Here is a 72,089-nt window from a genome sequence, read left to right on the forward strand (position 1 = left end):
TTGAAAACATTCATCATCATCATCAATACAGAAAGTCACAACTAGTCTCAAAACTGATACTTTATTGAAGTTCTGGCTAGTACTCCTACTATTCCATGTTACTCTTTCTTCCTATAAATTCTGCATCATGGATTTAGATTTTTGCATCGAAATGGCATGAGATCAACTAGTCCAGAACCACTTGTTTTTTTCATTGAAAAAATTAAGACTTAAAACAGTTTAAAGGACTTGCCTATGTTCACACACCTAATAAATTCTAGAAGAAAGTATAAGACTCATTTCCTTCTTCTAAATCCAATTCTCCAAATACTGTTATGGCTTCTCTATTCAATAAGATCCAGTTAGAAATTTGATTAATTCTGATTTTACCATGCTCTACCAAGTGAGCCTTTTTCCTTATCTCAGTGGGTACCACATTGCCATCCTACCTACTAGCAAACTTTTTAATGTTGTTTTTTCATATTAAAATCTAAATATTTGAGAATAGATATTTCCTTGTTTCCTTTTATATTCTCTTCCAGGGATTAGCACATTGCCAAGCACAAAGCAAGAATATGTTAAATATGTTACAAATGTTCTACCATTTATTTATCCAGGGCACACTAGTTTTCAATTTGTCTCTGGCCAATAAAGATAAGTTGCTCTATGTTAAAAGGAACCTCAGACTCTTGATTCCACTTGCCTCTCCTTATTGAAACTGACGGCAGAGAATACCTATATGACTGGAGGGGAACTAAAAGCAGTCATTTGGGAGGCATAGTAATATGCCCTTTCCTATAATGGTAGTATGGTGGTAGCTGGGTATAACAGTGCATAGAGTATAGGGCCTGGAGTCAGGAATTTGGCCTCAGACATTTTTTAAACTGTGTGACTGGGTAAGTCACTTAACCTTTTATATCTCAGTTTCCTTATCTGTAAAATGAGCTGGAGAAGGATATGGAGACCACTCCAGCATCTTTGCCAAGGAATCTCCAAAAGGTGTCATGAAGAGTCAGACATGACTGAAAACATCTTATCAACAACAATGAAGTGATGGCAGTGGACCTCCTAATCTCTACCATAGTGGATTTTTGGCCAATAATTCTAGAAAGCATATTCAAAAGGGAAAATGAGAGATGAGAAGGATTTAGGAATCATGTTGTATGGACATTGGTGTTAATAGATGATTACTTTTGACCTGGAGAAGAGGAAAAGGGAAAAAAATTAGAATTGCTGGGATAGGTATCTTCAAACAGAACCATCTGATATCATATGAAAATGGAATTAGCTTAATTTTGACTCCAGAGGCCATATCTAAGAGGAAGAGATAGAAGTTACAGAGATAGAGATATTATTAAAGGGGAAAAAAACCCAAATCCAACTATTTTAGTTTTTCCAAAATGGAACAGGCTTCCTTGAAAAGTGATTTGTTCCTCCTCAGCATGATTTTTTTAATGTTTATATTTTTAGGTTTTTGCAAGGCAAATGGGGTTAAGTAGCTTGCCCAAGGCCACACAGCTAGGTAATTATTAAGTGTCTGAGGCTAGATTTGAAATCGGGTACTCCTGACTCCAGGGCCAGTGCTCTATCCACTGAGCCACCTAGCTGCTCCAGCATTTTTTAAACAAAAATAGGATGACAACTTTTAATGATGTCAAGAAATAGCTCATGTTTAGAAACAGGTTTTATTGCACTTCCATTCACTGATTTCTGAGATCTATTGGATTCTACTTCATTCTAATGCTTTCCTTTAAAAAAGAACCTTTCTTGAAGAGTAATAGTTCTAAACTTGGACATTGAATTGAGTGCTTATGCATATTTAAGTTTTTATTTTAGTATACTTATCTTCTGTATCTCTATATATTCTATTTTGTGCATTTGAAGAAGGAATTCATATGCTTCCCCTGACTGCCAAAGGGATCCATGATTTAAAAGAAATTAGAACACTTTTTTCTAGGGTCTTATAATCACTAGTGAGAATAGTGTTGTGATAGCTGGGGAATCCTCAACTACAGGATAAGAAGAAAGTCCACAAGAATCCTTACTATGAATTATTTCACTCTTTATTTCCTTGGCAAAAGACCACAAAAGATAGCACACTGAAAGAAATCCTTCCCCACTGTGGGACACAACCTGCCTATCAACGATATTAACTATTTTCTGCAGTGTGCAAGGAGTCAACATTCACCCAATCAAGCAACAATGGAAGAAAGATTATAGAGCATGTATAACATTGTTAGTATTACCAAAAAAGCAAATGAGAAAAAGAGAGCAAAACAATTCCTGTTCTATCTCATTAAATCCATTATAAATAGTTCTCAGAGCTTAACCTTCTTTCCTTCTCATTCCTTGTCTTATAGTTCAGTGTTCTCATCTGGAACTTACATAAACCTTTCCTAAATGCTATTTTTCCATTCCTAATGGGATTTTTTTTTCAAGCCCAAAACCAACTTTAACTCATAGATCTCTCCATGGCTCCCTCATAAGGAGAGTTCTATTAATATTCATAATAACTATTATTGAAATCAGGATTTCAAAGCACTCCAAAGCTTTTAAAGTCAATACAGAATGTTTTTTTTCGGGGGGGCAATGGGGTTTAGTGACTTGCCCAAGTTCACACAGCCAGGAAATTGTTAAATATTTGAGATTAGGTCCTCCTGACTCCAGGACTGGTGCTCTATCCGTTATGCTAATTAGCTGCCCCATGAAAGTCAATGCAGCGTGTTATCACTTTAATAAGCAAATATCTTTAATAAGCAAAATCTTCCTCTTTTTCTTTGTCTATCTCCTTTTCTCTCTACTCCTAGATTCCTGTACCATCTCATTTCCAATTTTCATTTTCTTCCTCTTCTCCTCCATAATAAAATTTTAAAAAATACAAAATTTGAAATGAAAGGACTTGGACTTGAATTCTAGTTCTGCCACTTTTGATTTATTTGAATTCAGACAAAGCATTTCCGCTTTCTGAATCTCAAAGAAGGTAATGACAGAGATGGACATGGACTGGAAAATCACTAAGACATCCCCTCTCTCTCTCTCTCTAAGACATCAGGGTTTCTCCTCCTATATTTAAATCTGTCAGCACAAATGCATTCCAATGTGGAATTCAGTCATTAAAAACTAACTTTTTTAATGCCCAAATGAAAACAAATGGAGGGTAAACTTTTCAACATAAATTAGAATCACAATTCAAAATTGTAAGAATTTCCTTCAATTCATGTGTGTTCTTTGTCACCTTCATAGGACCATGTGTGGATCTAGAAACATATCTGGGTTCTCAGATAAATAAAACAACCATAATTCATATAATATCTGATTAAAATCTAATGAAAGTGCATTTCAGGCATTATCTCATTTGAGCTCCATATCATTTAAGGCAGGTAGACAGAATTCTGAACCTGGACTCAAGAAAACCAGAGTTCAAAGAGCCTCAAACATTTATTATACACTGTGATTCTGGACAAGTCACTTAACCACCATATGATTCAGTTTTCTTAATAGAGAAATGTGGATCTTGATATCACCTACCTTATAAGGTTGTTGTAAGGATAAAATTAAATCATATATATAAAATGATTCACATAAATTCCTGGAAAATAGTAGGCATAAAAGAAATGCTTGTTTCCTTACTTTTCCTATTCTATAACTCCCATCTTAAGGAAGAAGAAACAAAGAGTCAGAGATATTACCTATGGACAGACCTAGAAGATTTCAGGGGTTGGATTTCATTCTTGTTATTTCTTGACAATAAATATACCACTCCTTTCCCCACATCCCTTCCAGTATGATATGCTGCCTCTCACTAAACATATATTTTCAGTAATTCACATGATCAAGCATAAATGCAGATGTAGTCTAATCATAGGAACACTAGAAGCTGAGGCAGAGGACATGAATCTGATTTCAGGCTTTTCCTATTAATAGTTTTGATTTTGAACGTGATATTCAATTTTCAGATCCTGTTTCCTCATGGCAAAAATGGAGAAGTAAATTTAAGTTGTAATTAGTACACTTTAGTAGCAGTATTATCCCTTGATAATACTTTTTTGATACCTCCCTATAATCTAGTGGACATCAGGTTCTGAAATCTGATGTCTGTGTATCTATATCTTACTACAAGACTCTAGAGTTATAGTTCTAAAACTGAATCTATCATCTCATTATTATTAATACTTTAATAAATATACTGAAATGTAATTGACTTCCTTGATAATCTATATACATATATATTTTAAAAGTTCATACATTTAAAAATATTATTCAGAAAAGGGGGACTACAGGCCTCACCAAACTGCCAAGGTAGCAGAGCTGTGAGGGAGGAGGGGATGAGAAAGAAAGGGAATATAATACAAAAATAATAAGAACTCTTCCCTAAAGGTTTCACTAGTAACACAAAATCACATTTTCAGAGTTTTTAAATATTTCTAGTCTAACATATCTACACAAAAGATGTTCCTCTTTAACATTTTCAAAAATGGTTATCCAGAAATCTCTTTAAAAGTTCCAATTAGTTGGAATCTACTTTTTCCCCCCAAGGAAACTCATTTAATTAGATCTAATTGATGGAAATTATTATACTGCCTTACATTTGCCTCTGCATTACTCCTAGATCAGACCCTATGATGCAATGAATCCCAAATATGCTTCCCTGCCTCAGGTTTCTTCTCTAACTTTAGGGAGTCTCCTCTCTTCCTCTCTCTCTCTCTCTCTCTCTCTCTCTCTCTCTCTCTCTCTCTCTCTCTCTCTCTCTCTCTCTCTCTCTCTCTCTCTCTCCCTCCATCATCTGTATCTTTCTCTGTACCTCACTCACTATTAATTTATATATTCTATAATATTGTTATGTGCATACTTAATTTCCATTTTTCATCTGATTTGAAAAAAAAAGCTCCTTTGCAATTTTTTCTTTGTGTCAGTTGTGGAACTGACATTTCACAGAAAACTTGAGGTCTTCCTTCTACATCAAGGAGTAGTGCTCTTAGGGGTTTAGCTTGAACCTAAAATGTATATTCCCCTAAATTAACAAAATGTAAAGTAGCAGATAGTTATATTTCAAATTTTTCTCATTGAGAAGAGTTGAGAGACCAGAATCTGGTCCAAACCATCTGGCTTTTTTTTCATCTGGGAAGAATACCCAATGTTGAAGAAGGGTTATTCATCCCTTCTGGTGAATCACACCTAGATAGCCAAATCATACACAAATATATCACTTCCCTATTTAATACATTTTAGTGGTTGCCTATTGTCTCTTTTCAAATAATACTACTGGTTGGTATTTAAAACTTTTATAAACTGACCCCAATGTCTCCTGTCCATCTTTATTGTATATTATTACCTTTTACTCAGGCCTAAATTACATATATATGTATATGTATATATATGTATATGTATATATAAATATATATATACATATATATATATATACATACTATGCTTCTGGTTACATATTGTAAAATTTCTACAAAAGTAGAATGTTCATAGGAGAATATGAAGCTAAACTAATATTTAATAACAGAATTAATAGGGAACCACTACAATTTATTAATCAGATTGATGCTTTAGAAAAAATACTTTGACAATTGTGTAGAAGAAAAACTGATGTGGACTTATCATATGACCAATTGGGAGGCTATTTAAGTAGTGCAGGAAAGAGGTTAATGAGATGCTGAACTAGAATGGTAAATAACTGTGTTAAAAAAAAAAGGAGCAAGATACAAGTGATTTTTATAAAAGATGAAATAAGATTTTTGTATCTGATTGGAGACAGTATGTGAGGAAGAGTATGTAGTCAAAAGAGAGACTTTATAAACCTAAGTAACTGGAGCAATATGGAACTCTTAAAAGTAAGTGGGAAATTTAAGGAGTGGATTTAGGGGAAAGATAAGAATAATAAGACTTCCATGATGCAGATTTACAGCTTATCTTGGAAAACAAAGACTGTGTGTTTGTTGTAGCCAGGAGATGAACTGGTGGTCAAGTTATTAGCATCCTGAAGGAAGAGAATTTTCCTAAAGAAACCTTGGTTTTGGGGTGGCTAGGTGGCATCGTGGATTAAAGCACTGGCCCTGGAGTCAGGAGTACCTGGGTTCAAATCCGGTCTCAGAAACTTAATAATTACCTAGCCTGGGCAAGCCACTTAACCCCATTTGCCTTGCAAAAAACCCTAAAAAAAACCCCTTGGTTTTGAATGCTTAGACAGTTCTCAGTTTAAAATAACCCTGTGTTTGCAGATCACCCTAGGCTCAGACAGCAGATATTTGGGGATTTGTATAGCAGTAGGAGGTGAGCAAATGGGGAAAATAAGGAAGAGTAGGATAAAAGCATTGGAGGGTGCCCAATGATTGGCTTTAAATGGTAGACTGGGGTACATTTCTCTCACTGGTTGGGAATAGACCTTATGGTTCATGTCACACATCCCTTAAAATTTATGCCGCTACTTCCATTCTGGAGATAAATAATCATGCCTGTTATTGTCATCTCCTACCTTCTAGCCTTTCTCAACCTTAAGTTATTCTCCACAGAGTTACTGAAATAATTTCCTTAAAGCACAGATATAGCAATTTTACTGCTCTGATCAAGAATGTAGTACTACTCTTTGCCCCTGGGATATAAAATAAAGTAATGAGTTGTACATTTAAATAGCTTCTGATTTCAGAATTCGACTCCAGATTATTAAAAAAAAGTTGCATTTTATATCTTTTCTTCTCATATTTATCACTGACCACCAACCTATCCTCAATCTGAAGCAGAAGTCTTCCTTGAAAATACACAAATGGAGGTAAGGAAAAGAATTAATGATATCTGAATCTTTCTGCACCTCTAGTCCTACTTCTTTACTAAAGGGTAGAAGAAATGGTTAATCATTCATATTTTATATTTATTGTTGTTTTATGCTTTAATCAAAATTATGTGCTTCTTCAGTTGTTTATTCTTATATTAACATTATAACTATCTTTTTTCTTTTAATTATACTCATTTGACTCTTCTTCCATTCATATACTTATTCCTATATTTCTCTGACTCTATTATTTCTTCATTTTAATATTTTATTTTTCTAATTTCATGTAAAATTTTTGAACATTCAATTTAAAAAATGTTGTTTCATATTCTCTCCCTCCCTTTCTGCCTCACTCCTCATTGAGAAGGCAATTTAAGTTATATATGTGTAATGCAAAGTAATGCAAAACATACTTCCATAATAGTCATGCTGTATAAGAAAACCAAGTAAAAAAATCCAAGAAAAATATGTTTTATAAAAGTTAAATTCAATCTGTATCTAGGCTCTATTAATTCTCTCCCCACTAACACACACACACACAGACACAGACACAGACACACACACACACACACACACACACACACACACACACACACACACACACACACACAGACCCCTCTGGAAATGGAAAGGATTTTCCATTGTGAGTCCTTCAAAATTGGTTTAGATCATTATATTGCTTAAAATAGCTAAGTCATTCAGAGTTGATTATCATAACATATTGATATTAATATGCACAATGTTTTCCTGGTCTTGCTCACTTTACAGCAGGTCATGTAAAACTTCAGGTTTTCTTTCTCAAACATCTTGCTCATCATTTGTTATAGCACAAGGGTGTGATGCAACATAAACAGTAGTGGACCTCAAGTTAGAAGACTCATTTTCCTGAGTTCAAATTTGGTTTTAGACACATACTAAGTATGACATTGGAAAGTCATCTTGCCCTAATTATTTCAGTTACCTCATCTGTAAAATGAGCTAGAGAAAGAAATGTAAACCACTCCAATAACTTTGCTATTAAATCCTCAAGTGGAATAAGAAAGAGCTGGATATGATTGAAAATAATTGTACAACATTCTATCACAATCATATACAACTTGTTTAATCATTCCTCAATTGATATACATCCCTTCAAATTTCAATTCTTTGCCTCAAAGAGCTGCTATAAATGGTCTTGAATATATTATGTCCTTCTTTTTTGTCTCTTTGGGACAAATAACTAGTTGTGGTATTGCTGAGTCAAAGATATGACTTATTACTCTTCCTCTTTATATTTTTGCCCAAGTGGATTTTCTTAAATCTTCACGTTAATAATAACATAAGTATTTGGCACTTATCAGGGAATAAACAATGCAAGTGAGAGAGCCTACCCAATGAAAATTAAAACGGATTTGTTTTTATTAGACACTTTATCATAGGGTTGTCCTTAATGGGTACAAAATATTCTAGGATACTGGAAAAAAAAAACAAAACTGACCAATACAATTACTGAACACTATTAGGAATCTGTGAAAGACCAGAGAGAAGGAGAGAAACTTAAAGGATTAGAGAAGAAAGAGAAAATTGTCTCACTTTTTTACAAAGGAGACTGGAAGTCATATTATAATGTGTGACCATCTGGTAAATGCTCAGAACACACATATAGATACATGTGGATAGACCTACATGTGAATATACATGCATATATGTGTTTCTGTGATTTCCTATTAGAGGAAATCTAAGGCACAAGATGTTGTCTTTGTAAGGTAATGTAAGCATTATTTTAAGAAATTGTAGCTATATCAATTGAAAACAGTTTCAATAGAAGGTAGGGGAATGCAATTCTCCAAATATTTCCTAAAGTTATATTTTTAAGCTACAAGTGAAATGAACAGTTTGGGATGAAATGAATTTTCCTTAAAAATTAAAGACCAGATACCAATGGAAGGCATGTGAAAAATGAACTTTTTTAAAAAAGTTTCATTTATAAATTGTACTGGCTGATCACTAAAATATCTTATAATCCTGTGATTTCATCGTAGTCCAGTATAGAGGACATAGTTCTAGATTTTGAGTAAGTGACTTTAAGTTTGAATGCTGTCTTAGTTCTTTACTCTCTATTTGATGTTGGATAAGTACAAACTTTCTGAATCTCAGTTTCCTTACTTGTAAAATAAAGATATTGGATTTGCTGATCTCTAAATATTATTTTAAATCTACAATAGCACTTGCCACAGTGCCAAACACATATCACTATCATGTTATTTTACCTTAAACACATCTTTATCTTTTTATTTTTTGCTTCTTCACCTTAAAAATAAGAAATCTGGGCAATTCTGTGAATTATTCTAGCTCCATAATGTTATTGTGTTCCATCATTTTATATTACAAAGGACCTTACTGCTCTAACATACGATATTCTAAGGCATCTTACTAGTCTAATGTTTTATATTCTATAAAGTTTTATTGCTGTAACATTTTGTGTTCTGAAACACATTACTTCTCTGACTTCCTGTTCTTTATTCTAACAATCTAAGCTCCAAGGTAATTTCCAGTTTGTAAATGCTAAATTTTGCCATTATATGTTCTGAGGTCCCTTCTAGCTTGGACATTCCATAACTTAACAATGCATCAAAAGCATATATAGTCTAAGCTTCCTTCTAGCTTTGACAGACTATACTCAATGTTCAAACATTCTATATTTTAAAGCCATTTATAGTTTTTAGCTAGACAGACTTTATTCATTTTAACTGATTTACTTGAACTAACTTTCAACAACAAACTATATAATCCTTAGTTCTACTTGAAAAGCTCCCACTATTAAAGCAATTCATTTGGCTGAAGACTGAGGAGTCAAACTTCCATTAAGGTCTCTGTTCATTTTTCCAAGTTCCTTTTTTAATGACCTCAGTTCTCTTATCTATCCATTCAGTACAGAAATGTATGACCACTCCAATATTTCCCTTCCACAGAGTGAATTCATGAACAAAGGAGACAAAGGAGATCCCAGGAGAAGCTGTTTGTTCATGCCAACTATATAATAATGAACTTGATAATCAGCTTCTGGTCTTTTGTTATTATCCCTCCAAAGGAATATCATGAGGGATTAATTCATTAAAAATAACAAAAGACCATATCTGTGGTTCTTATCCATAATTAATTATGGGAGAAAGAGAAAAGAATTTCTTGGACAAGAGTGAACAGTTAAAATCTAGGAGGATTGCCTTGCAATTGCTTCTGGGTCCTCAAGACTTTAACACTCCATTGCTCCCCATTGACAACATTTTATTGTCATTTTTTTTTGCCATTTGGGACATCAAGACAAAAAGGGATGTGAATTTATTTTGGCAATAGTGAGGCACTATAAGGAGATCTTATTGTGACCCTCACATCCTTGGATTTTTCAAGAAATATTTTTTCAAGAAGTTTATGTACTTCTGAAAAAATATTTAGGCAGGAAGAGGAAAGAACTCACATCCAAAATAGTTTTGCTTATAAGCTTTTCAGTGATATGAGGTACATTTTTTTGTTGAGAATTTATTCAGAAATTATTGATTCCTTCTGTATCATTTTCCCATCTCTATGAGAGGGGTTATGGAAAGGATACAAAGTCACAAACCCCGCTTTGGATGTGTAGTAGAAAGATCACTTGAAGATGAGAAAAATTACATGAAATCCATCATTTCATCAAAGCCCAGATTTTGTCATGCATTGTCTTAATCTACTTCTTTCAGCAATGATTTATTTTTCTTACTTTTCTTTTCATTATCTATGAAAAGCAAAACCTACTTCACAAGGAAGTTGCACACATCAAAGAAAATGATTTATATAAATCACTTTGAAAACATTAAATAATATAAAATGAGTTATTCCAGAGATAGTAATATTATTCTAGAAAAATGGAGAGACAGGACTAATGTACTCAGAATAAGACTGCTTAATATATAATAACTAAAACCTTAATTTTAGGAATAGTCACTCAACATGTATTTATTAGGCTTGCTCCTTATATTCAGTTTTCTTTGTGGCAAAGACATAAAGATGAAGATATAATGAAGATATAAAGAAATATAGATATAAAGATACAAAGAAATATGAAGATATAAAGAAAAACAAAAAGTACCTTTCCCTGAATGAACTCAGATTTGATGTAAGAAACAACATTTTAATACTTATTCACCTACAAGACAGAACAGGGGAGATAGATGTAATGTCAAAGGGGAAGCCACTAGCACTGGAAGAGGGTTTCCTGAAGGAGGTGGAATTGGAGTTGAGTCTTGAAGAGTGACAAAGGCACTAAAAGAAAGGTATTAGAGAGTGAGTATTCTGGATAGGTAGCACAGCCTATGTGAAAACATGGAGATGAAATGAATGCTGGGATCAAGGAAGACTAGAAAGACCATTGTAGTTGGATTTTAGAGTATAAGAGGAAAATAAAATGTAGACAACTAAAAGAGGAAGGAACCAGATTAAAAATTACCTTCATTGCCCAATAGAAGACTTTGAATTTGACGTTAGTGAGAATGACAGCCTGTAGGAGATTACTGAGTGGGAGTGGGGGGGGTGAGGAGTGACCTAGCAAAATCTTCACCTTAGGAAATTTACTTTGACAGATGAATGAAGGATGAAATGAAGTGAAAAAAGTTGAATCAGGGATGCAAATTTGAATACTATTGCAATAGTGCAGACATGAGCTGACAATTGCCTCTATTTGAAGGAGGAACAGATTGTTAGATTGTGATCATCAGAATCTTTATGAAAGTAGTAGGCTTCAAATGATAGGTTTTTTCCCCATATGTTTCTTAGCAACCTAGGGGCAGCTGGATGATGCGTTGGACAGAGCACTGGCACTGGAGTAAGGAGGATCTGAGTTCAAATGCACCATAGACACTTAATAATTACCTAGCTGTGTGAACTTGGGCCAAGCACTTAACCCCATTGCCTTGCTAAACACTCCCCAAAATTAAATGTAAAATAAGGCAATTAGAGAGGATTTACTTTAAAAAAAACTCCATATGAAAAGGATTGTCGAGCAGTAGGCCCTGTGTATTAATCCATTCCAAAGTCCTCTTTTATAGATATAGAATCTAAGGTCTAGAGTTGGGGAATAACTTGCCTAATGTCAAAGTACTACTACTACAAACAAAATTCATACAAAACAAATTTTTCTACCTCCAAATCCACTGTTCTTCTTACAAAATGATAACTGCTCCAACACAGCATTAACTCATGCCATGTATAGTACCTTTTAAGTACTGTACCTTTAATGTCCATTTGAACTCTGCTACATCCTGCAATATGAACAAGAAATCTCATGAAGTTGTCAAATATAATTAAATTAGTACTATTTGAAGTTATATGAATGTAAAATGATAACTGGTTGCAGTGCAAGAGAAATAAAAAGTGTGAATTCAAATATTCTGATCACTTCATGGAATAATTTTTGTTCTAATTGTGACCCAGAAAATACAATCTGATGATCCCAAAATTATTGTTTTCTGTGACAAAAAAATCTAGATCATTTTATATTAATTATTACAATGAATATCACATAAGTAAAAAATTAATAAAATATAATATTTAAATTTTTTGCATATAATTGTAATATAAAAATCTGACAAATATTAGAAATATAGATAAATATATATGATTCTGAATACAGACACAGATATACATATACATAGAATATTTTTTGGCAGAAGGAATTCTCTGAATTTTCCTATGCTGTATATAACACAGATGGAAGCACTACATTATCCACTGGTAGCATTGACAATGGTTAATATGAATCACTAGCTCACTAGGCAGCTTCTGAAGTCACATGAAATATTAAGAAATAGATGCTTTTCATCCACTTTGTTTATTCAATACTGAAAATGCATATGGATTTTCAATGATAATGAAGATGAGAATGTTGATTAAGCCATGTTAATTATTCAATGCATTATATATTTTAAGAAATTGTTTGAGTAGATCATGATTATATATTAATTACTTATATGTCAAAGCTTTAGATATTAATTGCTCATTTTTAAATAATGACATTAATTAGTGCATAAATGTATTTTTAGATAATGTCAAGTGACTCATGAATGATTTCTTTTCTAAATGCGTTGATTTTTATTTTTCCTAATTAAAAGGACAAAATAAAGAAAAATAAACAATGCACTTATGAATAATTATTTTTAAGGAAAAAAAGTGATAATTACTACTAATATATGTATATATATATGTATATCTAATTCCAATACACATACATTTGTTTATCACACATGCATACACTTATATGTGTGTGTTTTTTCCTTATTCTTCTCCCTCTAGATATCTGAAGGAAAGTCCTTGCTACCTCATGTATAAAACAAACCTCTAAATTAAAATTTCTCTGAAAGACAAAAAAAAGTATACACACTGTAAAGTATAAACTATATAAACCCATAATCCATTATGTATACAATTATAGATGTATGTGTGTGTGTGTGTGTGTGTGTGTGTGTACCATACAGTCATCAAGAACTTCCAAAATAAGTTAGTCTATGTAACTTAGCATTCAAAGACAAAAGTAAGAGTGACCTAATTATGAAAAATCTTACATTCTTTCATGAGAAACAAGTACATATTCAGGTGTATACAAAAAAGGAAACAAAGTGATTTATATCAAGCAAAAGCACTGGTATCTGAGGTAGAGCCAGCAAAGGTCTAAGCTAAAAGGTGCTGCCTGAGATAGATTCTAAAAGGAAAATTGGGAATTCAGAGATGCACAGATGAAGAAAGTAGTGAAGTCTAAGCACAGGGAATATTTATTGCTAAGGAATAGTGATAGAAAATAGATTATAATGTAAGAAATAGTAAGAAAATCTGTTTGAGTGATTCAAGGAATAGATGAAGGGACAGTTTGTATTAAACCTAAAGAGATAGTCTATAATTGGTGAACTAAAGATTTTTTTTTTTGACATAGAGGCAATAAGGAATCACTTTCATTTATTGAATGCAGTATTAATGATTTATTAAATTTATTTTGGCATATGTATAAATGATATATTGGAGGGGGTTTGGTGCAGGGAATCTAAACAAAATATTAATGTAGAAGAAAAAGCATATACTATTCAAAAGAGAGTATTAAGAAAAAAGAAGGAATCCAATAGTGTCAAATGCTTCAGAAAGATGGAAAAGAATGAAGATAATTCTATTATATTTATCAATTAATGGATTATTGGAATCTTTGGGAAAAGCATTGTAAGTTGACAAATGAGACAGGAAGCCCAAGGGTAATTCTTAAAGGGGTAGGATGGAAGCAGATGGGATAAAGGTGAAGGTGTTGTTCTTCCCAAGGAAAATGACAGTTTTATCATCAGAAACTGGAACAAAATAGAATAAAATGGAGAGTGATTGGAAAGTGTTATGGAATTAAGAAATTTGAAAAAAAATAAAATCTTGACAAATATCCCTTACTTTCTCAATAAAAGCATGAAGTTAGATCCCCAATCAGAATGTCATGGTGAATGAGTAATATGTGAGGATGAATGAGATTATGTTTATAATAGTTGCTATGTTATAAATAATCACTTAGGGAGGAGCAAAAGAATTATATTACATTAGTAGGAACCTCTATGAAATAATATACTTATAATAGGTAGCGGACCCATTATTATGGTAGCATGAGCTCCATTTAGAATTACACATGTTGGAACACAGGAAGCAAAAAAAGTGGTATTCTGTGCATGTGTGTGTGTGTGTGTGTGTGTGTGTGTGTTTAAATGTAGTAAAACTTGGATTGTTGAGGATAGAGTCTCCTACACTAATGGCATGCAGATTCACAACAGGGCCTCTGAAACCATCAAGGCAGTTGCCATGGCAAGTAGGTAGTACTGGCAATTGCTGTTGAAAGGAATAATACACACACACACACACACGCGTGCGCGTGCATGCACGCACGCTAACATAAACAAAACAGAGGGGGAATACATCAAATAACATATTTGAGCCCTCCTCTTCATTCAGCTGGGTATGGTAGAAATGGTGTGGACAAGAGTTTAAAACTCTATAAAAATAAAATTAAGGTTTGGCTCCCAATTTACATGAGTAGAAAAAAGAAAATATAGTTCATCATTATAGAACCTTAAAATATCAGGGGTGGACTTAGAAGTTATCCACTCTGACAAGGATTTGAATTGTACTCTTTATAACAAGTGACATCTAGACTTTTTAAAAGTATGTACTATTATGAAACCTATTAGCAACTGAAATAACACAATCAACTTAAAAAAATACTTTGTTGTTTTTGAAAGGCAATGGGGTTAAGTGACTTGCCCAAGGTCATACAAACAAGTAATTATTAAGTGTAAGAAGTAAGATTTCAACTCAGGTCCTCCTGACACCAAGGCCTGTGCTCTATCCACTGTGCCATCTAGCCACCCGTCAATCACCTTTTAAAAAACTTTATATTTTAGGAAATTTTTGCTTGTAGTGAGTGGAAATTGCTTACTTCTTTGATCTTCTTTTCTAGAGTGAAGTGAAACAATTCTATATATAGCTTTTCTGATATTTCTTATAACCTCACCATGACTTCTGCACTAAATATTATAAATTTGTTTAAATGAGCAACATAAAGCAAGACATAGTCTTAAATATCAAGTCTGTCTGTATCTTTGCATTCAAACTTATTCTATTATCTACAATATAGGTCTCTAATCTTTTGTCTATAGTTTTATCACTGGTCCAGAGTTTCATACAAATGTTTCCCATAGTCAAAGAGTATAGTACCAGCCCAGTGCAGCCCAGCCCAGCCCAGTGCAGCCTAGAGATCAGCTGCAACAGCTTGAAGGGATGGGGAGAGAATTCTGTTGCCCCTAGGTGAGTGTGGAGTGAGAAGCACGGCCACAGAATCTGCAGCTAGAATCTGGAGAAAGCAGCCTTCACCTCAAGAGATGGTAAGGGAAGTCTGCAGAGATTTCTCTGCTCTCCCTGGGGTAGGACTCACTATTTTCCTACACTCAGTTCCAGGTTACAGTTTGGGATTCCATGCTAAATAACCAAGCTGGAGCTCTCCTTATAGCCCCAGGGCAGAGGGCAGTGCTGTGGTCATCCACATATCAAAGCACAGGCTAGAGAGCATAAGACCTTGGAGGAATAAAGGTTACAGTGGGGTGCCCCCCCCAAAAAAAATCCCCAAAGCCTTGGAAGTGCTGTAAATTAGTCTTGGGCTGAGGAAATGAGTAAACAACAGAAAAAGAATAATCTGACCATAGAGAATTACTTTAGACTATGGATGAGCTCAAAAAAGAATTCAAAGAGCAATTAAGGGAGGTGGAGGAAAAGTTGGGAGGAGAACTGAAAGGGATGCAGAAAAATCATGAAAACCAAATCAAAAGCTTGGTGAAAGATATACAAAAAATACTGAAGAAAATAATATGTTAAAAACCAGTTTAGGTCTAATGGAAAAAGCAAAACAAAAGGCAAATGAGGAGAAGAGTTCCTTGAAATGAAGAATTGGCCAGCTGGAAAAGGAGATAAAAAAAGCTCTCTGAAGAAAAATAACCCCTTTAAATGCAAAATGGAACTTAAGGAAGCTGATGACTTTGCAAGAAATCAGGAAGAAATAAATCTCTTCCAAAAAAACTAGAAGAAAATGTGAAATATCTCATTGGAAAAACAACCGACCTTGAAAACAGATCCAGAAGAAATAATTTAAAAATTATGGGGCTATCTGAAAGCCATGACCAGGAGAAGAGCATAGACTTAATTTTTTAAGAAATAATACAGCAAAATTTCCCCGAGATCCCAGAAGATGAGTGGAAAATAGGAATTGAGAGAATTCACCAGTCACGCCCTACAAAGGATCCCAAAAGACAAACTTCCATGAATATTATAGCCAAATTCTAAAAGCTGTCAGAAACAAACAATTCAAAGAGTATAGTAAAAGCAATTTAATACTGAGTATACATTTTGCTGCTCTTTGTCCCTTGAATCTAACTGAATATCTAGAACATGGCAACTGGGTCATTCTCTTGTGAACAAGAGTAAGAGACATTTATTCATAGTTTATTGAATGGTCGACTAACTTCTTAGTTTAGGCTAATAATAGAGATGATGATGATATGTCATGATCCCATAACAACTTAAAATTTACCTTGTTTCATTTTAGTCACCTGAGAGGCCTAGCAGTTAAAGGAAGACCTGAATTTGAATTCTGCCTCATATACTTATTGTGTGGACCTAGGTAAGACATATTACCTCCCTCTGGTTCAATTTTCATGTATGCAAAATGAGAATGACAATTTGTTGTGAGGGTTAATTAAGATAATATATTTAAATTTTTATATAAATATTGATCATAAGAGTAAGTCAACAGTATGATATAATGAAAAAACTGAATATGGAAATAGAAGAACTATAGTTTCATATCCTGATTCTGTAGCTTATTAGTTATGGATTTTTATAAAAAAAATCTCTTTGGGTCTCAACTTTCTCCACTGTAAATAATATGGGGTTCAAAATGATGCCTTCTAGGATTCCTTCCACCTCTAAATCCATAATCATATGATAATGACCCATTTATAAATATATCCCTTTCCTGATACCTGAGCTGCTTTGAGAGTTCAAAACCTTGTCAACCTCCAGCCAGCCCTATTGATACAAGTTTTGCCCCAAGCACCAACATCAAAGGTCCCAGGTGCTGCCTTCCTTGGATGCTGTCAGACTGATATTTCCTGAATGAATAAAATTATAACATGTGCAGTCACACATAATAATATTACGTGGAAGAAGAGCCAAAATTGCAGAGAGAAACCAGAATTTTCTTAAGCTCTCCTGTTTCTCCTAAGAAACAGCATTTTGGAGTGACAGAATCCAAAAAAGAACACAGTAGAGCATCCTCCTTCAAGGTCTATCTCAGGTGGAGTATGATTGTACCCAGGTCAGGGAACAGAAACTCAGCATTTGGACAAGGAGAGAAGAGAGAGTCCAAAGGAGGTTGTAAGTTATAGGAAAGATCTCCATCAGAGGCCTAGAGGCCAGATTCAACAGGTCAATGGCACATCAGGCCAAATGGGAGAACTCCCACACAGATACACCAAACTCCCATTCAGCCTGTGCTACTGGATTGGACAGCCCAACTCAGAAAATAAAAAAAAAAACACTAGTATTCTCCTCCCAAAAAGGTCTAAGCTAGTAAGCAAGCTATCACAATTCTCAATATGAATAGACAAGAGAGCAAATTGCTGGAATTCCCAGTGTGGATGGCCCAGATGACCCAGTGAGCAACTCCCTGTTGTTCCCAAGTCAGACATAGCAGGGCAATGATCAAGCCTCTAGGGTTCTCAACACTGAAGGTCTATTAATGGACTTCTCCCCCAACAAAAGAACCTTAGGATAGTGCCCAAGAACAAAACTCAAAATGAACAAGAAAGATTGGAGAATAATAGGGACTATAGAAATTTAGCTTAACTCTTCAGCATCATCTCAAAGGAGGATGGCAGAAAATTTAGTACATGTGAAACTGTGGAGGAGTATATGAATTGTTTTCCAGTCCCAAAAGATTTCAGAGAAGAGCTGAAAAAAATTAAGATTTTTTTTTAGGTTTTTGCAAGGCAATGGGGTAAGTGGCTTGCCCAAGGCCACATAGCTAAGTAATTATTAAGTATCTGAGGCCGGATTTGAACTCAGGTACTCCTGACTCCAGGGCTGGTGCTCTATCCACTGTGCCACCTAGCCATCCCCCCCAAAATTAAGATTTTTAAAAAAGAGATCATAAGACAAGATGAAGGGGGAAGGCAGAATGAGGTAAATTATATCATTTGTAGAGGTGCAAAGATCTATTACAAAAGGGTGAAAGAAAAAAGGGAGTAAGAATTGCTTGAATCTTACTCTCATCTTATTTGGATGGAAGAAGAAATAGCACTAAGTTGGATTTACAAATTTATCTTGCCCTCAGGCAATTTGCAGTCTGCCAAATTCTGCCAAATTCCTTCTATAACACTAATGGTACTATTACCTAAATCAAGAAGAGCAAAACAGAGAAAGGAAATCATAGACCAATCACCCTAATGAATATGACCACAAAAATTTGTAGGAGAGGAAAGGATGGAAGGGAAGGAGGGATAGATTGGAGGAAAGTCAAGCAGAAAAATAAAAGGAGGAAGGGGAAAGAAAAAGTAGGGGGACTCATATGGGGGCAGACTGAAGGAGGTAGTATGAGGAAGCAAAACACTGTTGAGGAGGGATAGAGCGAAAGGGAAAAAAAGTACTAATAGAGGAGAGACAGGATATAAGATTATAATAATTTAGTAATAATAACTGTAATTGTGAATGGGATGAACTCTATGATAAAACAGTAGTATTAGAGGAAGACAAAGACAGCAAGTTTATATTGATTGGGGATTCCAACCTCTCTCTTTCATAATTAGATAAATTTAACGATAAAATAAACAAGAAAGAATTTAAGGGGTGGCTAGGTGGCATAGTGGATAAAGCACCGGCCTTGGAGTCAGGAGTAACCTGGGTTCAAATCCGGTCTCAGACACTTAATAATTACATAGCTGTGTGGCCTTGGGCAAGCCACTTAACCCCATTTGCCTTGTAAAAACCTAAAAAAAAAAGAATTTAAGGAGGTGAATAGAATGGTGTTGAATGAGAACAGGAGAAAACTGAATGAGGATAGAAGGGAATATACCTTTTTTATTAAGTGGTACATGACACCTATGCAAAAATTGACCAATCAAATGGAGAAAAGGAGAATTACTAAAAATATAATTTTCATGTCATGAAGCAATAAAAATCATGTGTAATAAAAGGCCATGAAGAGATAGACCAAAATTGATTGGAAACTAAACTATGTAATTTTTAAAAATGAGAGGATCACACAAACAATCATAGAAATAATCAACAATTTCATCAGAAGACAATCTTATTGAGCAATACAGTCAAAGCAGTTATTAGGGAAATTTTTATTTCTTTAAAAGATTACATGAATAAAATAGAGAAAGAAGAGGCCAATGAATAGAACAAAGAACTAAAAAGCTAGAGGAAGAAGAAATAAAAATCAATAACTAAAACTTATCAGAAATTCTGAAAATCAAAGGAAAGTAATAAAATCAAAACCAAGAAAATTATTGAATTAATACAGAAAACTAACATTTGACTTTATGAAAAAACATTAAAAGATAAGCCATGATTAAATTGATTAAAAAGAAGAAAAAAATCAAATTACCAGTATCAAAAATGAAAAAGTTGAATTCAACACCAATGAGAAGTACATTATAGTAATAATTTGGAACTTATTTGCTAAACTATATGCCAGTAAATTTGATAATCTATGTGCAATTGTTGAATATTTACAAAAATGTAAACTGCGCAGGTTGAAAATGGAGGAAACTAAATATTTAAATAACCCCATCTCAGAAAAATAAATTGAACAAGTCATCAATAAACTACCTAAAAAAATCTCCATGATCAGATGGATTCACAAGTGAATTTTACCAGATATTCAAGGATCAATTCATTCCAATTCTGTATTAACTATTTGAAAAATAGTTGCCAAAATTCATGCCAAATTCCTTCTATAACACTAATGGTACTATTACCTAAATCAAGAAGAGCAAAACAGAGAAAGAAAGGAAATTATAGACCAATCTCCCTACTGGATATGACTGCAAAAATTCATATATATATTATATATATATATATATATATATATATATATATGTGTGTGTGTGTGTATATGTATATGTATATGTATATGTATGTGTATGTGTATGTGTATATGTATATGTATATGTATATGTATAAATATATTTATATCCATAAAGCAATTATAGCAAGTTATCCCATGATGATAATGTACTTTGATCAAGTAGGAGTTATCCTGGTATTCTGAATTGGTTCAATTTACGGAACTATCAACATAATTTATCATATCTTTAAAAAATTTATAAGAAATCATATGATTATTTCAAAAGCTGCTAAAAAAAGCAATGGAGAGAAAAGGAAAAAATGAAATATTCCTTAAAATGATAAGTATCATCTCTCTAAAACAGTCAATAAACATTATATATAATGAGAATAAGCTAGAAGCAATCCCATAAGATCAGGGGTGCAGCAAGGATGCCTATTATCACCACTATTATTCAAATTTGTATTAGAAATATTAGCTATATAAATAAAAGAAGAAATAGAAATTGAAGGTACTAGAACAGGTAATGAAGAAAGAAAACTCATTCTTTTCAGATAATATGATGTATACTTAGAGAAAATTAAAAATCTTCTCAAAAAGTATTTGAAACATTACCAACTTTAGCAAAGTTTTAGGATATAAAATAAATCCACACAAATCATCAACATTCCTATATATTCTTAACAAGACACAGCAGCAAGAAATAGAAAGAGAATTTCCATTTAAGTAACTGTAGACAGCATAAAATACTTAGGAGTCTACCTGCTAAGGCACACTCAGAAACTAAATGAAAATAGTTATAAAACACTTTTCATACAAATAAAATTAGATCTAAATAACTGAGCAAATGTCAATTGTTCATGGATAGACTGAGCTGATGTAATAAAAATGACAAATCTACCTAAATAAAATTACTTATTCAGTGGCAGACGAATCCAACTTCCAAAAATTTACTTTAGTGAGCTAGAGAAAATAGTAACTAAATTCATGTGGAGGAACAAAAGGTAAAGAGTATCAAGGGAACTGACAAAAAAAAAACATGCAGAGGAAAAATAGCCCAGCCATATCAGATCTAAGTGGCTAAAAATAGAATGGTGGATAGTTGGAATAGATTAGGTGCAAAAGAAAGCAGTAAATGATGTTTTAAATCTACTGTTTGATTAAATGCAAGGATTCTAGCTTCTGGAATAAAAATTCACTCTTTGATAAAAAAAAAACTGCTGGAAAAACTGGAAGATAATTTGGCAGAAACTAGGCATAGATCAATATCACATACTTTATATATCAAAATAAGGTCAAAATGCATATAAGAATTCAGGCCATAAAAGTAATATTATATTGGGAGAACAAGGAATTTTAATCTGTCATATTTCTGGAAAAGGAAGCAGTTTATGACCAAAGAAGAGGTAGAAAACATTATAAAAGACAAATCAAATAATTTTGATAAGATTAAATTTAAAAGTTTTTACATAAGCAAAACTAATGCAACCAAGATGAAAAGAAATGGAATAACAGAAAACAATATTTCCAATCATTGTTTCTGACAAAGGACTCATTTCTATAATGTATAGATAACTGAGTCAAATTTATGAGAAAACAAGTCATTCTCCAATTGATAAATATTCAAAGAATATGAAAAGGCAATTCTCAGAAGAAGAAATAAAAGCTACTTAAGTCATATGAAAAATTATTCTAAATTATTATTGATTAGAGAAATGCAAATTAAAACAATTTTAGTTTTCCCCTCACTTTCTACAGTTGCTTGGCTATCATATTGGTGAAAATGAATAAAATGGGAAATGATCAGTGTTGGAGGGGATGTTGGAAAAGTAGGACCTTAATGCATTGTTGGTGGAGTTGTGAACTGATACAACCTTTATGGATTGTAATTTGGAATTATGCCCAAATATCATTAAAATTATGCTTTCCCTTTGACCCAGCACTACCACTACTTTATTCTGAAGAGTTCATAAAAAAAAGATAAAATTCCCCTCTGGACAAAAATATTCATAGTAGCTTTTTGTAGTGGCAAAGAATTGGAAATTGAGAGGATGCTCATAAATTGGTGGAATGACAACAAATGTTGGTAAGTGAATGTGATAGAACACTATTTTTCCATAAGAAATTATGAAAGATGGGACTTCAAAAAGAATTGAAAGACTTGCATGAATTGATACTGAGAGAAATGATCAGAACCGGCAGAAAATTATATACAATAACAACAACAGAGGGGGATGATATGCAATGATGGACACATTCATTTCAACAATACAATAATCAAAAGCAATTATAAGAGATTTGAGATGGAAAATGCCCTTCATGTCTAGAGAAGGAACTATGAAGTTTAAATGAATATCCAAACTTACTATCTTCAGTTTCTAAACGTTATCTTTATGTATTGTGTCATTTTTTTCACTCTAATTTTTTTCTTCTCTTTGGATTTGAATCTTCATTCAATGCATGATCAATATAGATCTTTGTTTAGCATGGTTATATATATAGATTCGATTGCTTTCTTTCAGGGGCATGGGAGAGGGAAGGGAAGGAAAGAGAAAAATATTAAACTTTAAACCTTTCCAAAAATGTGTAGTCAAAAACTATCTCTCTGAAGTTAGAAAAACAAATAAAAAATATTTAAATTTTAAAAAGATGCATGTATTGAGCCTGTATTGAGCAGAACTAGATGAAATTGTACACAGTAACAACAACATTGTGTAATTATCAACTATGATGAACTTGCTCATCTCAATACTGTAATGATCAAAGACACAAATCTAAAGGATTTGTGATGGCAAATGCCATTCACTTCCTGAAAAGGATCTGTGGAGTCTAAAAAAGACCAAAGTTGGTTATTTTCAATTTTTAAAAATTTTCTTATGTATTATTTTCTTCCTTTTCAATTTGATTCTTCTTTCACAACATGATTAATGTGGATTTGTGTTTTTGTCAGAAGGCGGGAGTGTGGTTGGGAGGGAGGGAGAAAATGTGAAACTCGAAATCGCAAAAATTGATCATTAATATCACCATTGCATGTGGGAAAATAAGTAAATAAATAAAATAATAATATTACATGAATATTTACAAATATATTTCTTCTTGATTTGACTCCCCAACTATTGCTTACTTCTAGACTAAATCTATCACACTCATGGTATTCAGTATTCCTGCTCATTACATATGAGTATATTTCCAACTTCTCAGTGGGGGCCTCTTCTGATCATTTCGAATCTTCCCTGCCCCAAAGTCCAAAAAGCCCTGGTACTAACATCTTTTAAATTACTCTCTTGAAGTCAAAGCTAGATTTTGAAGTGATACACATGGTAGGAAGAGCCCTAGACCTAGGAGCTAGAATATTTGGAATTGAATTTTGGTTCTACCATCTCCCATCAGTGTGGCCTTAGCAGAAAGATTTTAACTTTCCTATCGTTTATTTCCTCCAAGTATTTTGTAAACTAGTGTGTGACAGAGTAGGAAGATAAGTCATGATATTCATAAGGTTGGATAAGTCTTTTGAATTAGATAATTTCCAAGGTTATTTATAATTCTAAATTCTTTAAGAAAATAAATGCTGGCAATAAGTAGAGATTTACTTCTAATGCGTTAGGTCAATCGTCTTTGGAGGGATGATGATACTTTTCCTTTTTTCCTCAAAGAAGACCATGTCATCAGAGAGGTGATGTCATGCCATGTAAGTGAATTGGATTTGAGTGGGTGGATACTATACAAAGTCACCAGTCTTACTTTCTCCCCTGGAAACATTCTGGGTCCAGTGGCCAGATATGGAGCAGGATGACTGGAGGCAATAGGAGCTAAGTGACATGATCAAGATCACAGAGCTGATAAGTGTCTAATGTCTAAGGCCAGATTTGAACTCAGGTTCTCCTGACTCCAGGCCTGGTGCTCCATCCACAGCACCACCTAACTGCCCTCTTGGGTGTATTTAAATAGTCTCATACAGTAATCATTTAAGCAAAGGTGCACATATAAAAAGAATAATTATATTAATTAAATAATTTATCTGAATCAATTCTGTTAAATACTTTATATATACACATATATTTATAGCTATCTATATCTATATATCTCTATCTATCTATCTATCTATCTATCTATCTATCTATCTATCTCTATACAGTTGTACCTGCTTTAGTACCTTTCATTTTTCAGAAGTGAGTGGGGGCATCCAGGGAAGAAAAGATAAAATGTAATAATACCCTCACATTTATATAGGGATTTAAGGTCTGGAAAATGTTTTATATACTCATTACTTAAATTAATGATTCATAATAATCTTATAAGTGATACAGATGCTAATACCAATTACACGGATGAGGAAGATATGTTCTTCTCCAAGATCAAACAGTTCAGATTCTAGGATTCTTTTAAGTCTGGCCTTCTTCTTTCCACTAAACCATGTTGCTTTTTATGCAAAATGTAAACAATTAAATTAATACAAATTGATTTGAGGAGCATGATATGATTAGCAATTTGGTGAATCAAGAAAGAATTCAAGGAATTCTAAAGCATCTAAATTGTATTTGGAGGGAAGGTAAAGATTCTACTCTAGGAATGAGTAGCAAACCCACTAAATTTGTAAGGAGCATTAGAGAATGACTCTGTTTTCAAAATATCTGTTATATTTTCTATTATTTCTCCATTGCAGGTTAGATGTTTACATGGATAAAATAAAATGGATAATTGATTCTCATTCTCTTTACTTCTGGAAATATTAAACACCAAAATTAATACTACGTATATAAATAAGCTTCAGAACAAGCACAAATATGAACTGGAATCCATTTCCAAGAAATGAGAATTGATAAGAATGGTTAAATTCAGAGTCTGTATTTCAGTCTCTTTTATCTTTCCAACTATACACAGCTATCTTGGAGGAGGTCCATTTTAACACTGGGCAAATGTAACTATTGCTTTGTTTTAATATTGATATTATAGTATCATAGTCATATATACATCCACTTTACCATCTTTATGTCACAGCAGAACAAAATGGGGGAAACAACAGGCAAGCTTTGTCTTTAAAGAATGGCTTCAATTTGTGGTTTTAAGTGTTTTGAGTTCGAAGGAGTTGAAAATATGATTTGTCATGGGCCTTCCTCAGTAAGTATGATATCCATGTACATTTTAAGAAAAATGTCATCTATATTTTCTTTTAGGTACTCTTCCTGGAAAAAAAGTGAACTGCCAAGATATATGTAATCATAGTACAGATCAAATGAGTTAACATGTGCAAAATATTCTACAAAATTTTAATCATTATAGGTATGTTAACTGTCCAACACTGATTGTCAGTTGGATCAAGCAAAAGAATGTTAGGATGCTTTTGTATATTTTATCCCTTTGTTCTTTCCTTCCTTCCATGCTTCCTCATTTTAAAATATTTTAAAAGAAATTTAAAAAATTATCCAGGTAGACATTGATATATTCTTACTAATTCTAAAAATTGGGCAACTCATTGGAATTTGTAGCCTAAGTTCAGAAGTAGACCAGTCATACCAACCTGTGTCTTGTCAAAAATGGCAAGATTCTGGGAGAAATATTAAGATTAATGACTTTGTACAGCTCTGCTTCATTTAAATACAATTCACTTGAAAGTCAATATATCATGTATTTGTTATCATTGACCCTCTGTTAGAACAAAGGATAAATAACAAACATTGCACACAGTTTACATTCCTAATTCAAATTTATTTTTATTTCTGTTCTTTTGAAACCAGATCTCCCATTTTTAACTATTCTAGAAGAACAATGTTCATTGGCATGGGAGTTTTGACTTCCTTTGTGTTTTTCTGAGCTAGGACATTGCCACTCCTTAGACAGTCTTATGAACATCTGCTCCTCGGAGCTAACATGATATAAGACAGTGTAGACAACCAATTAGTCTTAGCTTTACCATAACATAGAACTCATATCTATGAGCTGATGAACAGTATTAGTCTCACCAATAGTAGAGAGTAAAAGCATGTGCCTCCACTCAAGGTCCTAGGTCAATATAAATTGCATGAAACTTAGAGTGAGAAGATCCCATTGTTAGTTCTTAAATTTCTTAAATTTTTTCAGTTTTATTTAGTCATTTGTTTATTACTAATCACTCTTCATTTTCTCTTTTTTATTGATATTTTATTTTTCCAATTACATGTTATGCGAGTTTTTCAACATTCATTCACATGCCAATGCATTTCTCATAGATTCATTGATTTCTATTTGTCCAATTCTAATTTTTAGGGTTAGCTTTTATTTTTCCTTTTTCCAGTTTACATTTTGCTGAGTTGCATTCCCTTTCTAGTTGGTTGATTTGAGTTTTAGATGTATTGTATACCTTTCATGTTGGTTGATTTTATCTTTTGAAGAATTATATATTCTTTTTCCAGTTTGTTATTTTTACTTTTAAAAGAGCTGATTTCTTTGGTCAATTTTTCTTAATTTTCCTGCATGGCTCTCATTTTCTTTTTTTCTTCGTCCTCTCTTCTTTGGTTTCTACATTCTTTTTTAAGCTCTTCTATGAGCTTAAATGGAATTGAGTCCAGTTCATAAACTCTTTTGAGACTTCCCCTTGCAGATTATTTTTCATGACTTTCTACTTCCGAGATGGTATTGCTAACATTGTTATCTGTAGTAGTTTTCTATAGTAAGTGCTTTTTTAGAATTTTTGTTCATTTTGATTGTTTGAGTGCTGCTCCTAGGGTATATAGGGAGTATAGATCCAAGCTTTTTATGCTCGGGCTGGGGTATGATCCCTGCCTATTATTGGCCAAGATGTTGCCTATGAAGCCCAGGGACTGTCTTTCAGAGTTTTGTTTCCTTCTTTATGTCCAGGTTCTGCCTATGCAGTGGTTTCTTCCCAAAACACTCCTGAATTTTGCCCCAGTGTTGCAAAAATTCAAACTTTGGGGTTGGGACCCTCCCTGTTGGCTTGCTACCTAGCTGACAGGACTTTTGCTATTGTCAAGCACTCAAAACCTGGAGTACACTGTGACTAAAAACATCCCACTGGTTTTCCCACTTTCCTGTCTATCTGGCCTTTACTCCCCCCTTCCCCTCAAAGAGACAGAACTTCACTGAAGATCCTTATTGATGTACATAATTAAAAACTTGTTTTGATCTTGTCTTCTTTTGTGGGATTTGTAGCTTTAATGGCTGTGTAGAGGCTTCACTTAGTTTTAGGTAGGTAAAAAGCTCTGGGAGCAGGCAAGTTCCCCTCACCATCTTGGTTCTGCCCTGGAAGTCCCTCTTAATTTTCTTAGATTACAAATAATAGATATTTATTGATGTTTCATGGATATTTCAGAGAAAAAACTATGGGAATTTACTTTAAAATATTGTACTGTGAATAAAATGTTGCCACTTCTAAACCTATGAGTGCACTGTACTATATCTATGAAATTCATGTAGTTTTAGTGCTGCTGCTATTGTTTGACGATTCATTTCATTGTATAATATCATGAAGTAGAGTTAATAGTGTTTGCATCTTTTTCCCTTTCTAGACAGTATATTTCATTAGGACCAGAACTATGTATTTTTTCATTTTTATTTTTTCTTAGTGTATTTAATTTTATTTTACCCCTCCTTCCTGTTTACATGCAGAAACAAATATCTACATTCAATTCCAAAATCTTGAGTTTCCTCCCATCCCACTTCCATTCACCAAAAAAGCAAGTTGATGTTAAAAAATGTGTAGTCATGAAAAACATTGCTAAAATAGACATGTTGTAAAACTAACCCCCCCCCCCGTTAGGGTGGCTAAGTGGCGCAGTGAATAGAGCACTGGCCTTGGAGTCAGGAGTACCTGGGTTCAAATCCGACCTCAGATACTTAATAATTACCTAGCTGTGTGGCCTTGGGCAAGCCCATTGCCTTGAAAAATCTAAAAAAAAAAATAATAACCCCCCCCCCAAAAGAAATCACAAGAAAAGTAAAGTGAAAAAAACATGTTTCAGTCTGTATTTAGACAGCACCAGTTGTCTTTGGATGGATAATATTCTTTATCATAAATTCTTCAGAGGTCTCTTGGGTCATGGCATTGCTTTGACAAGGTAGATAATTCACAGCTTATCATCCTTCAATATTGTTGGTACTTTGTATAAAGTATATTTCCCATTGAATCTGCTCATCGACGTGTTTTGGTTGTTGTTGAGAACATCCTATTCCTCATTTCCCATGACAAAATGACATTTCATCTTAATCACATACTATCCATTACCAAAACACTAGGCATACCCTCAATCTCTAACTTCCTGCCACCAGAAAAGTGCTCTTCTAAATGTCCTTACATAGATTTATTATTTTATTCCCATATTTCATCTCTTCTGGAATATAGACCTAGCAATGGTACTGCTAGGTTAAGGGTTAGGTGTGATTCCATAGCCCTTTGGGTGTTGTTTCAAATTGCTCTACATAATTGTTGAATCATTTTGCAACTCTTCCAACAATGCATTACTGTCTCAAGTTTCCTCTATCCCTTCCAATATTTGCCATTTTTCTCTTTTTTGTACTATTAGTCAATAGATATAATTCTCAGAATTCTTCCAACTATATTTCTTCTATCTGGAGTGAGTTAAAAATGATTTAAATTGATTGCATTGATAATTTCAATCTGAAAATTGTTCAAATAACTCAATAGTTTATCAATTGGGGGAATGACTTATTGTTTTTAAATTTGACTCAGTTCTCTGTTTTTGAGGAATGAGGTATTTATCAAAGAACCTTGCTTCAATATTTTTTCTCACATATGCTTTTGTTCCATTCTATTCCCACCCACCTCCTATTTATTCTATTCTCTCTCCTTTCAATTTGTTCCTTTACAAAAATGTTTTGCATCTGAATATCTATTGCCACAATCTTCTCACCCTTCTATCACCTTCACCCCATTTTCCCTTGCTTCCATATCTTTCTTTTCATACTTTCCTCTAGTGTAAGATATATATCTATATACAAATGAGTGTGTATGTTATTCCCTCTCTGAGCCAATTCTGATGATTGTATGGATCGATTTCTCTCTCTAACCTTCCCCTTCTTCCACTCCATTACCTGTCTTATGCAAAATAACTTACATAATTTTGCTCTTTCTCCCAGTACATTCTTCTCTCATCAATTAAGTCCTTTTCAATTTCAAATCTCACCTTTCCCTTGTCTATATAACCTTTTTTTAGATTTAATTTTTTTAATTTCTGTATTTTTTTCATTTGTATGCACATACATATTTTCAAATTACAAAATTTCCTTCCTCCCTTCCTTTCCACCCCACCCCCCTCCCCTCAGCAATGAACAGTCAGGTTAGCATTGTAAATACATATTTTTGATAAATATGTTTAAAGATTAGTCATTTTTGTTAGGATGAATTAGGATTAAGGGAAAGAGATACATACAAGACAATTTTATAAAGTTTTATCAGATTCTGAATGTCCTGATTTTTTTTGCTGTTTTTGCTGTTTTTGTTTTATTTTTCTTCCTCTACTTAGAGATAACATTTAACATAGCTCATCTAAAACAGTTGTCCTAGCTCTGAACTGCTGAGACTAATTGCTTCCAACAAGATTGATCATCTCACCATGATGTTGTTAATGTGTACATTGTTCTCTTGGTTCTGCTAAAGTTGCTCAGGATAAGATGCTGTAACTCATTCCATGCTTTTCTAGAGCCCAACTATTTTTGATTTCTTATTGAGCAGTCATAGTCCATGGTATTCATGCACCATAACTTGTTTAGCCATTCCCTAATTGATAAGCATCCCCTCAATTTCCATTTCTTTGTCACTACAAAAAGAGCTGCTATGAATATTTTAGAACTTGTGGACCTTTTCCTATTTTATATAATTTCTTCTGGATCAAAGAGAATGAACATTTTTATTGCTCTTTGGGCATAGTTCCATATTGCTTTCCAGAATGGTTGGATCCATTCACAACTCCATCAGCAATGCATTAATGTCCCAGTCCTCCCACAACCTCTCCAACATTGATCATTTCCCCTTTTTCTCATCTTGGCCAATCTGATAAGTGTGAAGTGATACCTCACTGTTGTTTTAATTCCCTATATATTTTAGAAATGAAACCTTTATCAGAACTCCTAGCTGTGAAGATTGTTTCCCAGGTTTCTCCTTTCCTTCTAATTTTGGCAACATTGATTTAATTAGTGCAAACCCTTTTTAATTTAATAGAGTCAAAATTATTCATTTAGCAGTTTATAATGTACTCTAATTCTTGTTTGATCATAGATATGATAGATGGTGTTTCTTATTCTGTTAATTTATCTATGATGTCACCCTTTATGTCTAAATCCTGTACCCATTTTGACCTTTGGTAAAGGGTATGAGATATGGGACTATACCTAGTTTTTGCCATACTATTTTTCAGTTTTCCCAATAAATTTTGTCAAATAGTGAGTTCTTATCACAGAAGCTGATATCTTTGTGTTTGTTAAACAGTAAATTGCTGTAGTCATTTTCTATGGTTTCTTTTGATCCTATACTAATGCACTGATACATTATTCTATTTCTGAACTAGTACCAGGCAGTTTTGATGACTGCTGCTTCATAGTTTTTAGATCTGGTAGAGCTAGACCACCTTCTTTCTATTTTTTTCATCAGTTCCCTTGCTATTTTTGAACTTTTGTTGCTCCACATGAATTTTGTTAGTATTTTTTTCTCATTTGGTAAAAATAATTATTTGGTAGTTTGGTATGGTACTGTATATGCTCCTTCTACCTGCCCTAATAAATCAGAAAGTTCATATGAGTTATCAGTATCATCTTCCCATGCAGAAATATTAGCAGTACAACATGATTAAGTCCCTTATGACCTGTCTTTTCTATTTACTTGTTTTATGCTTCACTTGAGTCTTTTATTTGAAGAACAAATTTCCTCTTCAGGTTTGGTCAATTCATCAGCAAAGTTTGAAAGTCTCCTATTTCATCGAATATCCATATTTCCCCCTGAAAGCATATGTTCAGTTTTTCTATGTAGATGATCCTTGGTTGTAATCTCTTTGGCCTCCCAAAATATCAAATTTCAAAGTCTGTGATCCCTTAATGTAGAATCTGCTAAATCTTGTGTTATCTTAATTATGGCTTTTCAAAAGTATTACTGGCAGTTTTATCTCTGTAATCTCTTTCAGGAAGCAATTGTTTTCCTGGATAATTTCTTGAAAAATGATGTTTAGGATCTTCTTTTTGTCAGCCTTTCAGTTAATTTTTTTTTATTATTTTACTTTGATCTGTTTCCTAGGACAATTGTGTTTACAATGAGGTATTTCATATTTTCATCTAGTTTTTCTATCTTTCAGTTTGGTATTTTTTAATAATTTTTCACATAACATCAGCTAAGGCTTCATTATATTTTAAGGAATTATTTTCTTCAGACAGTTTTTGTATCTCTTTTTCCATTCAATTATTTCCATTTTTAAGTCATTCTTATCCTCATTGGCTTTTTTGACCACTTTTTTCAATTTGACCCAAACTTTTTTAAGATGTTATTTTTTTCAGTATGTTTTTGTATTTCCTTCACCAAATTATTGATTTGAATTCATTATTTTCCTGCATTGCTATAATTTCTCTTTCCAGTTTTTCTGCTACCTCCCTTATTTAATTTTCAATTTTTTTCACTCTTCCATGACCTCAGTCCAATTCATGTTTTTCTTGAAAGTTTCGTATTCACAAATTTTGACTTTGTTATTTTCTTCTGAGTGCATATTTTGATCCTTTGACTAAAGAAATTGTCTATAATTTTTTATCTTCTAGTGTTGGATCATTTCCCTAGTCTGTGACTTGATATTCACTCTTTGTTGAGGTGGGGTTCTGATTTCAGGGTTGAGGATACACTATCTCAAGCTTTTTGATAAACATAGTTCTAGAACAGCCATTTTCAGTATGAGGAATTAGAATTAAGGGAAAGAGATTTATAAGAGATAATTTTTATAAAGTGTTCAACAGATTCTGAAAGCTGTTTTTTCCTTTTTTTGTTTTACTTTTCTTCTTCTAGATGGGGATAATATTGACCATAGTTGGTCTAATTTGATTGTAATTCCAAAGTGCATTTTTTTAATGTGACAAAGTGTTTTTATTAATAGACATTTTGGAAAATAGAAACTTCATGACAAGGCATTTCCCCTACATAGACTTATTTAAATTATTTAATCAAATATTTCACAAGGTTAAGATATTTCTTACAAAAATAAATTTCTAGCATTACTGGTACAAAGCATAAAATCTTACTGAAACTATTTTTCCTTCTAAGAACTAAACTATTGGTTGGGTGAATATAGTCTGTGCTGACACATATCATCTGTTTATTATTAACATATTTGGTCCCTACCATAGATTTATGGGCAGGAACACAATGGCAAATAACAAATTAATGCTTTTGTCTTCTGTTACTAGTTATCACTGTATATGTATTTAGATTATTAAACCAGCTAACAGCAAATTAATGAATTTGCCTCAAGTTTATATATCTCTTCCCCAAGCACACTTATAAGTCTTTCCCCTTGATTAGAGGGCAAACAAAAATATATTGATTTCACACTAAAGAAGGGATCAGGACTTTAATAATCTACCTATTAACATTTGCCAAAAGGCTTTGGGGAAAGTGTAAATTTAAGTACAATTTTTAAAGCTGCTTATTGTTAGCCACCATTCAATTTTTATCAGTTCTCTTCCCACCTTCTACCTCCCCCAGTTCCTTTTCAGAATTATTCAGACTTCTTTACAGCCAATTGGCACTCATAGTTGTGTTCTCGAGCTACTCCAAAGCATCACAAAGTTAATGCAATAGCAGTATTCACTGCTCAGTTTACTTCTTCTGGTGTTTTCCCAAGAGATGGATTGACTTCCATTATGTCTAATCTTGAGAGCAACCCTGTTTTATAGATTTCCTCTGTAATATAGAGACCTTCTGTATAAGTCAGGCCTCCAGGTGTGACAGAAGCTGGTGTGAAAGATAGATCCAACCCATCCACATCATAATTCAGATGAATTGGTCTTTTCCTCCTTCTTATTAGGTAACTCAGTGTTTCTTCCATCATCTTGACAATACCAAGCTTATCTCCTTCAGTCACTGAAAAAAAAGTTATTACCCAGATCTTTAGGGATCTTCCCCTTTAGTTCCTTCAAAAGAAAGGACACAGCTGCCCATGCAAGTTGCCACATATAGTTTTCAGAGGAGTGTTGATATCACTATGAGCATGCACCCAAATTGACACAAAGATCAGGATGAACTTTGGCATGACCAGAGATACTTCCAATCACCAAACTGTGATCCCTGCCAAGTACCAAGCTGGTTCTCCCATTCTTCTTCATTTCTGTCACCACTTCAGCCAGCTGATCTTTAGTTTTACCCACAGTTCTTGGGTTCTTCACAATTTAAAAAGGGGTATCATTGGGCACATCCACAAAGGATAGATTCCCATAATCTTTCACATCACAGTCTTGTTCGTTAAGTTTTTGAGCTAAGCCAGCATTTCTCAGTACTTGAGGGCCTGCTTCCACCCCTCTTCATGGCTGTCCTTTTGAGAATGGTGTTCTGATGATTCCAACTTTCTTTGGTTTGGATCTCATACTGTTCTGAGGCTCCTCTTATCTATATTCCAAAAGGACAGACAGATAGTTCCTTCTCCAGGTGCCAGCTGCAGCTCTGAGTGACAGAGGGCACTCCAGGCTCCATTTATAATAGAAACTCTCCACCTCCTGAATAGAAGGATTTCATGTGTCACTAAAATTCCCCAATATCAACAGATTGTCTTGAGCTCCTAACCATAGCAATTCCAAAGTTCTTAAGAGAGACCTTCAGGGTATTCCAGTATAGCCTCTTCTGATTGCCTTAGGAGTCTTGCCATCTTTGAGTTCTCCATAGAATAATCGTCTTGGCAAGCAAACTTCTGGCATTCTAACAATATGCCCATTGTAGCTGTGATCTCTGTTGGAATACTAGGCAATTCAGCTTGAGAAAGGACCTCAGTGTCTGGTACCTTTTCCTTCCATGTAATCTGTAGAATCTTTCTAAGACAATTTAAATGGAAATGATTCAGTTTCCTTACATAACACTGGCAGTCTGTCCAGATTTCACAAGCATAAAGCAATGAGGTGAGCACAATGGCTCTGTAGACTTTCAATTTGGTAATTAATCTAATACCTCTTTTCTCCCATACTTTCTTTCAGAGTCTCCCAAATCCTGAGCTAGCTCTGGAAATGTGTGTTAACCTCATTTTCAATGTGTACCTCCCTGACTAGGTCACTGACAAGGTAAATGAAATTGTCCACTGTACACAAAACTTCTCCATTTGCTATAATCAATGTTTTCACTTATGGATGGTGTGGTATGGAGAACCTGTGCTTTATTGGTGTTAATTGTTAAACCAAAATGAACACAAGCAGCAGAGAAATGACCCATATTTTGTTTCATCTCCAAACAGAAGATCGCACCAACACTCTCTTCACATTGGTCTTAGCTTGAAGTCTTTTCAAGTTGAAGAATTTACTATTAGTGAAGGCATTTGATAATACGGCTGAAAACATCAAGTAAAAAGCATGGGAGCAAGGATGGTAACCATTGGTAACCAGAAAATGTCAGGAGCATTGTCCACTATCCAGAACCTGGGCAAGCACACCATCATGAGATTGATGTACAATGTAGATGAAATTCTCTGAGCAACCAAATTTTCACATAATTTTCCATAAAACCTCATCACTGATGATATCAAAGGCCTTGTTCAGGTCTACAAATGTTGTTCTGTTCTGTTCTGCTCTGTTCTCTTCTGGGCTGTTCTGTTCCAGGCATTTTTCATGGAGTTGTTGGGCAGTAAATACCATATCAACTATTCCTCAATCCTGTCTTAATCCACACTGGCTTTCAGGGATGTGACAATATTCCAGGTGAAGGACCATCCTATTGAGGACTCTGGCAAGAATCTTACTAGCTATCACTAAAAAAAGTAAATATTTTTGTGATTGTCAAAGGACAATCTATTCCCTTTCCTTTTTATAGAGAAGGATAATGGCAGCATCTTTGAATTCTTGGGGAATAACCACTTCATGCCATATAACCTGGGAAATTTCAGTCAGTTATTGGATAAGCAAAGGACCCCTCACATTATGGATCTCAACTGGAATGGAATCAGTACCAAGGGCTTTGCCATTTGAAGGGAGCTTAATGATATTTAAAACTTCTTCAGTTGTAATTTCATCTAGGGACAGAATGACTTTAATGTGATTGATGATGGCCTGTTAAGAACCATATGGAAGTGCTCATCTCATCTCTCTAGGATCATGTCCTTATTGTTAATCAATGGACTCATGAGAATTTAGTAGTTGAGATACACCATTGACTTTGGCCCAGAAATAGGCTTTAGTGCATCATAAAAGCATTTGGGTTTGTTACTGTCTGCATAAAACTGAATTTCATCTGCCTCCTTACTGAGTCAAGTCCTGCATCTCTTTAAACTTCAATTGTACTTTACTTTTGATGGAATTAAATGCTGCCTTCCTAGAAATGGATGAACTATCCTGCTGGCAAATCCCATGGAGTTCTTGTTTTTCAGTTATCAGCTTCAGTATTTCCCCATCATTTTCAGCAAACCAGCCTTGATATTTGTGAGTATTCTGGTCCAGATGAGCAAATGCAGATCACTAAAAGTTGCCCACCCTTTTTCTGCTCCTCTATTGATTGCCAACTGTGTGTTGGTTTTTCTCCAAATTAGCAACACACTATTCCTGCTGAGAGAGAGAGAGAGAGAGAGAGAGAGAGAGAGAGAGAGAGAGAGAGAGAAACTAATATCTTGACATTAAATATTCTAGGAATAATTTTGCCTTGAACCTGCCACTTTAGTTACATGTGACTATTTAGCTTAGAAAGGATGAGTTGGTGATCAGTCCAGCACTCTGCATTATACATTGCCTTTTTCACTCTCATATCTTGGCTGTTCCTTCTTCTTCTTCTTCTGATCAAATAATGTATTAGATACCAATGTCTGCTATGATGGGGAAGCTCTATTATGTTTAAGTAAATGGAAGACTGTTTTTATGATGATGTCATGAGATAAGCAAGTCTTCAGTAGTAGGTTACCATTGCTATTTGTTATTTCCAACTCCATTTTACCCAAGGATTCCCTTTCAGGTCTGGTAATCTGAATCTACACTGGTATTAAAGTCACCCAGAAATATGAGGTTATACTTTTTTGGTACATCAATGATAAAGGCCTCCAAGGCTTTATAAAATTTTTCTTTAACTACATAAGTGGTTGGAGCATAAACACTGATGATGGTGGCAAGACATTTTATTGGAAGTAAAATTATCATGAGCCTGATGTTCACTTCTTTTGGTAGGCATTTAATAATGTTGAGTAGATCAGTTTAGATTGCAAAACCTACCCTGCCTTCATGGAGTTCCCCTTCACTGTGGCCATCCAGAAACATGTGTATCCAACTCCAACTTCAGTAAGCTGATCCTCATTTGCAGCCTTGTTTCACTTGGGGCTACTATTTAGATATGATATCTGCCAAATCCTCTCTCAACAAGAGTTGCTCATTTTTCAGGTCTATTGGATCTTGGTTGTTTATGAATGTGTGCACTTTAGAGTACCTTTTCTAGTCCCTTCTTCACATCAGGAGGTGAGTAGTGGCATCCTTAGAAGGGTTGCTCACTCACCCAGGGGGCTGCTGAATTTCACTGCAGCTTTTCAGCCCTATGGCCTGGGCTGCCTGTGAGCAAGGTTGGGACTGCAGCTCCCACTATTTCCTCACCTGCTGCTTCATCACTTGCTTGTCACCACAGGACTTTAAAAAATGGTGAAGTATGGGTGATGTCTTATGATGCATGTGTAAATTGGATTTAAGTGAAGTAGAGCTGTATGAAGTTATTTGCTTCACTCTCTCTTCCAAAGTCATCATGATCCAGCAAGGCAAGAAAGAGTAAAAATAATTGGTGATGAGTCTAGATGCAGTGGATGATCTTGGTTTCCTTGATATCTAACCAGGCTCTAAACACTCCACAGCACCTGCTTCATCTGTCCTCATGGTTGTTGGAATGAAGTGTTATCATCTGCCAATTCCACCAATGGAAACCTTCACAAGCTTGGGTAAGTCACCCTCCACAACTTAACAATGAACTGGAGACTCTCGGTTATGCTCAACCTGGTTTAGCCCACCTGTAAAAATAGTTTACCTGGTAACCTATGTGCATGTTACAGTTTCTTGGAGCCACAGGTAAGAGTTAGGTGTTTCAGGTGGATATCAAGGGTAGAAATTAGCACTGAACACATCTCAGCAGCCCTCACATCAAAGGTTCTAGTCTTCCTTGAACACACCCTACACAGATGAAGCAACTGAACCACAAAAAAACGTTTAAGTAATTTTGTCATTGTCACAGATTGAGAGTTCGTTCTTTGTAGCACAGTCATAAATTTGTTAAGTGAAAAAGTTACTATAAAACAGAAATCTATACAACTTAGTAGAGAGAAAATTGAATGAATAGTAGACCTGGCATCAAGGAAATGGTACAGGTTCTAGTTCTGTTCACAACATTCTACATGTGGCCATGGGTAAATCTTCAACCAAATTATTAATTTCCTCATTTAGTAAAAGAGAAAGAAATAATTGAATTACCCATCTCCTATGCTTTAGAGAGGGAAGTGCTCCATGATGCATTAAAATTGTATAATTTTGAATTACTCTCCCTATTATTTTTGAAACACAGAATAGTGATTTGACTTACTCAATTTGAAGCTACTTAATGGAATTATCTGGAACTAGACTAGGCTTTTCTATTAGTTTTTTAGTTTTTCTATTCCAATTTAATATGTGTCTATTGTGCAATCATAAGCTGTTGGGTGATGAAGAAGGGCAGGGACAGTTTCATATTTGTCTTTTTTTCCCAAATGATATTTCATTTTATTTTTCCAATTACATGTTTTGAAAGTTTTTCAATGTCAGACCATGATTCAAGAAAAATTACATGTTATAAAGGGTCATAGAAAGAGAAACCAAGAAGTGGAAAGTAAATAACTTTATCTTAAATAATGGGTGAATCAAGCAACAAATAATAGACATGATCAATAATTATATCCAAGAAAATGATAATAATGAGACATCAAACCAAAATTTATGGGACATAGCCAAGGCAATTTTTAGGGGAAACTTTATATCTCTGAATACCCATAGGAATAAAATAGAAAAAGAGGAGATCAATGAATTGGGTATGCAACTGAAAAACCTAAAAAACAAAATTACATATGCCCAATTAAATACCAAATTAGGAATTCTGAAAATCAAGGGACATATTAATAAAACTGGAAGAAAGAAAAAAAATGGATCTCATAAATAAAATAAAAGATGGTCTTGTAAAAAAAACAATAAAATACATAAACCCTTAGCTTATCTGATTAAAAAAATAGAAAGAAGATAACCAAACAACCTGTATCCAAAATGAAAAGGGTGAACTAACTACCAATGAGGAGGAAACTAAGAGATAATTTGGAGCTATCTTGCCAAACTGTATGCCAACAAATTTGATGATCTGACTGAAATGGATGAACATTTACAAAAATATCAACTCTCCAGATTAACAGGAGAGAAAATAAATTACTTAAATAACTCCATTTCAGAAAAAAAGGACTTTGAAGAAAACATCAATAAACTCCCTAAGAAAAAGTCTCCAGGTCCAGGTGGATTTACAAGTGAATTCTACCAAACATTTAAGGAGCAATTAATTCCTATTCTACATAAATAATTTCAAAAAATAGGAGAGGAAGGAGTTCTGTCAAACTCCTTTTATGAAACCAATATGATGCTGATACCTAAACCAGGAAGAACCAAAACAGAAAAAGAAAATTACAGACCAATCTCCCTAATGAATATTGATATTAAAAAACTTAAATAAAATCTTAGCAATGACTGTAATTACCAGGTTAATACACCAAGATCATGTTGGATTTTTACCAGGAAAGCAGGGATGGTTCAACATTAGGAAAACACATGACATAATTAAACAGATCAATAGCAAAACCAACAGAAATCATATGATTATCTCAACAGATGCTGAAAAAGTCTTTCAGAAAAATGCAGAATCCATTCCTTTTAAAAATACTAGAAATTTTAGGAGTAAATTGAGTTTTTCTTATAATAACAATTAGTATCTATCTAAAACAATCAACAAATATTATATGTAATGGGAATAAACTTGAAGTATTTCCAATAAAATCAGGAATGAAACAAGGATGCCCATTTCCATTCGTTATAGTAGAGAAGTAAAAGAAAGGTCTGATTTCTAAAATATACAGAGAATTGCATCAAATTTATGAGGTCACAAGTCACTCCCCAATTGATACATGCTCAAAGGATATGAGCAGTTTGCAAAAGAAGAAAGTAAAGCTACATAAACATATGAAAAATGTTCCAAATCATTATTTATTAGAGAAATGCAAATCAAAACAACAATGAGGTATCTTTTCACACCTATGAGATTAGCCAAGATGAGAAATAAAACTGTTCATACCCTCTGACACAACAATTCCAATTCTAGGTCTATATACAGAAGAAATTATAAAAAATGGAGAACTCCCACATGTTACAAAACATTCCCAGCAGTTCTTTTTGTAATGACAAAGAATTGGAAATTGAGGGGACGCCATCAATTGGGGAATGACTAAATAAGTTATGGCACAAATGTACTATGGAATACTATTCTTCTATAAGAAACCATAAATGGTCTGATTCTAGAGAAGCATGGTATGACTTAAGGGATCTGATGCTGAGCAAAGGGAGTAGAACAATGTACACAGCAACAGCAACACCTTGAGATGAACAGTCTTGATGTAAGCAACTCCTCTCAGCAATCCAGAGAGCAGGGACAACTGTATTTGACCGGCTATGGACTATATTAAAACCATTCAGAAGAAAAACAAAAGAAAACAACACACACACACACACACACACACACACACACACTCACACACACACACAGACACGCATAAACAACTTTTCTGACTCTGTTGAACACTTAATAAAAATTATCTCTTATGAATCTCTTTCCCTTAAACCCAGTTCCTCATACCAAAAGTTATTAATTTGTAACCATATTTATTAAAATATGTATGTAAAATGCTAATCTGACTGATCTTGGCTTAGGGGAGGCTGGAGGGAAATTTTGTAACTTGGAAATATACATGTTCAAATGGATGAAAATTTAAAAAAAAAGAAATCATACAACAAACCTGCCTATATACATTGAAAAGAAAATAAAAATAACAGATGAAAAAAAAAAGAAATGCTAGCAGTAGAATATAGAGAAGAAAAAATAAATTGAAAGAATCAGAATTTGCAATGAGGAAGCAAAACTTTCACGCTTTGCAGATGATATGATGGAATACTTAGAGAATCTGAGAAAATCATCTTAAAAACTCCTTGAAACAATTAACAAATTCAACTGTGTAGCAGAATATTAAATACACCCTCATAAATCATCAGCATTTCCATATATGAAAAACAAAGTCAAAGAGCAAGAGCCAGAAAGAGAAATTCTTTTTTAAATAACTATAGACAGCATTAAATACTTGGGAATCTACCTCCCCAAAAAAACCACACAAACTATTAACAGAGTTATAAAGCACTTATCACCCAAATAAAGTCATATCTAGTAAATTGTAAAAATGTGAAATGCTCGTGGTTAGGTCTAACTTATATAATAAAAATGACAGTTCTTCCCAAATTAAATTACTTCTTCAGTGCCATTAAAATTCCAACTAACAAACAACTAGAAAAAAATTAGTTACAAAGTTAATCTGGAGGAACAAAATGTCAAGAATAGCAAGGGAACTGATAAAAAAAAATGGAAAGGAAAGTGGCCTAGCTCTGCCAGATCTAAATATATATTATGAAGATGCAATCATCAAAATCACCTGGTGATGGATAAGAAATAGAGTAATGGATCAGTGGATTACGATAGGTTCTAAAGAAGTCATAGTAAATGTCTACAACCCAAAGACAACATGGGATAAGTACTCATTATTTGGCAAAAATTGTTGATAAGACTGGAAAATAGTATGGCAAAAACTAGGCATAGATCCACACCTCACACCCTATAAAAAATAAGGTCAAAATGAGTACAGGATTTAGACATAAAGAGCAATATCACAGATAAATTAATAGACTAAGAAATACTCTTTCTATAAGATCTATGGAAAGGAAATAAATTTATGACCAAGCAAGGATTAGAGCATATTATAAAGTGCAAAATGAATGATTTTGATTATATTAAGTTAAAAAAAAGTTTTTGTTCTAATAAAGTCAATGTTTCCAAAATTAGAAAGCAGAAATTTGGGAAACAATATTCACAACTAGGAAGTCTGATAAAGGTCTCATTTCTAAAACATATAGAGAATTGCATCAAATTTATAAAGTTGCAAGTTATTCCCCAAGGATAAATGTTCAAAGGATATGAAACACTAAAATTATATATAATTATATGAAAAAATGCTCCAAATCATTAATGATTAGAGAAATGCAGATTAAAAACCACTATGAGATATCACTTCACACCTATAAGATTGGCTAAACTGACAAAAAAGGGAAAATGATCAATTCTGGAGAGTTTGTGGGAGAATTGGGACATTGATGCTTTGCTGGTAGAGCTGTAAATGAATCCAACCATTCTGGAGAGCACTATGGAACTATGCCCAAAGAGCAATAAAACTGTTCATACCATTTGACACAACAATTCCAATTCTATGACTATATCAGGAAGAAATTGTAAAAAAATGGGAAAAGTCCTACATGTTCCAAAATGCAACAACTCTTTTTGTAAAGTCAAAGAAATGGAAACTTAGGGGAGGCCAATCAATTGGGAAATGGCTAAACAAGTTACGGTACATGAATACTATGGAACATTATTGTGCTATAAGAACATAAATGGTCAGAGTCTAGAAAAGTATGGAATGAGTTACAAGACCTATTGCTAAGGGAATAGGTAAGAACCAATAGAATAATGTACACATTAACAACAACATTGTGAGATGATGAACCTTGATGGAATAAGCTCCTCTTCGACAACCTTCTTACAATGGCTATGAAAAATATTATCCCCATCCAATGATAGAAAAACAAAACAATAATAAAATCAAAAAAGAAAATACTTCAGAATCTGCTGAACACATTATAAAAATTCTCTCTTACGTATCTTTCCCTTATTCCTAATTCTTCCTACTGAAAATGACTAATCTGTAAACATCTTTATCAAAAATATGTATGCACAATGCTAACCTGACTGCTCCTGAGAGAAGGGTGTTGGGAAGGGAGGGTAGAAGGAAATTTTGTAACATAAAAATATACATGTGCATATGGATGAAAAAATAAAAGCACTGTACACACATAATATTGGTCTACATGTTTATAGATTAATCAGGATTAAGGGCAAGATATACATAAGAGATAATTTTTATAAAGAGTTCATCAAATTCTGAAGGAATTTTTTTTTAATTCATGAACGGGGATAACATTGTCCATAGCAGATTTAATACAGTTGTCCTAGTTCTCTAAACTGCTGAGAAGAGCTGCTTCCATCAAGGTTGATAATTTCCAATATTTTTGTTCATGTGTACATTTTTTCTTGGCTCTGCTCCCTGCACTCAGGATCAGTAATTCATTCCAATGTTCTTTAGAGTCCAATCATTTATGATTTCTTTTTTTAAATTTATTTTATATTATTACAGTTATATTGTTGTGAGAATAATCATAAATCTTCTCCACTCAAAAAAGATGAGAAACCACAAGAACAGTGAGAAAGGGAGAAAAAGTATACTTCTGTCTTGTTCAAATTCCAATGGCTCTGTCTCTGGGATGAGTTGCTTTCCCTATCATTGCCACCAGAGAAGTTGTTTCAATATTTTTCCCTCAGTTGCTACCATTAACTGTATTTACCTCCATTCTATTTCTCCCCACTCTCATCTATTCCATTCTCTCTCTCCTTTCATCCTGTCCCTATTGAGAAGTTTATTTATCTGAGTACCCTTTCCCTCTCTTCCATCACCTACTCCCTCCTTCCCTCTCCCCATTCCCCCTTATCCCATCACTTTCCTTTCATTTTTCTCTAGTAAGATAGATTTCTATACTTTATTAAGTGTGTAGGTTATTTACTCTCAACCATTTCTGATGAGAATCAAGGCTCTCTCATTTCCCCCCACCTTCCCCCCATTCCACTCCAATGAGAAAGCTTTTCCTTGATTCTTATTTTAAATATCATAGCCCCTTCTTCCTCTCTCCTTTCCCTTCCTCCCAGTACTTTCCGTTATCCCCCACTGACACCATCTTTTTACTATATAATATCATTATATTCAGCTATTTCCTGTGACTTGTCTATATATATATATATATATTCCTTCTAACTTCTCTTATAAATGAGAAAATTCATATAAGTTTTCACTATCTTCTTCCCATGCAGGCATACACATAGTTCAACAACATTAAATTCCTCATAATTAGTCTTTCTCATCTACCTCCTCTATGGTTCCTCTGAATCCTGTACTTGGAGATCAAACTTTCTGCTCAGCTCAGGTTGTTTCAATAGGAACATTTGTTTCATTGAAAGTCCATCTTTTCCCCTGAAAGAGTATGTTCAGTTTTGCTTGGTAGTATACTCTTGGCTGTAAACAAAGATCTTTTTCCTTCTGGAATATCATATTCCAAGCCTTAAGAGCCCTAATGTAGATGCTGCCGGACTCTGTGTTATTCTGATTATAGAGCCACAGTAGTTGAATTGCTTGTTTCTGGCAGCTTTTAGTATTTTCTCTTTCATTGGGAGTTTTGGAGTTTGGCTATAATATTCCTGGAAGTTTTTTTTTTGGGGGGGTGGGATCTCTTTCAGAAGGTGATTGGTGAATTCCTTCAATTTGTATTTTATCCTCTGCTTCTAGGATCTCAGGGAAATTTTGCTATATTTTTCTTGAAAAATGATGTCTAGGTTGTTTTCCTACTCATGACTTTCAGGGAGACCAATAATTTTTAAATCATCTCTTTGGATCTGTTTTCAAGGTTGGTTGTTTTTCCAAAGAGATATTTCACATTTTCTTCTAATTTCGGTTTTTTTGGGTCTAGTTTTATTTTTTACCGATTTCTTGCAAAATCATTCGCTTCCTTAAGCTCCATTATGCATTTGAAAGAGTTATTATCTTCAGAGAGCTTTTTTTTTTTAATCTCCATTCCCAGCTGGCCAGTTCTGCTTTTTAAAGCAATCTTCTCCTCAGTTCCCTTTTGTGTTGCTTTTTCCATTTGGCCTAAACTGGTTTTTAATTATGTTATTTTCTTCTGTATTATTTTCTATTTCTTTCACCAAGTGACTGATTTGGTTTTACATGATTTATCGGCATCCCTTTCATTTCTCCCCCCCACACACACACTTTTTCATCTACCTCCCTTAATTACTTTTCAAAGTCTTTTTTGAACTTATCTATAGCCTGAGCCCATTTTTAGTTCTTTTGGAGGGTTTGGATATAGATGCTTTTATTTTGTCATCATCTGAGTATGCATTTTGATCTTCCATGGGACCAAAGTAATTTTCTTTGGTCATATTCTTCTTTGTCTGTTGTTTGCTCATTTCCTCAGAATATGACTGATTTATCACACCTCCAAAGGCTTTGGATGTTTTTGGTAAATCCCACAGGGACCTTAATTCCTCCATGGTCTTTTGTGAGTTCTGACTACTCTCTTGCCTGTGTTTAGTTCCTTCAATTCCCTTAACATCTATCAGCTGAGAGTTCTGGACATGCAGAGCTTCTCTGAGGCAGGACCTCCACTCTGCACCCACTCTGGTGTGTCAGAGTTCTTTCATCACCCCTTCAAGCTGTCCCTGATGATCCTTGGGCTATGAGCTCTGGAAACTCTCCACTCCGCCATGGACCCAGGTAGCTGGTCTGCTGTGCTATGCAGTTCCTGTGGCTGTGCTATGGCTTTTCCCAACCCCCAGTTCTGGTGGAACAGATTTTCCTGTAGAACTTCTAAATTGTCTTTGACTGGGAAACTGTATCACTCAGTCTTTCTGTGGGTTCTGCCCCTCTAAATTTTGGCTAGAGTCAAAATTTGAAGAATTTTGGAGTTTTTTGGGGAACAAGTTTCTGGGAATTCCTGCCTTCACTCTGCCATCTTGGTTCCATCCTTCATTCATGCTTTCTTATGAAACAGTAATATTCCATAGAATTCATGTACCATAACTTTTTTAGCCATTCCTTAATTGATTTGATGGATATCCCCTTAGTTTTCAATTCTTTGCCTCTACAAAAAGAGATGCTATAAATATTTTAGAACTTGTAGGACTTTTCACATTTTTTTTATGAATTCTTCTGGATATAGGTTTAGAATTGGAATTGCTGGCTCAAAGGGAATGAACATTTTTATTCCTCTTTGACCATAGTTCCATATTGCTATCCAAAATGGTTGGATCCATTCACAATTCCACCAGGAATACATCAATATCCTAAACCTCCCACAACCTCTCCAATATTTATCATCTTCCCTTTTGCTCAGATTAGCCATTCTGAGGTGTGAGGTGATACCTCATAGTTGTTTTAATTTGCATTTCTCTAATCAATATGATTTGGAGTATTTTTCATAGGATTATATATAGCTTTAATTTCTTCATTTGGGAACTGTCTATTCATATCCTCTGACCATTTATCAATTTGGCAGTAACTTGTAAATTTATAAATTTGATGCAATTCTCTATATATTTTAGATTTGATACCTTTAACAGTACTACTTGTGAAGATTGTTTCCCAGCTTTCAGTTTTCCTTCCAATTTTGGCAGCAGTGATTTTATTACTGCAAATTTTTTTTAATTTAATATAGTCAAAATCATTAATTTTGTAGTTTATATTGTACTCTAATTCTTATTTGGTCATAAATTTGTCCCATTTACATAAATCTGATAGAATGTTACTTGTTCTATTAATTTATCTATGGTGTTTCCCTTTATGTCTAAATTGTATATCCATTTTGACCTTATTTTGGTATTAAATATGAGTTGTGGGTCTAATGGCTAGTTTTTCCAGAAAATTTTGTCAAATAGTGAGTTCTTATCCAAGAAGCTGATGTCTTTGGGTTCAATTATCATTCCTAATCCTAAACACTTTTTGGTTCCTCCATTGTACCAGCCTGTTTCTCTGCTATTATGGTAATCACAAGAAATTTACTCATTCCACTATTTTACTTCCTTGGATTTCAACCTTTTGCCACATACTGTAGATCTCATGTTCATCGATAATTTATACTTTATTGCTTGTACAAAGCATAATATGTGACACATTTGACTTGTTATCAATATGCTTGGGTTTTAATTCTGACTTTTCTATTTAGTGTTTTTATGATTTTAGGTAACTTGTTCATTCTCTCTGGGTCTTCTTTACTTCTATATAAAAAGGAGATTGGACTAGTTAATTTCCAGTGCTCCCCTTTACCACAAAAATTTTGGATTTTATGAACCTGATAAAATGTTACTACTAGAATTTAAACATAGAGAGAAACCCTGTATGGAAAATGGGCAAGATTTGGCCCAGAATCCCATTAATCAGGAGAGATTTTCTAAGTTTTACCACACCATAAAATTCTTGCAAGGGGACCAGGTTAAAATAAATTATGTCTGTGGGAGAGAATAAAGGAGAGTTAAGATTCATTTAAGTTTTGTTAAAGAAAAGGTAATTAAGATGGGTCATTCTCAGTTCAAATGATTCTGAGTTCTGTTTAGTTGGTCTAGTGTGTAAAAGTTTGATTAAAAAAAATTGTTTCTCCAAAGGGCATTTATGTTTACTTGTTAGAAATATCTATGGAAAAAAGCAAAAGGTTATTGTTTAACACATCTCTTTAAATCTTATAATTGCTATTTACACAGTAAAACAGGATTCAGAGATGTTCTGTCTTTAACAACCTTCTATTTAAATTCAGAACTAGAAACAGCACAAATGCTCATGTACTATATTTTTAAAGTCAGTGACTACCTCAAGATGTTAATGGGATATAATATATTCAAATGCACTTATTCTTGTTTTTATGATAATAACATCTACCATTTCTATATTGTTCCATTGTTTACAAAACAATTACATAGTTTCAAACCTCTATGATATTATCACCAATTTTTATAAAAAAGGAACTTGTTCTCAGAGAGATAAAGTTTCTTGTTAGAGATCACAGAGGTAATATATACAAATGTGAGATGCAAATTTCAAAAACTAAGACTTAAATATTTTAAAATATCTTTAGAGATCGTATAATATTACCTGTGTCTTACTAAATAGTTTTTATAAAAAATTTCTAACAAGAATTCCTTTAGCCTCTCATTGAAACCTTCCATTAATGTTGACCCATTACCACCTTTGGCACATCAATTGGGGAGAAGATTAATGGTTTTATTTCCTAATTAAAAGTTTAGCACTATTTCCATTAAATTGATCAACTTCCTGACATGATGATTATGATGACAATGAAATTTAAAAAAAAAAAACAACTCGTATGGACCATAGCTTAATTAAAAGGATAGGAAACTGGGAACCAAGACATGAGTTTTAGACCCCCTTTTTTCTTCTATACATGGAACACTTTCTTTCCTCATCTTTGCTTGATTAATTGCTTAAAGTCCCAGCTAAAATTCCATTATCTATAGGAAGCCTTCCTTGATCACTCTTAATTCTGATTTTTTTTCTCTGTGATTGCCTCCAATTTATCCTGTAAATAACTTGTTTGCGTATAATTTTCATATGGTTTCCCTCATTAGATAGTGGACTCTTCATGGGCATGAACTGCCTTTTGCCTAGACACATATGTATAGGTATTATGCACACATACATATGTGTATACATGTATACATACATATATATATATATATATATATATATTTAGAGTTTAGTGCCTGTGCACTTAATAAATGTTTAATGACTGATTAAGACAACTCTGCTAATTTAGTTTGGATCTTGATTCTATAACTATAAATGAAAATAAGCCTATAAGGAATCTCCCTATCCTAATATTCCACAGTCTCGTATATGTGTTATAAGTCTTTGCATTTAAGAAAAGTGTTTCAAAATCTATTATCTTTTTGTATCATAGAAGTTAAAAAAGCTAATGGTAGTCTAGACTGAAGAAAACAACCATAATGGTCAGGGTGATAAAAGGAGTAAATCTATGACTTTTTTTTTTGGCCAGGTCACATAAAGACTATAGCATTGATAAGAATTTTGTCTCAGGAAAACAGACAAGTTGGAATGTTTTCATTAAGTAGAGATGATGATGTGGTGGAAAGTAGAGAATGCAACATATAAAGATTGTTTAAAGGAAATGAATATGGCTCATGAACCCTGGTCCTCCTACAAGAAGCCTTTTCTGATCCTCCTTAATCCCATTGCTTTCCATTTGCTTATTATCTTTAATTTTTCCTCCTTCCCCATTATACTATAAGTTCTTAAAAGATAGGAACTTTTTTCTCTTTCTTTGTGTCCCCAATATTTAGTACAGTGTCTGACATACAACACACACTTAAAAATGCTTATTAACTGACTACCTCAACTTTTACCTCTTTAAAATGAGAAGATCGAACTTAATATAAGATTCCTTCCAGTTCTAATGTTCTAGGATAAAATAGGAATCCAATCTTCCGTTTCTACTGGATTTCAATAGAACCACAAGTTAATAATGAATCTTAATTAGTTATAGAACATGCTAAACATTAATAAGAAAAGACTTGTTTGATGTGAGGAAGGAGAAAGGCTATAATATAGTTGAATGGAAAATTCAGTTTTACCAGGTAAAGTGAGAAGTTAAGGGACAGTTTCAGGAAGGTAGATTTCGACTTGATGTCTGACAAGGCTAGTCATTATAGCTGTGCAAAGTACATTGAATTGCCTTGGAGGGAAATAATTTTCCTTTCATTGGAAAATTTCAAGCACAGGCTCAATAAGCACTTGCTTCAGATGGAATGAAGGTGATTTTTATTTAGGTGCAAGGTAGGCATAATGATTGCTGAATTCTCTTCTGTTATCTTTGATTATCATAACAGTTCCTTTAGCAAAGTAGGACAAAGACTATTAACCCTATTTTCCAACTAAAATTGAAGGAAAGTAACTTGGACAAGGGCAATTATTTAATAACATGAAGAGCCAGGTCAAAGAATGCTGATTTCAAATATTATGGTTTTTAAAATGCAAGAAATTATCTCTATTGCATCCCATTGTATCTATTTCCTTCATGTTTAGGTATTTTTCAATTTAGAAATGATTGGTTTGGGTTCCAGTTTCTAATTCTGTTGTTTTATTATTAGTATTATTTTTATTTTGAATTTTATTAAAGTTAGTTTAATTAAATTATTATTTTTATTAATATAACCATAGTCTTTTATAGTTGAAAGAAGAAATTATTTAGAATTTAGATAATCTAGAAAATGAATTCCATTTACTGGCCGTGGAATTTGAGCCAAAACAACTTCATTAAAGCAAAATTCCTGCTATCTGAATTTGCTTCCTTCAAGCATCTGTACTTTTAACTTTCCTTTTTGCCCTTAATCCTGTCCTTTATGAGTAAATAATAAGTTTAATTCATCATTGCTAGCAATAATTATTAAGATTTCTCTAGTATTTTAAGATTTAAAAAGTGCTTCATTCAAAATGATATTTGGAAGTGGGTAAATACTTTATTATCCCATTTTACAACTAAGGAAGCTGAAACTCAAAGATATTAGGTTGTCCCTGATATAGTTATATATTTGTGTATAGCATAAACAGTAAACACAGGATTTTAGACTTGATATTTGATACATAAAAACAAATTTGCTTATTGAAATCAAGCAACTGACTTCTGGGTCAGGATCATTATGGCAACATGAAGTAAGCATGCTCCTGGAGCTATTCTATAAATAATACAAAATGAAGGCTCTGAAAAGACATTCAAGCAACAGGTGGGAGAGTGGGGAAGCCAGCAGATGGCTTTTAGCTACAGTGCAGGTCAGTTCTTGACAGCTTGAACACAGACTAGTCCCAGCAATTAGATAACAAGCCAGCAGGGATGTCCCAATCCCAAGGAAAATTTGAATCCTGGAAAGACTGGGGCAAAAACCAGGACTGAGATGAAATAAAACTTCAACATGGGCAGAACCTGGACATAAAGGAGGAAACAAACCTCTACAAAAGAAATGCCTGGATTGCATAGGCAACATCCTGACCAGCAACAAGCCAGGGATCAGATCCCAGCCCAAGCATTAGCAGCTTGGGTATCTATACATCCTACACCCTGGGAACGGAGCTCAAACAAGGAAGATGAGTAAAATAAACTAAAAGAGCACTCCCTATGGAAAGCTACTATTCAGATAAAGATGACAACAATGCCACCTCAGAAGAAGAAAGAAGTGAAAAACTACTTAAAGCAGAAGTCTGAAAAGAGTCTGTGAATTGGATTCAAATCCAAAAGCTCATTGAAGAGCTTAAAATAGGTTATAAAAACCAAGAAGAGAGGAAGAAGAAAAATGGAAAAAAATGAGGAGAGGTCATGTAGGAAAATTATGAAAATTTGACCAAAGATATCACCTCCTTTAAAAATAAAAATAACCAACTGGAAAAAGAATGTAACTCTTCAAAGAATAAAATCAACCAGTTGGAAAAGAAATGCAACTTATCTAAAACTCAAATCGAATAACTGAAAAAGGAATTCAACTCAGCAAACAGTAAAATTAACCAAATGCAACAAGCAGCACAAAAGCTAACTGAAGAAAATAAAAAACCTAAAAATTAGAACAGGGCAAATAGAAACCAATGAATGTATGAGACTAAAAATTCCATCAAATTTAAAAAGGATGAAAAAAGTTGAAGAAAATATAAAGAATATTTTAGGGCAAACAAAAAAACCTATAAAATAGATACAGGAGAGATAATTTCTGATTTATTGGGTTACCAGAAAGCCTAGATAAAAGAAAGTATCTGGAAAATAACTTTTAGGAAATTAGCAGGGAAAACTGCCGAAATTTCCTAGATCAAGAAAACAAAATAACCAATGAAAAAATACATAGAAATTTTCCAGAAATAGACCCCAAGATAAAAGCTTCAAGGATTATCATATTCAAGTTTCAGAATTCTCAAATAAAGGAGAAAATACTACAAGCAGCAAAAAACATGATGCAATTTAAATACAACGGAAACACAATCGGATTTACATTTATCAATTTCAATATTGTAGGACTAGAGGAACTGAATACCATATTTTGGAAGGCCAAAGACCTTGTATTACAACCAAGAATTTACTACCCTGCAAAATCCAGCATATTTTGTCAGGGGAAAAGGTGGATTTTCAATGAAGTAAAGGACTTCCAAAATTTCTTTGTAAAAAGTCCAGAACCAAACAGAGAATTCAATCTCTAAATACAAGACTCAAGAGTTGCATGAAAACAAATAGATCAAAGGGGGAAAAGAAAAACAAAACAAAATGTTAGTCAAGAACATTAAATTGTATATAATCCCTAAAGGGAGAAAATAACATTTGTTACTCCTGAGAATTGCATTCCTTTTAGGATAGTTAGAGGTTTGAATACAGTTGATGAGGTAGAATTTAGGGGATACAGAAATTATTAGTTCTTATTTTTCTAAAGAAGAGGACCAAGATGGCATCACTATGTTTGAGACAAATAGCCCAGATGAAAAGCTGTAATGTTTATTCTAAACTTATTTGTCTCCCTTTCCTTTGAACTATTTTAATTCTTTCTTCCTCATAGAGCTTATCACCTTCACTCATGAAGTCATCCTGTGCTGGACCATCCTCAGTTAGAGTCTCCCATACCTTACAATCAATTATAAAGTTCACAATAGAGACCTTCAGAGTTTCCCAGTTTTTAGAGTACTTGGAGATACTATAGTAAATTAAATCAGAAGTTTCTTTTGAAGGGTTGGACATAAAGGGATTAGGAAGTGATTTTATCTTAATCCATATTCCAGTTAACACAGGTTTAAGTACCATGGTTGGGGAAATAAAGTGTGTGAGTGTGAGAGAGTATGGAGAGGGGGAAGAAGGGGGACCAATTGGTTCATGAAATGTTTTGGCTTTGCATGATGGTTTGGCTCATGATTATTGTATGACTATAGAGGTATTTGAAAAGGGGGTGAGGTATAAAGAGATTAAAAAATGATGTGATTCATGACTTTTGAGAAGTGTAATGTTAATGAGACAGAAGAGGGGAGGGTTCTTAGTGACTATGAGACAATTCTGCTTATCAATCAATCAAGCAATCAATAAAGCAATCCTTGATTGATGATACTTTACTTGAAAGTACTTTATTGACAGTACTTCCATCCATAAATAACAACAGGTGAAGAGGCAAAAAAATCTATTATTGTAGAGGGAAAGAAGGGAGAGTGTGAATACTGAGTAAATCCTATTTAATAGATTTTACCCAGAAAGGGAATGAGATATATTCTCATTTGGGTTTGAAAATCTATCTTGTTCTACAGGGAAATGGGGTGGGGGGGGAGAAAAGGAAAGATGGGACAGATAAAAGGGAAAATGAAGGTACAAGTGAAAATAAACTGAAAATTAAATGTTAAAAGATAAGTTAAAACGTAAAGGGAGTAAATTTTGGTGAGAAGGTAAAAGAGCAAATGGAAGAAGAAAAATATAAATGTGGAAAGGCAGCATGGAGGGAAATACAGATTTAGGAATGAACTGTAAATATGAATGGGATGAACTCTTCCATAAAAGGGAAGCAGATAGCAGAATGGATTAAAAAACAGAATTCTATAACATGGTGTTTACAAGAAACACTTTTGAAGCACAGGGATATACACAGGAAAAATTAAAAGATTGGAACAAAATATTTTATACTTCAGCTGAAGTAAAAAAAATCAGCGGTAGTGATCTTGATCTCAGATAAAGCCAAAGCAAAAGCAAAAGTCAATCTTATTAAAATTGATAAGGGAGGAAACTACATCTACTTAAAAGACACCAAAGGAAATGTAGCTAATTTGCTTTTTTTTTTTTAGGTTTTTGCAAGGCAAACAGGGTTAAGTGGCTTGCCCAAGGCCACACAGCTAGGTAATTATTAAATGTCTAACACCAGATTCCAGGTACTCCTGACTCCAGGGCCAGTACTTTATCCACTGCACCACCTAGCCGCCCCTTGTAGCTATTATTCTTAAATATGTATACAACTAGTGGCATAGTGTCCAAATTCCTTGAGGAAAAACTGAGTAAATCACAAGGAGACATAGACAGCAAAATTTTAATAGTGGGGGAACTCACTGTCCCAGAATTAGATAAATCTAGCCATAGAATAAAAAAAAAGTTAAGAAAGTGAGAAATTTCATATAACTTAGATGTGATAGATTTCTGGAGAAAACTAAATGGAGATAGAAAAAAACATATCTTTTCTTTGTAGCAATGGCTTCCATACCGAAATTGACCATGTACTAAAAATCAAATGCAGAAAGTCAGAATTAAAGAAATAATGAATGTATACTTTTCAGATCATGAGACAATGAAAATTACATGTAATAAAGAAAGATAAGTCAAAAATTAATTGGAAACTAAATAACAATTTTAAAGAATGAGTGTATCAAACAACAAATCATTGAAATAATAATATCATCCAGGAAAATGATAACAATGAGACATCATGACAAAATTTATGGGATAGAGTCAAGGCAGTTTTAAGGGAAAATTTTGTCTCCAATTTTTATAAGAATAAAATAGAGAAAGAAGAGATTAATAAATTGAGTATACAACTAAAAAAGGAAGATAAAGAACAAATTAAAGATTTCCAATTAAATACCAAATTAGAACTTCTGAAAATCAAGGGGGAATTTAAGAAAATTAAAATCAAGAAAATCATTGATGTAATAAATAAAACTATGCTTTAGTTTTTTGAAAAAACAATAAAACAGATGAATCTTTAGACAATATGATAAAAAATATAGATGATAACAAATTACCAGTATCAAGTATAAAAAGGTTGATCTCACCAACAAAGAGGAGGAAATTAAAGAGATAATACAGGGCTACTTTACCAAACAGCATGCCAATAATTTTGAAATCCTGAGTGAAATGAATTAATATTTGCAAAATTACAAAATGACCAGATTAACTGAAGAGAAAATACAACACCTAAATAACAGCATTTAAAAATAGTAAATTGAAGATACTACCAATAATCTCCCTAAGAAAAGTTTCCAGCTTCAGATGAATTTACACGTGAATTCTACCAAACATTTAAGGAACTATTAATTTCTATTTTACATAAACTATTTTAAAAAATAGGAGAAGAAGTTCTGCCAAATTTCTATTTATGGTATCAATATGGTTCTTATACCTAAACCATGAAGAACCAAAACAGACAAAATAATAGACTAATCTACTTAATGAACATTGCTTCAAAATCTTAAATACAATTTTAGCAAAGAGATTACAACACATTGTTCTTAGGACAATACTTCATAATCAGATAGGATTTATACTAGGTAAGCAGGTTTGGTTCAATATTAGGAAAACACTCAACATAAATGAACATATTAATAATAAAACCATCAGAAATCATATGATGATCTCAATAGATGCTGAAAAAAATCTGTCAAAATATCACATCCATTCCTATTAAAAACACTGGAAAGTTTGGGGATAAATAGATTTCTTTAAAATAATAAGCAATATCTCTATCTAAACTGTCAACAAATATTTTAAGTAAAGGGAATAAACTTAGGAGCATTTCCAATAGGACCAGGGTAAAGGATGCCCATTATCACCACTATTATTCAATATAGTATTAGAAATGTTAGTTTTAGCAATCAGGGCAGAAAAAGAATTTGAAGGAATCAGAATTGGCAATGAGGAAGCAAAGCTTTCGTTCTTTGGAGATGATATGATGGTATACTTAGAAAATCCAAGAAAACCATCTCCAAACTACTTGAAATAATAAACAAATTTACAAAGTATCAGGCTATAAAATAAATCCATATAATTCCCTAACATTAATATATAGATGAACAACAAAGTCCAAGAGCAAAAGATAGAAAGAGAAACTCCATTTAAAGTAATTGCAGACAAGATTAAATATTTGGTAATATACTTCCCAAGAAAAATTCCAAACTGACATGAACACAATTACAAAGCACTTCTCAGACAAAGAAAGTCAGAGCCAAACAACTGGAAAAATGTAAATTACTCATGGTTAGGTTGAACTAACATAATAAAAATGACAATTCTACCAAATTAAATAATTTACTTGGTGCCATATTAATCAAACTCCCAAATAACTATTTTACTATTAGAAAAAAACAGTAAAAATCTTTATCTAGAGCAATAAAAAGTCAAAATATCAAGGTAGGGGTAGCTAGGTGATGCAGTGGATACAACACCAGACATGGAATCAGGAGGACCTGAGTTCAAATCCATCCTCAGAAACTTATTCATTACTTTGTGTGACATTGGAAAAATCACATAACCCCATTCCTTGCAAAGTCAAAAAAATAAAAAAAAACAAGGAAAAGATTATCAGGGAGCTGATGAAATAAATGTAAAGAAAGGCAGCACAATTCTACCAGATCTAAAACTATATATAAAGTGATAGTCATCAAAACCTGCCTGGTACTGGTTAAGAAACAGAGTAATGAATTAGTGGATTACAACAATAGTTTACTATTTGACAAACAAAAACATTACCTTCTGGGATAAGAATTTACTATTGGATAAAAACTGCTGGAAATACTGGAAAATAACATGGCGAAAACTAGGCATAGACCCACATCTCAAACCCTATACCAAATAGGATTCAGACATAAAATGCTACACAATAGACCAATTAAACAGACCAAGAAATGCTCTGTCAGATCTATGGAAAGGAGAGAAATATATGACCAAATAAGACAGAATACATTGTAAATTGCAAAATGGATGATTTTGATTATATTAAACTAAATTTTTTTCCCCACTAATAAAATCAATGCTGTAAAATTAGAAGTAAAACAGCTGGAAGACAATTTTCACAGCTAAGGGTTCTGATAAAGGTTTCACTTTGATAAACATTTAGAGAATTGCATCAAATTTATAAGGTTACAAGTCATTCCCCAATTGATAAACAGACAAAACATATGTACAAACTATTTTCAAATGAAGAAATTACAACTGTATTTATAATCATATGAAAAAATGTTCCAAGTCATTACTGATTAGAAAAATGCAAATTAAAACAAATATGTGGTTTAATTTTACAACTATCAGATTGGCTAAGAAGACAAAAAGGGAAAATGATCAATGTTGGAGAGTTTGGGGGAGGATTGGGATATTAATGCATTGCTGGTGGAATTGTGAACAGATCCAACCTTTCTGGAGAGCAATATGGAACTATGCTCAAATAGCAATAGAACTGATCATAAGTTTTGACCCAGCAACTCCAATTCCAGGTCTATATCCAAAAGAAATTATAAAAAATGAGAAAAGTCCTATATGTTTCAAAATATTCATGACAGATCTTTTTTAAGTGGCAACGATTTGGAAATTGGGGGATACCCATCAACTGGGGAATGACTAAACAAATTATGGAACATAAATACTATGAAATACTATTGTTCCATAAGAAACCATAAATGGTAAGACTCTAGAGAAGCATGGAATGACTAATGGGATCTGATGCTCAGTGAAGGGAATAGAACCAAGAGAACAAAATACATATCAACAACAGTATTATGAGATGGACAGCCTTGATGGAAGCATCTCCTTTCAGCAGTCCAGAAAGCTAGGACAACTGTATTTGACCAGTTATGGACCATATTATCCTCATCCGGAAGAAGAAAAACAAAAACACAACAAATAAACAAAAAACCCCTTCAGAATCTGATGAACACTTTATAAAATTTATCTCTTATATATCTCTTTCCCTTAATCCTAATTCTTTATATTAACTATGACTAATCTGTAAACATATTTAATTAAATTATGTATGTACAATGCTAACCTGACTGTTTACCACTATGGGGAGGGTGATGGGAAAGGAGGGTGGAAGGATAATTTGTAACTTAAAAATATACATGTGCACATGGTTGAAATTAAATATACAAAAGACGAAAAAAGATCTGATATGTATTTCTTCCCCTTCATCCTAATTCCTGATACTGAAAATGAATAATCTGTAAACATATTTAACACAAATATTTATGTCTAATATTAACCTCACTGTTAGAGGGGAGGTGGGTGGGAAAGGAAGGTGGAGAGAAATACTTTTAACTTAAAAAAATATCCATATGCAAATGAATGAATGAATGTCAAAATAATTTTATAGCATGTATTTGGAATAATAATATATCAATAAAAAGGAGGAAAAAAGGACAGGGAGAGGGGAGGAGAAACGTAGATGATAGAAGAGAGGGAAGATAATGGGAGAAGGTAGTGAGATGTGTAGGTGCGCGCTCTTGTGTGAGTGTGTGTGTGTGTGTGTGTGTGTGTGTGTGTGTGTGTATTCCTTTATTTCTTCAAATTTAAAAAATAAACTTGGAGAATAACTTCAGGAAGACCAATGAACAACAAATATGAACCTAAATATCTCTTTTTGACAAATATAAAATAGATTGAGCAAAACAAAGAAGAACTGAGATATTAGAGGCAATAGGGATTCATATAATACAGTAGAAAATATATTGGTCAAAGGTTGAGTGACTTAGGGTCTCATTTTAATTCTTCCAACAACTTGCTACTTAATAAATAAATTCTTACAGTACTTGTATTCAGTTTGGAGAGTATACCATGTAAATAAATTGAGGTAGGTTTAGCAATGTGATCAAAGAAGTTGTTTTTTATCCTTCTTGAAAAAGTCCATGATATCAAGATGATGTTATGATTTGCAAGTGATTGACATTTGTGAAGCATCTCCCTTTAATTTACCATATAGGAAACTCAAGCTGATATAGGTTCAATGAATTGCCAAAATTCTTACATAACGGAAAACATTGAGGTTTTGAGCCCAGAACTTTATGTTATATATTGCTGAGAGATCAAACAACAATATATTACCTGTCTCTTCATTACACCTTGACTAAAGCAGAGAGTTTAACAAAATAACAAAATGACAATTGTAAATTAAATAACATTATATGCAAGTTGGAAACCATTTAGAGGTGTCTAGAACAACTCACTTCAGGAACATGAATAAATTTCTATCCCAAAGGACTTTCTATTCTCTGTATGAAAATTTCCAAAAAATGCAAATTTACTATCACATAAATAAGTACAGTTAATTCTTATATATTAATATTTGCTTATTTTTAAACATTACTGTGTTATTTAAAATTGTGCAAAACAAATACAAATAAAAGGATCAGAATCACAATGTTTCAAAACTTCATCAATCATGTATGAAGCTAGTCACAATGGAAAGATCATTTTATGCATGATAAATGGTTAAGGAAAAACTGGGCAGCTAGATGGTACAGTAGATGGAACGCCTGATCTACAGGTAGGAAGATTACTTTTTCTGAGTTCAGATCTAGCCTCAGACATTTACTTGCTGTATGAACCTAGGCAAGTCATCTCATTTAGTTTGTTTCATCAGTAAAATGAGATGGAGAAGGAAATGGCACACCACTCAAGTATCTTCACCACAAAACAAAACAAAACAAATAAAAACAAACAAAAAATAAATAAAGGAGTGTCTCTGGTCTGAAGAAGTGACTAGTCCAGATCCTAGATTGAGTTTAATTAGGCACACCACAACTCATTACCTTAGGATTAGAGTTTTTAGAACAAGGTGGGTGTAAGGACCAACCCTCTTTGGAGCACAACTTCAAATGCACATAAAGTTATATCATAACCATAGCACAGTAGCATTAAAATGATCTGAAGTTTGCATGTGATGATGGACTGAGTTATGAAATTGTTCAGTTGTCTTCAATCTTAATATTTCTTATGAACAATAAATAAAAATTCATGTGATTTTAGGTTTTTTCCCCTTCTAATATGTTATTTGGGTTAAAACAAATTAAATAATAAAACTGGAAAGGCATATTGAAGACAAGTTGTAAAGGACTTGAAATGCCAGAGAAGGTGATTGTTGATCCTGCATGCAATAGGCAATCTCTAAAATTGTTGTTGAGTACAAGACTGACATTGTTATCTCTGTGCTTTAATTATATCACCTTGGCGGTCATGTGGAGGATGGATTAAAGAAGTGCAATTTCCACACATCATTGTATCTTGCATAGATCTTGAAGTACAGGGAACAGGAAGTGTCCTAAAACCCTCATAAGAAGTTAGGAAGTATGAGTAAATCTTAGCTACTTAATCTCAAAATATTATTAGTTTAAAGATACAGACATCTTTTGAACACTCTTTCCTTTCTCTGCTTCCCCCCACCAAATCTAAGATAAAACAAATCGTTAAATCTCTTCTATTTCGTGGGTATTTCATTATATTTTATATCCAGACTTGTACTTAAGGATTATTATTTTGTATAAAGCTAATTTGGAATAATATGCAGGTTATTATTGAGCTCAATATTACCTTTAAAATTCACATGTTTGCTCATCTTCATTAATACTTTTTTCTCTTTCCTTTCTCATACTAAATTATCTGTATATTAAATGACATCTAAGATCTATGCAACCTCCTGTCTAAATGTCATCCTAGTTCAAGATATAAATGACCTTAATATATTTAGTGGGAAATATTTTATATATTTTAGATCATATTTTAGAGAGATTAATTATGTTTAAATTGTAGAGAGTTCACCATTGGTGATAGTCAATTAACGGATAAATAAACAAAGTAATTTGCAAAGGAAATAGCACTGAATGAATTTATAATCTCTTGTACTTATTATATAGATTCAATTGGGGAAACAATTTTTATTTTTCCATGCTTGAGTTTCCTGATATGCAAAATGACATATTTGGACTTAGACTAGGTGATAGTTAAGCTTCCTACAACTTCACATTCACACTCACATTCTCCCCTGGTGTGTGTCTGTATGTGTGTGCATATATACATATATATATATATATATATATATATATATATATATCCATGAATATACACAAATATCAAATATATAAATTTAAAGATAAAAAAAATGAAGGACAGAGAGCTCCAGGGCTTTATCCAGTATCACACAGCTAAGCAATATGTAAGGAAGACTTGATCTTGGTCTACTGACCAAATTATTCCTTCAGGACACCTCCTTCCTAGCAGGCACTAACCCTTAATGATTATTCATTCACACAATTCTTAATCTATCTAATTGTATTATTTTAAATCAAAAGCTTTCCAGATATTTCACAAAGATGCCCTGAGGTCCAATGACCTGATAAATCCAACCTAATAGCTTCCTCAGACTTACCAATCAAATAACCCTATCAAAATGGATACAAGGTTAGTCTAATGATCTTTTCTCTCTTTATCCCTGCCAGCTCTTTATGGTCCCTACTTACTTTCCTAAAGGAAAGGTCCTCTTTAATAATGTGGTACAGATTCCTTTCCCAAAGAATTTTTGTAAAACTCACTAGCTTATAGTTCGAAGATCTTTTTTTAAATCAGGATGACATTAGCCCTTTTTCAACCCTACATTATAAACCAGTCAGTAAAATCTTTGAAAGGCTGCAGATAATGACTGAGTTATTTTACTTATGAATTCTTTCTGTACCTTAAAAAGTAACGCATTTGGTCCATTAAATTCATTAAATGTAGATAGGCATTGCTCCCAATTTCCTTACATATAGTGAACATAAATTCCCTATCTCTCCACCTTTTTTTAAATTTCCTTTCAGTATAAAGAGAAGATAAAAAAGCATTGAATATTTTTTCTCTATAATCAGTGATATTCATTCCTTCAATAAAGTAAAAAAAATCTTTATTCTCTCCATGAAGCTTGAATCAATCTGACCTTTCATACTTCTGACCACACTCTTTTGTCCTGTTTATCTACCCCAGGTTGCATCTTTTCAATATGTTAAAAAAAAATTTGCACTGTGATCCCCATGCAACAATGCAAAGTTCTTTAGAAAAATTCTCACCATTTCTTGCTATTTAATAACATTTTTGTTGTGTTGTTGAAACTATATTTTTGAGAATTTCTTTACATTTCTGATCTGATTTTCCACATGGATTTTAGACTATAATTTCCTGACTAAACACACACTCAACCCTTTGCTATTTCTTTCACCCCAAACAATTTGTTTCTACTTTTCTCTTAACTATGACATTTCTTATCACCTGATTTTTGTAAACAAAATTTCTTAATATATACTACTAATCATTACTCATCCTTAATTTTATCAATTCTGGCTTTCAGAATATGTCTCCAAAGTCATATTCTTAGTAATAGGTCTCATTGAGACTTCTGAGACAGAGCCAGATTGACAATGTGAAGGTAGCATGCTCTTTGAGCTTTTCCCTAAATATAACTAAATAAAACCTCTGCATTGACATTAAAACCAAAGATCTCACCAAAAGAAAGTTAAGGCCCAAAGAAGTTTTCTAAAGTAGATCACATTTTGGATCTGCAGTAAAGGTCTTTCTCTGTGGGGCGGGGGGGGGGGGGGGGGGGGGGGGGGGGTAGGGGAGGTAGGGGAAGTGAAGTCCATCTAGATAGGAGAATGGGAAAGCCAGTAAGAGGCTTTTAGCCACAGTACAGTCCAGGTCCCAACAGCTTGACAAAAGCATCAGTCCTGGCAGCTAAATAACAGGTCAATAGGTAGCCTCCCAAACCCAAACAAAGACTGAAGGCAACTCTTGGCAAAAGAAATGGGTTGGGAACAAACCATACGTGATAGAACCTGGATATAAAGGAGGAAACAAATCTCTGCAAAGGCAAGGGCTGGACTGCACAGGCAACATCATGGCCAACAAAAAGCCAGGGAGCAGACTTCCATCCTGGCATTAAAAAACAAACAAACAAACAAAAAAAATAACTTAGGTCTATACTACTCCCTATATACCAGAATAAGAGCTCACACATTTCAAGATGAGAAAAGAGTTAAAAAGAATAGTCACTATAGAAAGCTACTGTGCAAATAAAAATGATAACAATGCCATATCGGAAGAAGAAATAAATGAAAAATTATTCATAGGCGAAGTCTCAAAAGATTCTATGAATTGGACTTCAATCCAAAAGATCATAGATGAAGTCAAAAAAGAATTTAAAAACCAAAGAAGAGAGGAAGAAAAAAATAGAAAAAAGAAATGAGAAATGAGGAAAATTATAAAAAAAATTGATCAGAGAAATCAACTCCTTTAAAAGTAAAAATAATTAGCTGGAAAAAAGAAAGTAACTGTTCAAAAACTAAAATCAACCAACTGGAAAAGGAATGCAAATCAGCAAAGAGTAAAATTAACCAACTGGAAAAGAAAACATAAAAGCTAACTGAAGAAAATAAAACCCTAAAAATTAGAATAGGATAAATAGAAACTAATGAATCTATGAGACTACAAAACTTCCATCAAACAAAGTATAAAGGTTATAAAAAATTGAAGAACATGACCGTTCCCTGCTGAGTGGAAGAGAGTGGGAAGGGAGGATGGAGGGAAATTGTGTAACTTGGAAATATACATGTACATATGGATGAAAATAAATAAATTTTTTAAAAAAAAGAAAAAAATTGAAAAAATATTTTAGGAGAAGCAAACATCCTGGAGAATATATCTAGGAAAGATAATTTACAAATTATTGGACTGCTAGTAAGCCTAGGTCAATAAAAAGAGCCTGGAAAATATTTTTCACACAATTATCAGGGAAAACTGTCCAAATCTGCTAGAGCAAGAAGACAAAATTCCCATTGAAAAAATATACAGAACTCTTTCTGAAAGACTCCAGGGGGGAAAAAAATCCAGGGTTATCATAGCCAAATTCCAGAATTCACAAATAAAGGAGAAAATATTCCAGGAAGCATAAAAGAAGCTATTTAAATACGAATAGACTTAAATAGAACTTAGCAGTTGAAAGCCCTGAGAAGCTGGAATACCATATATTGGAGGGAATGCATTACAGCCAAGAATTTACTACTTTTAAAGTTCAGCATAATATGTCAGGGGAAAAGATGGATGTTCATCGAAGTAGAGGATTTCTAAAATTTCCTGATAAAAAGACCATAACTGAAGAGAGAATTCAGTCTTTAAATGCCAGACTCAAGAGATGTATAAAAAGGTAAATGAAAAGGGGAAGGAAATACAAAACAAACAACAAAACAAATGTTAGTCATGACCATCAAATTGTTTACAACCCTACAAGGGAGGATGTAACTCTTGTAACTATCAAGAATTGGATTCCTCTTAGAATAATAAAAGACCTGGATATAATTGAAGAGATTGGATTTAGAGGATATGGAAATGGTTTGTTCTTATCTTTCAGTTGAAGAGGACAGAGATGACATTACTATGTTTGAGACAAAAACCTAGATGAAAAGCAGGGATATTTACTCTACACAGATCTGTCTCAGTTTCCTTTCACCTACTTGAATTCTGTTTTACTCATAAAGTTTAACACTTTCTCTGATGAGGGCATTCTAAACTGGGCTGTCTGGAACTTTACAACAAAGTGTAAAGTTATTAAGAGAGACCTTCAGAGGACACCAGTACTTAGAGGTCTTAGAGATTATCTCATTATTTAAATCAGAAGTGATTTTAGTGGTAGAGGGTGGGAAACTACTTAGAATGGTAGGACTTAAACTCATGCTTCAGTTAACAAGGGTTTAAGTTTTCTGGTTGGGGGGTTAAAAGTGGGGAGGGTGGGAGAGAGTAAGCTTGGGGTGGGGTGGTACAAATAGTTCGTGAATTGAATTGACTTTGATGATACTTAGGGACATTAGGAATATGTGTGCTTGGAGGGTAATTGAAAAGAATGATTATAATTTGATATGATTCATGTCTCTTAAGAAGTGTATTTCTAATGAGACAGAAGAGGGTAGTTTGTTTCAAAAGGATATGAACAGACAGTTTTCAAATTAAGAAATTAAAGCTATATATAATCCTATGAAATAATGTTCCAAATCATTATTAATTAGAGAAATACAAATTAAAGCAACTATGAAGTATCACTGCATATCCATCAGATATGTGCAGATAAGAGAAAGGGAAAATGATCAATGTTGGAGACATTGTGGGAGAATTGGAACACTGATATGTTGCTGATGGAGTTGTGAATAGATCCAATCATTCTGGAGAGTAATATGGAGTTATACCCAAAGAGAGTAATAAAAATGTTCATTCCCTTTGACCCAGCAATTCTAATTCTAAGAAAAAATCATAGAAAAGGGGGAAAATCCCAAGTTCTAAAATATTAATAGAATTTCATTGTGTAGTGGCACGGAATTTGAAGTTGAAGGGAGGACCATCAAATGGGGAATGGCTAAACAAGTTATGTCAAATGATTACCATGGAATATTATTGTTTTATAAGAAACCATAAATGGTCAGACTATATGTAGCACTATTATGAGATGATCAGCCTCGATGGAAGCAGTTCCTCTAAGCAGTTCAGAGAGCTAGGACAACTGTATTAGACCAGCTATGGACATCCAGGAAGAAAAACAAAACAAAACAAAAAAACCCTTCATAATCTGATGAACACTTTCTAAAAATTATCTCTTATGTATTTCTTTCCCTTAAACCTAATTCCTCATACCAAAAATGACTAATATGCAAACATGTTTATCAAAAAATATGTATGTACAATGTTAACCTCACTGATTGCTTTTGAAGGGAAAGGGATGGGGAGGATGGAAGGAAAATTTGTAACATAAGTGTATATATATGTATATGTATATATATATATATGCTTATGGATGAATGTTGAAAAAATTTTCATAATATGTAATTGGAAAAATTAAATATCAATTAAAAAACAGAGGGTACTGAGACACTCTGAGGCAATGTTTCTTATCAAACAATCAATGAATTAATTTGTGATTCTACTTTCATTGAAAGTACTTTGAGTTTATCAAGCAATCAGGAAGTCAATCAAACTTTGGTTGATGGTAATTTGATAGATGGTACTGATTGATAGCATTTGATTGATAGTAATTCTGTTGATTAATAACAACAGGTAAAGAAGCACAAAGATCTATTTTATTGGAGGGGTAAAAAGGAGGGTATGAATATTGAATATATCCTATAAAATAGATTTGGCCGTGAAAGGGAATAAGATCCATTCCCACTTGGATGTAAAAAAAAATCTATCTTACTCTACAAGTGAGGGGGGAGTGGAAGAAAGCAAAAAAGGGAAGATGGGAGCAAAAAAAGGGAAGGTGAAAAATAAATTGAAAGTTAAATTTTAAAAGAAAAGTTAAAGGGGAAAGGGTTTAAAACTTTGGTAAGGAGAAATAAGAGGAAAGAGAAAAATATAAATGGGGAGAGATAGCATAAAGGGAAATGCAGAATGAGTTAACAGGGTTAACTCCCATAAAATGGAAACAGATAGTAGAATTGATTAAAAATCAGAATCCTACATTATTTTTCTTACAAGAAATACATTCAAAACAGATATATTTACAGTGTTAAAGTAAAAGACTGGGTAAAATATATCTCAGATAAAGCAAAAGCAAAAATTGATCTTATTAAAAGGAATAAGGAAGGAAAGAACATCTTCTTAAACGTCACCATAGGTAATGAAGCTATATCATTATTGAATGTTTATGATCTAGTGGTATACCATCCAAAGTCCTAGAATAAAAGCTGAATGAATGGTATGGAGATATGGACAGCAAAACTTTATAATGGGGGACTTCAACTTCTCTCTCTCAGAACTAGAAATCTAACTACAAAATAAACAAGAAGGGAGGCTAAGAAGGTGAATACAATCATATGATGGACTTCTGGAGAAAAGTGTGGGTATAGAAAAGATTATACCTTTTTTTCTTCTGTACATGGCATCCATACCAAAATTGATCATGTACCAGGACATTAAAGAGATAGAAGGAAAAATTCCATTGAAGGTAAATGTAGAAATCATTTAATACTTGGAAATTTACCACACCAGGCAGACCCACACACTGTATGAACACAATTACAAAATACTTCTCACATAAATAAAGTCAGATCTAAATAATTGTAAAACTATAAATTGCTCATATTTAGTGTCGAGGTAACATAATAAAAATGACAATTCTACCCAAATTAAATTACTTATTCAGTAGCATACCAAACAATCAAATTATTTTACTGAGTTAGAAAAAAACAGTAATAAAATGCATCAGAAGTATTAAAATTTCCAGAATATGAAAAGAACTGATGAAGAAAAATGTAAAGTAAGGTGGCCTAGCTCTACCAGATCAAAAACTATACTAAAAAGTGGTAGTCATCAGAACTGCCTAGTATTGGTTATGAAATAAAGTAATGGATCAGTGGATTAGGAGAGGTTCAAAAGAAACAGTAGTTAAATTACATTAATCTACTATTTAACAAACCTAAAGACTTTAGTTTCTGGGAGAAGAACTCACTATTTGTCAAAGATTAATGGGAAAACTAGAAAATATCATGGCAAAAATTAAGCATAGACCCATCCACATCACACATCCTATACTAACATAAGGTCAAAATGGGTACAGAATTTAGACATAAAATGTGAAACCAAAAGGAATATAAATTTCAAAATGGATGATTTTGACTACATTTAACTCAAATTTTTGCACTAATAAAATCAAAGCTGCCAAAATCAGAAGGAAAACAGAGCTAGGAAAGAATTTTTCACCACTAGGGATTCTGAAAAATCATCTCATTTCTAAAATATATAGACAGAATTACATCAAATTTTTAAGGTTACAAGTAATTCCCAATAGATAAGATAAGTGGGAAAAGAATATGAACAGACAGGTTTCAAATGAAGAAATTAAAGTTGTATATATATATATATATGTATATATATATATATATACATATATATACATATACATATATATATGTGTGTATATGTGTATATATATTATATATATTTATATAATCACATGAAAAATGCTCCAAATCATTATGGATTAGAGAAATGCAAATTACAACAATTATGAGGTATCGCCAATCTATGAAATTGGTTAAAATTACAAAAAAAGGAAAGCAATGTTGGAGAGCTTATAGGAGACTTGGCACATTAATGCATTGTTGGTAGAGTTCTGAACTGATCCAAGAATTCTAGAGAGCAATCTGGGAACTATGCCCAAAGAATAATAAAAATGATACTATCCTATGACCCAGCAATTCTTTTACTAGGCCAATATTGAGAACAAGTCATAAAAAAGTTCCAAATGTTTCACTTGTTCCAAAATACTCATAATAGCTCTTTGTAATGTCAAAGAATTGGAAATTGAGGGGAAGCCCATCAATCGGAGAATGGCTGAACAAGCTGGCTGAACTATTGTTCTATTAGAAACCATTTATGTTCTGACTCTAGAGATGCATGGAATGAATTGCAGGAACTGATGTCGAGCAAAGGGAGCAGAACCAAGAGAACATTGTACACAATAACATCAACATTGTGAGATGATTAGCCTTGATGGACGCATCTGGTCTTGGCAGAACTTGGACCTAGGATTACTCTAGAAAAGTGGCTATGGACAATGCTATCCCCATCCAGAGGAAGAACAATAAAGCAAAGTAAAGCAAAACAAAGCAAAAAAACCTTTAGGTATCTGAACAAACACTGTTCATTTTTAAAAAAAATATTTCTCTTACCTATTTCTATCTCACAGTTTTCTTTCTTTTCCCTTAATCCTAATTCTTCATATCAAAAATGATTAATCTGTAAACATGTTAAAACAAATGTGTATGGACAATATTCACTTGAATATTCCTTATTGAGGAGAGGGATTGGAAAGGGAGGATGGAAGGAAATTATGTAACTTAAAATGTGCATATGCAGATGAATGAATGCTGAAAAACTTTCATTATCATGTCATTGGAAAAAGAAAATAAAATATCAATAAAAAAGTAATAGGTCTCATTTAGTGGTGGGTCTCAATCCATCAAATTTTATTGATATATATATGGGTTCAAAGTGTCTTCTTTGTATTAGAATAACTATTTTGAGGCCATAGATTTTAGTATGGACACATTTTAAATTTTTTAATCTCCTTCGGGCCAATATTGTTTATGCTACTATATTTTCTGACATTATATCTACATTCTATATCTAGCTGTAAGATTTACAAGGAAACCTTTCCCTTTCTGTTCCTTCAAACTATTCTATAACCTTCACATCTTCATTGAAAAAGCTTGTGCTTAAACATAACTTAAAGAAAATAAGTCTGACAAATGATGGTGAGGAGAGGCAGACCAATGCAATACCCTGAAATATGATCACTAAATCTCTAGCTTTGAGAGAAATCACCAGAGTTAGACAGACTTTTTTTACAATGCTTATGCTACTGCAGATGACAGAAACATCATGATTATCTGGGTCAAAAGTCTAGTGTAGTTCACGCAAACAATCTCCTTTAATAGTGATGGAGGTTGGTAGAGACATAAGGACTGAAGAACTTAGCAAATCCTTGCAAGAAGATACGGTAATTGAATTCAGGGAAGGGGGCACTTGTGAACTTACTGATTGTCCTGGAAATTTTCATCAGAAGCATAGTGATTATCATGGCAAGTTTGAATTTCCCTTCACAATAATTTGAATTAAAGTTCTTCAAATGAGAATTTGAAAAGACCCTTACTGGAAACAGCTGATTGGCAAACTACCACTTTGGTGAATGAGTGACCCTCATAATCAGCACAAATGGCTTGGTATGTGCATAGTTTTTGCCATTCATTCTGATTTTGGGGGATACTTTAGACTGGAAGTATATGGAAATTGAATCATGCATACTGAGCTGGAGTTTGATGCATTGACAGAAATCTTTCTTTCGTCTGTTTTGCTCTGTGTTTAATGTCCAAGCAACCCAGGATACTGATGGAAATTAGAATATGGAGATAAAATTCTAATCTATTCTAAATTCCAATTCTATTAGAATTTGATTCCATTAGAATTCTATTCTGTAGTATTCTAATTCTATGGTAAATTTGAATATCAGAACAGTGGGAATGTTCAGGGAAATAAAGCTTATAGAAGCAGGATGAATGTTAATCAGTTTGTCATTAAAGTACACACACTTCAGGTCACAGTAATAGTGTGGTAGAGTGAATCATTGGTCATCTTTGGAGTCATAAAGATTTAATTTCAAGTCATGCCTTTTACATACTGATTTATGATCCTAGACAAATAATTAAACTTCTAGGTGATTCAGTGTAACTCCTTAAAACCATAGGTTCAAGTAAATGCCGTTCTCCATTGGGAGATGTCTTTCCTGATGAGAAGCTAATACAGTGAAATTATATATCTAGTTAAAAAAACACAATAATCCATGACCATATTCCATCTGTGTTCCCTGTCCTACCTTAATTTATAATGTTTCAAATAAAGATGGTATGGTAACTAGAGGGTTGTTGTCTGGAGCCAGAGAAACTGGCATTCAAATTCCATTTGAACCTTTCTATTTTGTAATCCTTGAAGAGTCAAACTCTTTGGGTCACAATTTCGATGAATCTAAAATGGGAATTATTCATAACATTAATACACTTAGGTGGAAATATTAATATTTCTTCTCATGGATCTAATGTTTCACTTAACTAGGCTATATGGAATGCTTCAAATATATTATATGATTTCTCCCCTCTTTGCATTATTATTATTATTGTGCCTCAGATATCTTACTTTGGTTATTTTTCTATTTATATACCCATAGAAAATGCATTCATTCTTTAAGAGGCAGTGCAAATATTTATTCCATGAAGCCATATTCCATAAAGTTTTAAAACTATACATAATTCTTTATATCCTTATATTACAGTGGCAGATTGAACTCCACTTCCCAGTATGTATGGTATTTATATCACCTCTATGTTCTTTATTCCATTTTATGTAATACCATATATCCCCATGTATGAGACCCACCTTAATTTGAGGGTCCAAAATTTAAAAAAAATGTATGGCATAAAGTTATTGAGCTGAAGTTTTATGCATATAATTTATCATCACTGTCAAAACTCCCATCCATTAGCTTGTCCTCATTTGTTTGGTGATGCATCACTGTCTTAATAAAAGTTCTGACTGCACTCCTGCCTGTGCTCTGGTCTGTGGTTAACCACAAGCACTCCCTGGGCAAATCTGGTACATGGATGCATGCTTAGTCCATTCTGTTTCATGAACCTGAAGACACAAATGTGTCTTCCATTGATATCAGTCACTTCTTTTTCATCACAATTTTCTTACTTCCTGATGAACTATCTTTGTGGTTCAAGGAATTCCAATGACCCTTTGCTTTTCAATTCATATCTTCAATTCCCTCTCTAAATCAAGTCATTTTGCTGACTCATCTCTCATGGTCATCTTCTGACATGGCATTTTCAGTAGGGTTTCTTCTTCCCATTGGCAGTCTCAGATTGTTTTCTCATTTGGAGGAGGATCAAGATTTCCATTCACTTTTGCAAACTGGATCACTTTCAGCACTGTATGAAAAGTCTTTTCTGAGTCATTTCTGGGCAGAAAGTGGCAAAATGGAACCTAATATGCCAGCAACAAATATGAAACAATAACCATAACAATGGTCAAAAAGCAGTAAATGCAAGTAAAAATATTTACAACCACTGAAAAAGATGCTCCCAAGTTTTTGGACACCAAGCTTTTCAAAACAAGGGTGTTTCTTTTTTTTGTTTTTTTGCAAGGCAATGGGGTTAAGTGACTTGCCCAAGTTTACAAGTAATTAGTGTCTGAGGTCAGACGTGAACTCGAGACCTCCTGACTCCAGGGCCCATGCTGTATTCACTGTGCCACCTAGCTGCCCCCCCAAAATGATATGTCTTATACATGGAGAAATATGGCAATTATTTTTCTCAATGTTTTACTTTCCCTACTCATGTGGTCCATCTCTTATCTAGCTTTAGATTTTCTTCTGGGATTTATGTAAGTGGAGATATAGAAGCTTAGAGTTTCCATATATATATATATATATATATATATATATATATATATATATATATATATAATTTCTATATATAGATGTAAAATTTCATTGTATTAGCTTTTCATCAGAGAGGAAAGACATCCTCCAATGGAGAATGGCACTTACTTGAAACCTATAGTTATGAAGAATCACACTGGATCACCTAGAATTTTAGTTATTTGTCTAGGATCATAAATCAGTATGAAAAAAGGCATGACTTGAACCTAAATTTTTATGCCTCCAAAAATGACCAGTGATTCACTCTACTACAGTATTACTGTGACCTGAAGTGTGTGTACTTCAATGGCAAACTGATTAACATACATCTTGCTTCTATAAGCGTTATTTCCTGAACATTAATTACCACTGTTCTTATATTCAATTTTAATATAGAATTAGAATACTACAGAATAGAATTCTAATGGAATCAAATTCTAATAGAATTGGAATTTAGAATAGATTAGAATTTTATCTCTAGGTATACTTAGTCATACTTAGATCAGAGTTTGAATCCAACTTCTGCACTTATCTACCATGGAATGCCTTCTAATCTTATTTCACAGTACCTACAGAGCCTAGACTCCAGGCTAAAAGTAGATAGAATACTGGACTTGGTTTTAGATTTTGCCTGTTACTCGCTACCTTTATTATTTTGGTTAAATCACTCACCTTCTTTGTGTCATAGGTTCATAATCTATTAAATGATATTGCTGAACTAGTGACTTTAAGGTCCCCCCAGTTCTAAATTG

General features: G+C 33.3%; 1 pseudogene; it reads right to left on the reverse strand.

Annotated features, from left to right (window-relative positions):
* Positions 1-33,097: 33,097 nt before the first annotated feature.
* LOC141507205 (arginase-1 pseudogene) lies at positions 33,098-33,962 on the reverse strand (annotated as a pseudogene).
* Positions 33,963-72,089: the final 38,127 nt, after the last annotated feature.

This window comes from Macrotis lagotis, chromosome 1 (genome assembly GCF_037893015.1).
Source record: "Macrotis lagotis isolate mMagLag1 chromosome 1, bilby.v1.9.chrom.fasta, whole genome shotgun sequence".
Lineage (NCBI taxonomy): Eukaryota > Metazoa > Chordata > Mammalia > Peramelemorphia > Peramelidae > Macrotis > Macrotis lagotis.